Here is a 72,089-nt window from a genome sequence, read left to right on the forward strand (position 1 = left end):
TGCAAAACCTTCGGAAATAGTATTGATCACTCCCCTTATCGCCTTACTGGACTTCTCCCCCTCCTTGGTCTAGGAATTCTTCCTTTATCCCTCCTTTCATCATATGATATCTTCTCATTTGTGGTTCATAACTTCTCTCCCTTCCTCCCTCTCGACTTTCCTCATTTCTTCAGTCCCAACCTCTACCCCCACTCTGTTCCACGCCTCAATCTCTTGATTCAAATCTTATCGCTTCATTTCTTTGTATATATTGCTTAAGATGTCCTACCTGAATCAATTCTTCGATCTTATCTCTTAACCCTGCACATTTTTCCGTGTTGTGGCCAAAATTCTTGTGATATCTGCAATGCTTGTTGTGATCAACATTACTAAGAGTAGGTATTTTTCTTGGTAAAGGAATTAACTAAATATGAAGGGTTTCTTCTAATATCTTTGCTCGCTTAGCATTTAGCGGAGAATATCGTGCAAATCATGGTCATATGTATGTCTCTTTCGGCTTCTTCCATCTTCCTCCTTCCTTTTCCCTCCTATCCACCCCTTCTTCCATACAAATCTGACTCTTGAAACTTCTTAATTCTTCTAATTGCATAAACTTCGCCGCTCTTTGTCTTAACTCATCAAGATCGATTGCAGGCCGCTTGCTTAGGCTATCAACAAATGGTCCTGGTCTCAATGTTGTAACCATATGGTGCATGGTTACCTTAGGACTTAAAGTTCGAATACTCAAAACCACTTTTCCGAATCTCTCCATAAACACCCTTAACGGTTCCTCCCTCTCCTGCCGAATATTTACTAATGCAATAGATGTGAGATGATGTGGCCTACTGGTAGCAAGTTGAGCTCCAAATTTCATCACCAATGTATCAAAATAGTCAATTGAATAAGGTGGTAATTTCGTGAACCAACTCAATGCAACTCCTTACAACGTTGTCGGAAATACGCTACATAGAGTAACATCATTTGAAGTGTACAAGCTGATCCGAGTAATGTACACCACAACTTGTTCGTCGGGATTAGTGCTTCCATCATACTTCTCCAGTGTTGGACTCTTCTCGTTATTAGTCAGCAATACTTCCATAATTCCTTCAGAAAAAGGGTGCTTTCTTATTGACGTCCCATAAACATCACGAGACACAAAACGAGTCTTCTTGTGCGATACTTCAAAGCTATTAACAGTTGTTAGATTTGGTCGTGTACTTGTCTCCACATACTCTCGCATTGAATTTAAAGGCGTAGTATTTTCCTCTTTAAGCTTTTGCTTCATGTACATGTTTTCGGCTCTTAATGCTTCCATCTCATCTACATTCTTCTTCTTCAACACCTCCAACTCCCTCTGCAACTTAACCAACATAGACATAGTTGAGTCCTCCTGTCCACTTTCTTCTTCCTCCATATGATTCTTCCCCCTTGTGACTACCATTTTCCTCAACACTTCACTCTCAGCTCCACGGTGGGCACCAAAATGTACTTGTACAAACTGTGGGAGAGAGTGCTCTTAGAATCCGTCCTCGCTTTACTCTTTTTGCTCCTCTGTCAAGTCCTTATCTCGATCAACTTCTTCTCTTGGTCAACTCCTTCTCTTAGTCACTCATACTTTTGGAATTAATTTACGATCTCTCGCTATGAGGTGCGGTACCTGCAGGAATTCTCCAATGCTTAAGTTAGAATTAAGCATTCTATTTATCTATACTACTGTTAATAGACTTATTGAGCATGTCACATCATTTTAATCCTTCTACTTACATCATTTTCATACGTATCTCTTATTAATACTGATACTTTTCCACATAATATTTTCACTAATACTTTTACTTGATTTTTACTTTTTTTTTTTCGACATCTCGACTTTTCGAACTTTCCGCATACAAACTTTCTGCATAACCGGTTCAATGCCTAATATTCAAATTAAGAATATCGACCTTAACTTCATCTTTTTAATTGTGTTTAATATCATCTTACAATTTATGTTAGACCAATAATCTTTGAAGAAATACATTTTTCCGAAATATCTTGATACTTCACATCCGACTTCATTTTACATTAACCTAATAATCAACAATATTATTATTTTAATAAACTTTTATGTTATTTAATTATAAATTTATCTTTCATTATCTTACCCTGTATACAATTTCATCATCCAAACTTGAGCAGCTTAATGTAGCTTGGTATCCTAACCCTTTTGCTGCCATCTTTAGTTAATCTTATCTACAATTATTTTATTATTTTGACTTACATTATTTAAGGTTATGTTTTGAAATCTTGACTTGAAATTATTTTATTGTCGTTCAATTGATACCTGTAAAAATGGTATTATTCATATTGGCAAGAAGGTAAGGTTAGTCAAAAAAATTCCTTAAGACATTGGAACTTAAAAAAAAAAAGACTAGCAACCTCAATCAAAAAATAGTTATCAATATCAATTAAAAAAGATCTTTACTTACAAAAATACAGTCTCACTTCATTGATGTCGATAATTTTTTTTATTAATATTAACTAAATTTTACTATAAAGAAAACATAATTAATGTTATCAATCAATAACTCTATATACGTTTTGATGGACATTCATTGAAAAAAGTCAACTAATGTAAATTGAAAATCATCTTAGTTTACACTAACAAAAAATATTGTATTTAATATTAATTAAAAACACATCACTGATATTGATAAATAAAACCTTAACTAACATAATATGAGAAATAATATTAATAGTTAAGAAATAATCTAATGTATATGGAAAAAAATAATTAAAAAATATTCATTATTAATGTCAAAATTAGTTGCTAAAATGATGTGGAGTGAGTGACACGCAATCTAAACCAAGTAAAAATGTTTCGGTAAAAGCCAAATTAATAATAAAATAAGAAAAAATACATAAACTCAATAAAAGAGAAAATATAAAGAATTTAAAACTACTATATTTTTAAGTTAAATTTTAAATTATGTAGTATCAAGTAATTAAATTACTAAAATTTAAACTTTTTTTTATCTAAATAAACATATTTTGTATAAAAAAATATTTTCAATTTTCTAATAAATAAGTTACATTCTAATTTATTTATTATGAAAGTTTCTGACAAATATTAATTACCTCCCTATATGATTAAAACATTATATTTAATAATTTGAATTATTTTCAATAAAAGAATTTCGTAATAGAATGTTTAAAATATTTTTCTTAACCTTCTTTATTTTTCAATTTATCGTTTTTTTATCTTAATTTCTAAATTAAATTTAAGCATTCTTTAAAAATAATGTCAATAGTTAAAAAATTCTACATCATAATATAATTTTTTTATTAAAAATCTAAAACATAATTTATATATTAAAATTATTTATTAAAAGTATTATATAACACAAGTGTTTAACAAATTATTAAGGGTATTATTATATAACACAAAGAGTTTAACAAATATTACAAGAAAATTACTCAACAAAAATTAAATAAATAAAAAATAACTAGTTACATTTAAATATTATTTTATAAAATAAAAATTATTAATATTTAAATAATTTTTATTATTAATAAAAATTTATAAACTATTTTTAAATTGATATCGAAATAACTAATTTATAACTTAAAGTAGTTAATAATTAAAACATTTATAATTATTAAATACTATTTTAAAAATTATTTATAATTTTTATTAATAATAAAAATTATTTATAATTTTTATTAATAATAAAAATTATTTCATAAGTAATATTTAACTTAATTAATATAATAATTAATTATTTTTTTATAAAATTAATTATTATTTAATAATTTTATAAATACACACTTCCAATTTTAAAAAATTTACCATATTAATTAATAAAAAATATTATTAATATGAATATTATAATTGATTAATTATAAAATAAGTTGTTGATATAAGTGTAAAACTATTTTATAAAAGGTTTAATAAAAATGTATACATATATATATATATATATATATTTATAAATAGTATTTGATAAATATAAATTTGAATATTTTAAATTTAAATTTTACATTAAAATTTTGTGAAATATTTTTTTTATTTATATATTTACTTTTATGATTAACAGAATTATATAGTTATTATTTTTACCTTTTTTTAACTTATCTATTTACTTTTTATTATATTTTTAACTTATTAATCACCGCATTCTTAAAGAGATAATAATCAAACCATAATTGTTTTAAACAAAAACAAAAAAAAATATTTTAAATATTTAATAAAATATATATTTTTTATTAAAATTCAATTCTAACCATCCAAAATTATAAAAAAAAATTTAAAGTTTAATTAAATCAAGCCGTATCATAATAATTTTAGTTTTTAAAAATAAATATTTACCTTACCATTAGAATATGGATATACACTTACATAGTAATTTTCTTTAGATATGAATGCAGCAGAGAGTACTTCTCAGTGAAAAATTATTAGGAGTTAAAGAATAGGTTTTTCTTTTTCTTTTTTGCTAACAGAGTGTGACCCAACAAGTGAAGGTGAGAAGAAGAGAAGAGAAGAGGAAAAATGAGCAGCGAATCAAGGCCGGTGCCGAGGAGAGAGAGTCCATGGGGAATCACCGGAGACAATCATCCTGAACCCAAAGCTCACCGTTGCAACGACCGTGTTGAGGATGTTATCCAGGTTTATCTTTTTCCCCTTTTCTCTTTTCAATTTTACCTTCCCTACTTTTCATCAATTTGTTCATGTAATTCAGGATCGCTGCTCACTTCACCTTCTTTTCTCTGCTTATCTTTTTTTTTTCTGTGTGTTTAATTGGAACAATCTTTCTGTTATTATTATTATCATCATCATTTCTAAGTCCCAAATCAAGGTGGTAAATTTTGTAGGCTTGCTTTGAGGGAAACCCATTCAAGACTGTTCCGGGACCTTTCAAGCTCTTCTGGCAGTGCATGCGTTCAAAACCTGGGTCAGATTATCATCTACCTTGCAATTATATCTACTCTCTTTGTTTTAAGATAATTTCATTTTATGAATTGAGCTATAGCTGTGGGTGGATATAATTTGGGAAGCACAAATGTGATAAGGGAAACGGAAGGTACTGAAAGACTTCTTTAAAGGGGTGTGTATAATCAAATAAGAAGTGAATGCCAATTTAAAAACTAGAGAGTGTGATCATTAGTTGAGAAGACTTTAGGAGAGATGAGTGCAATTTTCCTTATGATTCATCGTTTTATGTCGTTACTGTAATATTATCTTCTGAAATGTTATGCAAATTTAAAACATAAAAGTAAAAAATAAAAAACATATGTACTTGCGACTTGCCATTATTTCAAAACCTATCGTTGTTTGATGTTGAATATATATTACTTCAAGAGTAATTCTAATAAAGTTACCAACACCATCACTTTTCATATTCTCTTACTCTAACAGTTACAAAAGAGTTATTAGAGTCGTAAGATTAACTTGATCCCTTAGACATTCTTGCAAGTAATCTGATCCTCTGCATGTACGTGTATGAATTATTATATTATTAGCAACACCGGTACTTGAAACATGGGGAGGCTTTAGTAGCTGAGAGTATTACACCCCTGTATGGGGTGTATCTGTTCATGTAAGTAGATGGGAGATAGGGGAAAAAAAGAAAATGAAGAAAGAGAGAATTACATGTGATACGAATGAAAAGAAAGGGATAAGAAGAAAATGGGATGAAAAATAGGATGAAAGAGAAATCATGGCTCTGTAGTGAAGTTTAGTTTTATTTTCATTGAATACAATATGAAGAAAATCAACTACTGCTTGGGGTGACTCTATAGTGAAGTTTATTTTTATTTTCATGCCTTGTTATGGCTTTCCTTTCCCCATACAAGTTTCTCGATTACCTTGTTAAACGTGTGACATTTATTTTGTGGCTATTACAGTGAGGAACCAACAGAACCATATACTTACGTAGATTTTGATCTTCCAAAGAAAGAGGCGAATCCTGTGAAACCTGAAGAGTAGTGCCACTTTTACTTACAACTGCCTTAACACCTTTGGCACAAGATTGTCGTCCTGTAGTGGTTTCAAAATTACCCTCCTTGTGGATGTTTATTGGAAGGAAATATGTAACTAAGTTGTTTTTGTTTCTTACATTCAAACAGACGTCATATGCCTTGTTACTTCATTAGAAATCATGGCTGGTTGCATTTTTGAATAATTTGCATGATAAACTATTGGTTATTTGTTTGATGTTATAACAGCATTCATTAGTATTCTGCTGGATTGGTTTTAGTTTTTAATGTAACAGAATTTGTATTGCAACATAACAAGAGATGAAAGGAAAGAAGAAAGTGAGGATGAAGAAAAACATGTGAAAAGATTGACTGATATTCATTTATTCTAAATTCAAAACTGAGATAAACCAATGCATACACACTAAGAAACCAAAATAAGAATGAAAAGCTAACTAAGCAAGGAAGCCAGAAAACTATATATGTGTGTATGTATCTGTGAGAGAGAGGGGGAAATTTCAAGTCTTGCTCTACATAGTCTTCTTTCCTTTGGTATTATAATGATGAGGTAACGTGAAGTCATTTCTACTGATGTCTTGAGACTTTTGCGACCATACTAGTCATAAAAAAAATCTTTTAATATTACACCACCTGCACAGTTCAATTACAGCATCTGCTAAATCTATGTATACTTCCACCAGATGTTGGTTAAATAAGCTAGTTTCATTGTATAAACTATGATAGTAGATTTAGAAAACATAAATTGGGTTGCTATACTTTGATAGCATGCTGACAATGCAATGTTTCTTTGATTTGGTTCAACCAGACCCTCTAATCTCTTGGAAAAATTACTGGAACCATTTTGTGTTTATAATCCTTATATCAATTTTGATATGATTTCATTTAAATTTTCTAGATTAAAAATTATTTGAAATCTACTTACTGTTAAAGAATACTCTTGGTTGTCAAATGTTGTGATATTTGTATGAACCATGTTTATGAAACATTTTATTTTTCTTATTTTCTTGTCAATTTTAACCAATAGAAAGTGTATTCATAATCTTATTAACTGTTTTTCATTGATAAAATATGAAGAATGGTGTTGGTTTAATCAAAGAAGCTAACACAAAAGTTGGAGTTGCCAATTTGGTTGTTGTGGGAAAGGTTTATCTGGCAAGTGAATAATCTTTTCTTGATTCAACAAATAACAATATCTATTCATGACTGCCCACATGCATGTGACAGGAAATATGTTTACCATTAAAATGATTGAACATTTGATGGCCTTGTTGTACTGAATTGTTACCGACAATTTTGCATAGTCAACAATACTTTCTTTCTTAATTTATCCAAAAAAAAAAATACCTTTTTAATATTATCTAGATTAGTTCCTTTTAAAAAAATTGTAGGGTTTATTATCATCGTAGAAAATTTTGTTCTAAGAGGATTATCACGAACAATTAAGTTTTTTTTCCTGAATATTTTAATGTAGTTATTTTTTTAAGATTTCTTTTGTAAATTTAAAATGTATAATAGTAACACAATTTGTTTTAAGTTCAGTAATGAATTAAATTTTGAAGGACCTAGCGAGACTCTGAACTGATTCACCAAAACTTTTTTATAATTTTTTTATACATGAATCTGAAGTTTTGAAAAATAAAAATGAAGAGAGGTCAATTTATTTGGGAGAGTTGTTTAATAATTATAAAAATACACAATTTAAGACATTATATTTACACTAAACTATCATTTATTTCTTTTATTTTAAAACTTGTTAAATTAAAGAGTACTCGTTCTAAAGAATTTTTCTTTCCTCCTTTATTTTTTATTTATTTAAAAGATAAATTCATGGACATTAAAAAAATACACAAAACTTTAGATGATGAATACGAGTTTCCTCCACATATGAATTATGCATTTAGGGCATGGAGAGTATAAAAAATATCCATCCATTTGTTTTATTTAGTTGTCACAGGCTAGTTCTACGTTATTTTATAGTTTTATCATGTTTAAAAAAAATTTTTAAAAATGATTGTTTTTATATAAACCTATAACCAAAACCAATAAGTTTCTTAGTATTTGGGTTTTTAAAAAACAAACTCAGTTTTTAAGTATTTTGTGGTCAAGGAACATATGGAAAATTAAAATCCTTTTCAAATTGATCATAGTTCATTTATGATATATCATTTTACAATTTTTTTTCCTTAAATCATTTTACTATTTTAATGAAGATATTAAATAAAATAATAAATATACGTAACATCTTAAAAATATTTTAATATTGTTTATATTTAATAAATTAAAAATTTAGTTCAAAAAGTTTAGAAGAATTCTAGGCCATGTCAGTAATGGGATTGTTGAATATTGATGAAAAATATATTAAGTTCAATGTCTAAGCTTTATTGGTGCAATTTGTTAAATAATTTATGTAAATTAGTATATTTTTAAAATTACCAATATTGTTAGTAATGGAACTGTTGAATTTTGATGAAAAATATATTAAGTTGAATGTCTAAGGTTTATTGATGTAATTTATTAAATAATTTATGTAAATGGGTATATTTTTTTTTAAAATATCAATATATGTAAATTGTTCTTCCAAAGACAAATATTACAAGCACGATTTTGGAATCAAGATTAGTATCCTTATAGAAGATTAAATTTTATTCCTGACCTTCAAATGCACATAAAAGTTAAGTATGAAGACCAATTACTGATAGTATCCAAAACAAAATAGATGAATAATTTAAAATAAGTCAAAGACAGTATTTTTATTGTGAAACAAAAGTCAAAATAAAAAGAATTTTTTATATAGACATCGAAAATCTTATTTTGTAATATTGGCTTCCTCTTCATTTTATTTTATTAAAATAAATACTTGAATTTATTATTCTTTAAAATTTTCTCAAATTTCATTTAATTAGCGTAATTAATTTAATCAATTAACCAAATTATCTAATAATATAAATATGTTCTTACGAAATATGAGATATATAAGGCAATTTTCCATTAGTAAAAAAGTGTTAACAAAATATACCATTGGAGAGAATGATGTAAAATTGCTAACAATTCACGAAAAAAGTGAATGAACCATGTTTAATTGGTTCATTTTTGTTGGTCACTTTGACACCTTCCATTGAATAATACTACTCTTGAACTCTTCAATTTGATAAAATTCACTTTGTAAAAGGTCTACATAAGATTGTCACTTTAAGCAAATAAAATGGTATTTCCATTGAGGATGAACTCTGCATGAAAACCTCTTATTCATGAACAACTCTTAGTTGGAGACTTAAAACTGTTCTGTATGAAGGTAGATTTGTCTAAATCTAGTGTATTTTGGCCTGAAGAAGACCATGATTGTTTATTTTTTTCTCTTTATACTAGCAATCTCACAGGGCAAGTTCTCTATCCAAGAAGGTAGAAATTAAAATATTTCAATTCTGACAAAGTTGTGTCACTACTGTTATTATGGTATGGCCTAAACAAGAGAAGTAAAAGAAGAGGCTACAAAAATATACATGGATACTTAGGCAGATGAACTAGATTGGCCATCTAAGCTCAGACTGCGTCTCCTTTTCTTACTCTTCTGCTTAAGTATCTCTTTGATTTCTTTTTCTTTCTTATCCACAAAATAAATCAAGTTTCTGAAGCTATTAGTGGTTCCAAAAGGCCCTTTACCTTTAGGCCTGACTGGTGAAATTTCCTCATCATGTTGCTCATGTTCTGGGCTGAATTTTGTGTATTGACATAGCACTCTAGTGAAGAATGCAATCAAAGCAAGGAGACATGCAATGCCGCATATAAGAAAGAGGCCCCAGAAGCTACTCAGAGATAGTTTGTTTAAATCCACATTATTTTCTTGTGTAGAACAATCCTGTTTTAAGAGCCATTTGTCATGGATTTTTTGCAGGTCACCATTCTCTGAGAGTTGAAGAATGGCAGTTGACATGTCAACAGCAAGGGGAGAGTCCCTCTGGAATGCCTGTCATCAAATAAGAGAAGAATATCAGTGTTGTGTAAGGTATAAACACTAATAGAAACAACTTCAATAAGTACAAGAATTTATACATGGACTTAGCTCAAACCCTTTTAAAAAGTAAACAAAACTTAGATGCAGAACTTATTAATGTTGTTCTCCAATTAAAATCATGATAATTTCTGCTTTCATTGTTTTCTCAGAAAATAGTATCAACAATATTCTAACACAAAAAATGAGTTTTGTTGAAGAGCATCTAGGAATGTAAACACCTTAGACTTGCAAATAAAGATACTTACAAATCCCCAACCACTTTTAGTGAACTCCTGCCCAACGGTTCTGAACTTACAGTTTGTATTGGACATTAAGATTTCAATATAAGGAAGCTCATCAACAACAGCCACAACCCCTCCATCTTTTGGTCCACGCTCAAGGGCATCAATATATGCCTCCATATTCTTCAATGTAACTATCCTTGATGGTTGTACATTGAGTTCTTCTGTCAAATACTTCCGTGCAAATGACCCTTCTTGAATTCCAATTGGTTGATTACTTGAGATCAAGCTGTCAATTCCTTCAATCTGTGATGACAGTTGCTGCACTGTGAGGATGGATGTTAAGCTAGCTGTGTAGCTTGAATTGATAATTAGCACCACAAAAAGCCATATGATTAGAACCAATCTCCCAAGACCACTCACTGTGTTCTCTCCTGCACCAGGTCAAAACAGCAAAGTAAGTCAACAACCTTTACCACGTGTCACAAAATAAGGACTGTCACAAGCCAAAATTGAAGTTATGTCGTGAATGAGAATCTGTGGCCACGTACTGTGTGAGAAAAACATTGTTGAGAAACTAAACCTGCAAAAGAAGAACTTATCTCAGCAAATGTTAAACTAAGCCATGCATCTCCTAGTACTAGGCATGCTATGCGGGGGTTGGAAATTCAGAAAGAGACACATTTATTCCAAGACATTCTTACAAAACAAAAGAGAGGAAGATACATATTAAGAAGGAGACTTTATGTCTAACTCAACCTTATAAAATCTTTATAAGCCGACTTATAAAATGAGGTTAGAGGAAGATACGTATTAAGAAGGAGATTTATATTTAACTCAATCTCATAAAAGTTTTATAAACCGACTTATGGTTTGCACTCACTTATAGACTATGAAAGTCCTTATCTCTAGTCGATATAAAATCTTCAAAAAAAAAAATCATATATTAACCTCAGTTCTAACTTACAAATTACACTCCAGTGGTGGTGGCAGTATATTATGATAGATGGAGGTTGCAATGTCAAAGACAAACTGTGTCATATTCCAAAAGATTGAGCTAAAGGCCATCAAATTGAAATAATATACTAACCAAAAGACTGTCATGAGTTGTTTCTTTGGTCTACCACGGAACTCCGGATTGTGCCGGTGCTCAAGAATCCATACAACGGTTCCCACAAGGACAAAAAAGGCACCAGTAACACACCACATTTGAGCAGTGAAGGGCTTGAGAAAAGACCAAGGACTTGATTTGATCTCCTTGACAGGAACAACAACAACCAGGCCTGATTCTATGTAAGGTTGAGTAAAATCCAAAAACCTTGTCCTGTTGGGGACAATTGTAACATCACCAACAGCTGCATCATAGGTCTGAAGAAGTAAAAGGCCAAATTAAGATAGCTACTAGAATCTGAAGAGACCTCAACCAACCTTGGAAACACAAAAATGTATTCTACAATCTAGATACTACATGCAAAAACTATAGACAATCGAAAGCCATATTATAGCCGATTAGGCTGCAAAGTATGTTTAGAACCTTACATTTAGTTCAACTTGACTTGCAAGGTCATCGTAGCTAGGATTTCTGTTACCAGGTCCAAATAATATGTATTCTCGCGGGACAGGATAAGGCAACAAGTTTATGGCAGCTTCAAATACATCAATGCAATAGCCTCTTACTCCAGGGGGGTTCTTGTCTTTAGAAACAAACTCCAAGTAGCTTACTCGGTTAGGCACTGCAATTCTCAGTGGCTTTCCATTGTTGGGAAACACCCATCCTCTTGGTTTAACTGCAGTTTCTCCAGGCCATATAACATCGTATAGTTTCTGGCTGCTCGTTGAAGTGTTAGGTGGCTTCTTATACAGAATTTCTGGAGCCACAACCGAGAGACCTGAGTAATTAGACCAATAACCAATTCTGCGCATTCCAGATCCACCAATGTTCAAGATATCATATGCTGGATGAATTCTATTCCTTTCATTATCAAACTGAACTAGTCCAGTCAAACCAGTGTAGTTGGTTCTCAAAATTGTCTGCAGAAAAGTAGGGCCTTCATCAAAAACATGAAGTGATTCTAAATGCAGTGTGCTTCCATTTGTGTCGCTCAATTTAGGGTCAGGGGAGAAAGATACCACACCACCTTCTTTCAAAAAAGCATCAAGAGCACGGGCTACTAACCAAACGGTATCATATGCATACAATGCATAGGAATTGAAGCTTGGAGTCTCCTTGTTTATTAGTCTCTTCATCCTGGAGAAAAAATTCTTCTTTTCATTAGTATCAGGAGTGTGATGACGTAAAGCCAAAACCCCTTGTAGGAGATTCAATGTTTTAGGATCAACTGGCTCTATTGAATCAAGTGCTGAAGCAAGCGAATCTGTTGCAATCCATACATAGCCATCGTCCATCATTCCTAGCTTCTCAGCAATAGAAAAAATGCTCAAACAAGTTTCAGGATTAGCATGCAAAACAAAGACCCGTGACTCCATTAAGTTCACTCCATTTAACAAGTCACTGATGTCTTTCTTGAGGGCCCCAGGAGGAAATGCAGCCTTGTAAGAAATCTTGGCACGTTTTTTTGCCAGAGCATCTCCTAGTACTGAAATTCCATTTCTTCCATTATCATCATCTACATAAATGGCTATTATCTCCCTCCATCTGTAGTAATCTACCAAAGTTGCAATTGCATACATCTGATAATAGTCACTTTGGGTGCTGCGAACAAAATATGGGTACTGAAGGGAAGATAGAGAAGGGTCTGTTGCCCCAAATGAAACAAGAGGAACATGGAGTTCATTGGCCACATGAGAGATGACATGGGCTATTCCTGAGGACTGTGGACCAATTGCAGCAATCACTTCATCCTCCATCAACTGCAAAGCTGCATACATTATCAAGATAAATCAACGAAGCTTGTTCAATTCTTTTCCACACACTTGCAGAGAGGGGACTATAAGAAAGAATGTGCAACTACAGTCTTCAGAAATTCTTCTCTAAATTCTGTCCCATTATCTATGCAAATAGCATAATCATTTTTATACACTTTTCACAAACACGTACTAACGAAAAAATGTACCAGTACATAAGTTTATTTTAATTTGAGAGAAGTTTGATTCGTGTTATCTTCTTTCTTAGTATCATTTCTAAACACGATTTAGCAAGATTGATAAGAACCAAGTTAATGTGGAAGAAACTGAATGATAATCTTGAAATGAAAGATTCTTAAACATAACAAAAAAGTTACAAAATTGAACATGATCATACACAGAATGAAACATACCATGTGAAGGAGAGGTTCACGAGGACAGGATGTTTAATCCATATTGTCTGAATTCTAAGGGCATGTTTACTAACCCTCAATTTTTAAGAATATTTTTTTTAAGTAAAAAAGATTATCACATAAATTAATCTAAACATGCACCAAGCAATAAAAAGGTAATAGACAAAATCAAGAAGTTTAATTTGATAATAAATGTACTCCTAAAAGACAAGCCCTCAAATTGAACAAAGAAACAGCACCTTGGTAGCTTCATAAATTCAAGTTTTGGCAAGTACCTTCCATTGTTCCAGCAAACCCACTGCAATTTGTATCATGCAAAGCAGCTTCCAGTTTAATGCCAGGGAGAACGCTTGAATCAGCATTAACATCTTCGAAAGCAGCCACGAATGCAGGTTTAGATGATCTTCCAATTATAGAATTAAGACTGAACAGTGCTCCAACTCTCAAAACTCTTGGTTTCGAAGAAGTAGAAGAGTTTGTGATAGTAGTTCCTGTCCTTCCCACCACTCCCTGTGTCGGAATCCACAAGAACAAAACCAAGAGAAACAACACCCTTCCTAAAAACATTCTTCCCTGACTTGTGACCCACATCATCTCCATCTGTGAGAAAAAACCTGAAAGTTCTTCAGTTTAAAGCAGCATCAGAACTCAGCACCTGTCATGTGCCAACCATTTCATCAGCAGCACATGAGAAGGCAAGAATCACCATAGCTGGAAGTAGCCAAAGACCAGAATCTTTTGGTCTTAGAAAGTTAAAATCAAACCTTTCCTATTCCTGAAGAAAACAGAAACACCCCCAGAAGACTAGATTCAAGCATCCAACAGGAACAAGCCATATGGTACTATCAGCAACTTAGATTTTAAAATTCAGATATTCTTCACTTACCCAGATGCAAAAGAAAAATGTTGTTATCGTATCCAGTACTTTTATTTTATTAAATTTATAATAAAAAAATCAAGGTCATAAATTCTAAGGTGAAAGACTCCACTGAACCATATAAACAAGTAGATGTGTTGGTGAAAACAAGACCCACATGCCTTGTATATTGAGAATTTCAAGAAAGAAACAAAAAGATTATAATATAATATGATGCAAGAGAAACCACGAGAGAAAAGATAAGGAGATGAAAGTATCTAAGATTACCTCAACACCAAACTTAATGTGTGAAAGCTTCTCATGTTCCAACAGTTTTGAAGACTTGTTATAAATGATTGAGAGCATGTGATTGAAGACTGAAACTGCCCTCTTCACTAGCAAAAAGAAGGAAGCTATTGTGTTTCACGCTGTAAGCAAAGAATCACAGTTCCTTCAAGTCTAGACAATCAAATTTTGTCTTCTCTCGGAGTTAATTTCAACAAGTGTGTAACAAAATCTTTGTCTTCTCCTGTGACTGAGTTATTGGCATGATATTTTGGTGAATCACATTTTTTTATTGTGAAAAAGTGTCACGATAAGTTGAGTGTGGTAGTGACGGCATATCTAGAAATCAACTATATCAACACGTCTATTATACATATAAATATATATATATATACATATAAATATATATACATATAAATAAATAAATATATATACATATAAATAAATATATATATATATATATATATATATATATATATATATACTTCTGACATCTTTAGTAGCACATGTTTAAAGAGGGGTTCACACACTGTCGAGCGTGACCCAACACAAACACAGTCTCAGAATATGACAAAGGAAAATTATATGATAATAATAAATTTTGAATAAAGAAAATGTTATTTTGACAAGCATAATGAAAAGTTATATCAGTTAAAAACTGTGATGTGATAGATATAATTCTAAAATTACTCTAAATATTTCTCTTTCTAATTATTATAATATGTTGAAAAGCTCGAAATATCAATAGTCTTTGAGTAAGAATAAAGTACTATAATATTTTTTTTTAATTAAAAAATTGTAACTGTAAAAAATACGAATCTCTATCAACTTTCATTTTGTCGGAGTGATTTTTCACTATTTTTTATGTACAGCCAATGAGAACGTAAAAATTGATGAACTGAAAATTTATTATCCAACAGTGTAGAAAACTAGAAATTACTGTTTTTGGCATCATCAGCGAATGTGGACTCATCATTAATGTAAAGGTTGAAATTCTTTGGATCTCCAACTACTTCATTCAGTGCATTAATTTGTGATAATTTTATAAATACATATCATACTTTAAAAATACTAAAACAAAAAAAAAATATATAGTCATCAAGTGTTTGATACCTATATATCCTTTTTAGATATATAATCACTTTTAAAAGCTTAGACATGTAGTATATGGTAAAGAAAATATATTATGTGTTAAACATAAATATCTTACTCTAACCTTTAGAATGTGTTAGACTTTAATAAATTTTGGATTAACTTTCTTATAAAAAAATTGTTTAATTTTTTATTAAAGGAATTGATTCCTAAAGCTTTGTAGAACTAGTTGGGCACCGATCCCAATGGTTGTATAGATGTGTTAAAGTTAATGAATAATTAAGTTAATATTTAGTTAACTAATCTCCATCTTCAATTTTTTTTATCGAAATATTCTGCAGGAAGCTTTTAAAAGCAATAGTTTCTTTGAAAGTGATTATTGTAAAAAATGCAGTGATTACAGTTACTCCTGCTAATACGTTTCTAATCTAGGGCATCTTTTACTTTTTTTCATTTGCTATTTGGATTAGAAGATATTTATGTACAGTATATGACGAGGGCACGTTCCAATTCAATTATTGGTGTCTTTATATTTTGAATAGTTGTGTTGTACACAGTACTCTTCTTAATTAAAATAAGATTATTTATAAAGGATACACTGTAGCATATTGATTTCTTAAAAGAGAAAAAAATTGGTTGAATAACTAACAAACACAGGTCCAGCTTTCAGCAACCCAACAAAGATATATAATTAATTAGAGAAACTAATTTTCCAATCTATAATTTGTATTTGTTGAATGAAGTAAGTGCTTTGCAAGTATGTTCATGATGTGACCTTCATGATGTGACCTTAAAGGATTGAAATATGGCAGAAGTTCTTTTTGACTATTAAGAGGTAATGGTAATGATATAGAAAATTATACTTTTTATATAATCATATTACACCCTCAATATTATTATTTTAATATTTTTTTATGTTATTTAATTATTAATTTATTTTTTATTTATATTTAAATCATCACATCAGAAATTTGTATACAACTCTATGATATATTATTATTTTAATATTTTTCCATGTCATTTAATTATAAATTTATTTTTTATTATATATATTTATATCTAAATCATATATATAACTCTCCTAATTTTTTCAATGTATCATTTTTTTAAGAGGTAATCACATCTGTTTATATATAATGAGATGTCATTAGTAGAGTCATGAGGTAAAAAAAATTTACAGTAGTATAAGGTAATATGCAATAAGTGGTGGAGACATCATCATATGGAAAGGGGGAAAAGATAAAAAAGTGTCTTGTCAACAAAAGGTAGTAATAAAAGATTGAAGTTTGGTGGGGACTCAAGCAGTTGTCAACTTTGCAAGATAAGTGCATAATTTGCACAGCTTTAGCTGTTGCCCCAAGATTGCCACACACTCATGCTTGATGCCAAGTTTGACTGTTTGGAAGTCCTTGAATATATGCATTTTTCATTAAAATGTGTGAAAATTGATTTTTTAAAGTAAACAGACAATTAATATATGCTCTTGAGGTCTTTTTGGCTAGGGAGATGGACTTCAATTTTTAGATCACTAACCAGTGTTTTAAGTTTTGAACAGTTTGTGCCTTGGAAAACTTTTTGTAAGAAACTGTGAAGGATCAAATCATTAGTTTGATTCATCGAATTACTAACAAGTAATGGAATAGCAGCAGCCAAAACTTAGTCGTGGAGAAGCAAGTAAAATAGTAACTCGGGCGTATAGATCATTAGCACTCAAATTGCACAACATACTGCAATGGATATGAGTAAACCATCTTATGCAGCAGCACTTCTATTTGACTACAGAGATTGTGTGATAGAATAAAAACCTAGTACTACAAATAATATACAGGACCGTCATTATTTGTAACTATACAAAGACTATATTTCCATCAGGCATCTTATAAACATCTTAAGCAAACAACCTGAAGGACAGTAGATTATTGAAACCTACAAATTTGAGGCCTTTTGCAAGACAACTACAATGATCTCAGTTGGGGTTGTGATGATTGTCAGATGGAGTGAACATTTTCTTTATGGCCTCTTCCTTCTCATCAATGAAGTTAAAGAAGTTAACAACAACCTGGGAACAATGACTGCCTGATGGTTGTTCTGGGGACGAAGAAGCAATATCCTTTTGCTTTTGTTTGAAGCGGGCGTATTGCCGAATCATTAGCAGCAGAAACAGAAAAAGTGCAGCAAGAGAGACAACACCACATGAGAGATACAGGCCCCAAAAGCTAACCAAGTGAAGCTGGTCAGGCTTGGAGTTGCTTGTCCTTTCTTCAGGACAGCCCATTTTACAGAACCACTTCTCATGTATCATATGAAGATCCCCATTCTCAGAAAGTTTCAAAATTGCTGTAGACATGTCAAAGGCAAAAGGAGATTCTCTTTGAAAAGCCTGATGTATTGTTACAAAAATGTCAGTAAATGCGAAATATACTATAGAAGATAACTAAAATAACAGAATGTTAATGATGTCCACTTCTCCAAACCATGTGACCAAAAATCCAATTACGGACTGCTGTATAAGCACTTCTCAATGAACCATTACATGCCATATCCAGCAATCCATTGAATCATAAAAATACCACAAAGATATAAGCCTTTGTTTCAAAATGTAGTTCTAAGAATTTAGAAAATCATATATTGGACAAAACTTTTCTTATTAGATGTTTTCCCATTAAAAACATACTCCTATTTAAGTCTGGTTTAAAGATAGAAGTTGTTACTACAATCTATATTATCACTATCCCGAGGAAATCCGTAGCATTTAATTTTTATCATATATACTATATTGGCCATTTTGATATTCTAGTTAGATGGCCACTTACAAATCCCCAACTGCTTTTTGCGAATGGCTGTCCGATGATACCAAAATCAGTTTCTTTTGACAGAAATAACTCAACATACGGAAGCTCATCGACGATAGCTGCCACCCCTCCACCAGACGGTCCCTTCTGCAGTGCTAAAGCATATTCCTCGGGGGAGCCTAGTGGAATAAGCCTTGATTTTGATACATAAAGATTATCTGCCAGATAGCTGTAAGCAAATGACCCTACTTGGTATCCGATCGGCCAGTTACTTCCAATCAAGCTCTCAATTCCTGTGATGGGCGATGAAAGCTGCTCCACTGTAAGAATTGAAGTCAAGCTAGCTGTATAGCTAGCCGTGATCACCATCAATAGAAAAAGCCAGACTATCATCACCATTTTAGAAAGGGAGCTTATGGTATCTTCCTCTGATTTCGTGACAAAGTGAAAGATTATCAGAAAGCATAATAAAGATGCCACAGATATCATTCTTCACAATATAATAATGAATGCCAGAGAAAAAATTCATAACCAGTCCGGTTTTTCTTTGTTGATTTTACATTTAAACAATACAATATACTGCAAATAGATGCAAAACTGACTACGGATATGATATACTCAATTTAACATGTTTATGTGTGCATACCATACGTAAAAGATACCAATGGTCTAGCACTGTTGAATGGCAGTACTGTTAAATAAATTTTCTATGCAGATGTTACAAATATTTACTTAGTGCAAGACTGATATTGACTGATAAAATAAACATTATAAAAAGGCACACAAAATTAAGACTAACAACAAACTAGCAATTATCTAAATCTTATATACATACATACATCTATATACATATACATATATAAAGAGAGATAGAGAGAGAGTTTACTATTAAAACTAGCAAACAGAGAGGAAATGGATATTAGCGGACATATTATTTGGTTGGACACATTGAACCCATGGATTAATTATATGATGACCTATAGAAAGAAAAAGAAAACAAAGGAACTACTAGACTTTGGAGCAAGATGTTTTCTTACGATTTTTCTTAAACAGGGTTGAGAGGCTGAACCTGAAAAACAACAAAATCACAACATGGAGTTAGAATCTAAAACAAAGGATCAAAAGTGGGGCACCTATTGCTGCATCAAATTCAATAAACTAACTGTAAAAGGTAATCATATGACGCTAGAAAGGCTTACATTAACATTGTTACAATTTGCTTCTTAGGAGGACCACGGAAGTCATTGTTGACTCGGTGCTCAAGAATCCATATAACAATTCCAATCACCAAAAATGAGGCAGCAGTAGCACACCACATATCTGCTGTAAATGGTTTGAGGAAGACCCAAGCATTTGATCCTGCTTTGTTGATAGGAGCCACTATGACAAGGCTAGATGATGCAAAAGGCTGAGAAAAATCAACAATCCTTGTACGGTTTGTCACAATTGCAATGTCTCCTACAACAGCATCATATACCTAAACAATGTTCAAGGATTACATGGTTAAAAAAATCAATATTTAAATAAGTAATAAATGTAAAGCAACCACTGAAAGTAAGCTCCAAGGAATTGTCTTATAATGGATAAATCAAGACAACACTGAACAGAAACCAACGCTGATTACAATTTTTTCAATTTATGTTCCCTTGAAGAAGAAGGTAAAAATTTGTACAAACTTTGGAGCAAGAAAAAACATAATACTATTTCATCCATCAGAACTTTTACTTATAGCATAGCTGCTTTTTTGGTAAAAACACTGTATGTCAACTCAGAAAAACAATTGTAACCAGTTAAGTAGATACATATGAATTAACCAATGTTGAGAATGTTTTATTTTTTCAACATGGGTATCACTTACATTATCAGCAACCCTTTTCACAAGTTCATCATAATTGGGATTTGCTTTACCATTCCCGAAAGGCTTGAATACAAAGGGAACTTCATATGGGATAAAATCTAGGGCTTTCTTGAACACATCGATGCAATACCCCTGAATTTCATGACTATTTGGCACTTCAGTTACAAATTCAACAAAACTTGCTCTTTTTGGCACTCCAATTCTCAGTGGCTTGGTATTATCAGCAATCACCCAGCCACGTGGTCGATCTGTCTTTCCACCTGGCCAAGTAATGTTGTCAAGCTTCTGATCTTTGGAAAACCTGCTGTGTTCCTTTTTTTTAAGAGTCGCAGGGGGTACAACTGAAAATCCAGTATAATTAGACCAAAAACCAACCCTAGTAATTCCCAACTGATTGACATTGATAATATCATAACCACCACTTACAATATTTCTATCAGAATTAAACATAACTTGACCACTCACACCAGTAAAATTTGATTGTAATAATATCTTGACCAGATCAGATCCACCAGTGAAGATTTTGAGTTTGTCAAGCTGGACGCCAATTCCTTCTGTATGAGATAGCTTATACTTATCATGAAACATGAAGGTAAAATTATTTACTTTGATGAACTTATCAATTGAAAGTGCAATTGCCCAAACCGTGTCATAAGCAGAAAATCCATAGGAGTTCAAACTAGCATTTGTCAATCCATCTCTTTGCCTTTTTGTCCACCGAGAAACGAAAGCTCTCTTTTTCCTGGAATCCAAAATGTGTTGACGAAGACCAACAACCCCTTGGAGAACACTGAAAGAGGTCTGATTCACTGGGGATAATGAACCTATCGTAGCTGAGAGCCAATCCGTGACAAGCCAGACATAATCCTTGGCTATCATTTGAAGTTTATGGGCAACAGAAAAAATTCTCAATCTCGGATCAGGGTTGACATGAACAACATAAACACGAGGACCAAACAATTTGGATTGATTGAGTAAGTTGGTGATTTCATCCAGATCAAACTTAATACTCAAAGGCAGTTTATAAGAAATTTTTAATCTCCTCTTTTCAAGTTCATCACTTAAAGCAGATATTCCATTTCTACCATAATCATCATCTAAGAATACAACAATGACCTCTTTCCATCCATTAAAGTCAATTAGATCAGCCATTGCGGTCATTTGTGCCAAGTCGCTTTGCGTTGATCGAATAAAGAAAGGAAACTGGAGGGAGGACAGGGTTGGATCAGTGGCAGCATAGGAAACAAGAGGAACTTGGAGAGCATCAGCAATTTGAGAAACTGTGTGAGCTACGGCAGATGACTGGGGACCAATTATGGCTGCAACCCCTTTCTCAAGTAACTGAAAAGCTGAATAAACAGAATAGACAATTAAGAAATGTAAATTACAGATACCCCAAGTTAAAATTTGGAAATTTTACATCAATGTTTATGCATAGCCTTGACCAAGCCCTGCAGCAGACCAATCCTAAGAATGCACCAAGTAAGTCTTAACTAAGCACAATACTCAAGCCTAGTTCCTCACCATAGACTAGCTCACAGCACGGGCCAACCACTGCAACTAGTTTATCCTACTACACAATTATTATAGGCCAAGATCCAAGAGATTCTATTCTAGTGCTCCCGCACATCACATGTGACTAAGGTGCAAGATAAGCATCACTATCCTTCACGTGAGAAAGGCACCATACGCGCCAACGCTTGAAAAAGGTGGGAACAGTTAGAGGACATACTCCATAGATATGTGCAATCCTCTCCTTATCACACCAGGCTAGCCAGTACGTGATCTTGCTGGGATTTCATGAGTTTTTAACCAACTTTAAGACTCCTCTCAGTGAATGTGTTCTCTAGCGTGAACAGTTTATAAAGTTAGGTTCCAGTTAATAATAAAAGCAGTCAGCAAAACGAGGAAACAACATAAACTGTAACCTTGGAATATGATAAGCTGTCGCTAAAAACCTAAACATGGTGTAATCATCAGAAAAAGATGCTACATCATAGTATCAAAAAGGCATATTACCAAGCATGATTAATATTCATAAAAAAACAAAAAAAAAAGTTTATGCTGGCAGAGAATTTAAGATGTAAGAAGTCAAATTTAAGACGTGAGAAGTCAACAACATAATAACTAACAGATTCAAGCTTAAACCTAGAAACAGCTAAAGGGGGAATCTACTCCAGTAACAGCAGCAGCAACAACAACAACAAAATTGATGAGGTTCAGGGTTGGCACCTCCAATTGATCCCAGAAAAGCATTGCACATGGCATCCTTCATTATCAAGTTGAGTTTGGTTCCCTTGAGAACTGTGGGGTCCCCATTGACATCAGAAACGGCCATTTCCATAGCTTCCTTCGCAACTCTACCTATGACCGAATTGAAAGCAAAAACCGCACCAATGTTCACACTGGCAGGCCTTGTGCTGTGAGCAACACCACATATCCAAATCCATGTCACAAGGTGCAAAACCATGAATTTCTTCATGCTTGACCCAGAATTTCAAGTGACCACAAATTTCTTCACCGTAAAGACCCGAACTTGCCGACACCCAGCATCCAAAACAGCAAAAACATAGTTGAAATTGAAGAAAGATTACACTTTGATCGGTGCCCAGATGAGTTTAGTTGAAAAAGCAGAAGTGCAACGATTCCCTGTAGCCAAAAGGTTGTTGGGGTGAAATTATAAGCATTCAATTCAACCCATTCACTGGTATATAAAAAGGTGTTATTATTCCACTTTTCAAAGAGATTGGAAAATGATGGTTGGAGAGAGAGAGATACATACCACATATATCATTACTAAAGAAGAAGATTAATACAGTTTAAACATTAAATATTCAGAAATTAACGACTAATTATTTTTAACTAATTACAGAAATTAACGACTAATAATCTTTTCCAATATTCGCAGAAGATAAAATAGCTTATCTTATTAATTTATAATATTTGTTGACCAACTTTTTTTAAAAAAAAGAAACATTTTAATAAAAGTAGTTTACGCAATAGTTAATTTGGTGAGAATCTAACAAAAGAAAGAATAAACAGTTTGTCAAAAGGTTTCTGTATAAAGAAATAAATGTAGTGCTTTTCAAATTTTATTAAAATAAAATATGAATAGTACTCGTAGATAATAAAATATGTTTTAAATAACGTGTTCGAAATTGCTATATTCCTAGCATTTTTTAAAATTTTACAACAAAATATAAAAAATATGAAGAAAAGAAAGAAAAAGTATAAAAGAATAATACACAGGAGAGAAGTAAAAAAAATACAGATTATTATAAAAAAATTGTTGAATTTATAATATTTTTTATGAGAATAATGGTAGTTGATAATGGTAAGTGAGATTATTTCACATAAAAAAAAAATGGTAAGTGGGATGAACTATGTGTGAAAATGGGACACCTGTGAAGGATGTTTGAACACAGGATGGTTGGTAGAAAACATGACTCCGACAATGATGTCAATTTTTCTTCTTCTTTATTATGCAAAATATATAAGTTGTCTTTTACATTTAATATAAGAAACGTGATTGAAAAAGACTTTAACATGAATATAAGTTGTCTTTGTTCTTGTCTTTTGAAAGAAAAAGTTGGACTAAAAATTATACATTTTCTTAAAATATATCAATCAATTTTTATAAAAAAAATTAACTGATAGATATTGTACATTAATAATATAATTAAAAAAAAAAACATAATTTCAAAACCTAAACCCAAAAGTTATAGTCGATGAACAACACTCTACGTAACTTGTCATAAGATGAGTGGTAAAGGAATAAAATACTTAAATTTACCCATTTTTGTGTAGAATCAATTCTTAAATGATCATAATAATGATAAATTTATCGTATTATAAATTTAAGATAATTTAAAAGAATATGTTCACTTTACACTTACTTATTTATAAAAAAATAAATATTTTAGTAATCTACCTTCTATTGTTTTAGAAAACTAAACAATTTTTAAATGTGTGGAAGTATATTAATTTTCTCAACTTTTTAAATTTATTAAAAAATTACTGATTTTTTTAATGTAGACTTACCGCAAAATTGTAGTGTAAAAATAATTGGGTGAATGGTATTTTTATCATGTGAAATTGATTGTCACAACATAATAAATTAAAAGTAAAGAATTTTGGCATCTCTAATTTTGTAAAGAAGTTATAAAATTTCCATAAATCCATTTTTACAACAACTTTGGTGAATTTGGCTCTTAGGTAAGTTAATTATCACCTACACCTTTTCATTTTTATCATTGGAGTCCAACAAGAAAATCTTCATCAACCCAATGAAAAGATGAATTCATGTTTATGCCCAATTAATTATGATCTCTCATTAATACATAGGCACACAATTTTTTCATCAACGATCTAAAAATATTAAAGACACTAAGGGTGTGTTTGTTTCCATGAGAAAAGAGGGAAGGGGTATTTTTTGTGTTTGTTTCAAGATTTTTTAGGATGAGGAAGTGGATGGGAGAGAGGGTGAATGATTTTTTTCATTCTTCACAAAATAAAGAGATTTGTGGAGATTAATGTAGAATTATTGTATTTTACCAAAATATCCTTATGCATATATTTTATTACAATATACAAAATTAAATATTATATAAATTTATTTATTACTTATAATTTCAAAAATATTTAATTAAATTATTAATAACAACATATAATTATAAATAATAAAAATAATAAAATAAAATTATAATATCAACAATATATATAGTTATATAAAATGACAAATAAATATAATAATAAATATTATTTTCATAAATTTTTAATGTATTTAATAAATTTATTTCAATTTAACACAAAATATTTTTTATTATATTTTTTAATTTTTTATGAAAAAATATAAATAATTATGAATATTGTATATTAAAAAATTCAAACTTATAAAATAAATCATAATTCATTATTTAAATATTTTTTAATAACCAGGATAAATTTGTAAACTTACAACAAATCATCCTTATAAATCTACTCTATCATCTCTCAATCCAAACAACTTCACATGTCCTCACACATTCTCTATAATCCTCACAAATCAAAAGTTCTTGCAAAAGGACAAACCTCAAGTGAGTGTACGAAGCTCAATCTAAAAAACTAGAACAAAATTGTTCTGCAAGCATATATATAGAACAAAAACAGGTTAATTCACTATGCAGTTCCTTTGTCATTGGAATGTCAGATCTGCTTTATCTTTTTGAGCTCCTTCACTCCACTTATCAAATCTTCACAATATGTGCTCACTGTTTTCTGTTCCCAGCAGGTTCTACTGCATAACTGTTCCCAGCAGGTTCTACTGCATAACTGAGCCACCTCTGCACTTTCAGCATCTCTTTGCATCTTCCAGTAATCTTCAATTTTGAACCTGTGGCAACTCCTTTTTTACATCCTGCAACCAGTGAGAGAGTTGTATTCCATTTCAGACATGCAAATCATAGTCTCAGAACTCTTATAGTTATATACTATTCTTATTATTTTAATGTGTTAGGTTTACAAATAAATATATATAATAAATAAGAAATTTTATAAAATGATATAAAAAAGTATTAAAATAATAATATTAAAAGTGTAATGTGATTGTAAAAAAAATTAAATTGTGAATATATCATTATTATTTTTTTAATTCTAGGGAGACATGATGTACTACTATAAAATAACACATCTCATATGAAAAAAATATTAGATTGTGCAAAATTATTACATTCTTACTAATAATTGATTATTTAGAAATTTTTGAATGTGTCATGTAAGCAGTGGATACCAAGTGACTTTGGACTTAGCTTTTTCCTCTCTGTTAGGATAGTAGGTAAGAACTAAAACTATTTTTTAATAACTACCGTGGGAGATCTCAGTTTAACGATTAGTTTAATTTCAAGTATATACATACAAATTTTACCTAATAAATTAGTTTTGCAAAAATACATTAAGCTTAAATTTATTTTTTATTATTATATTAGAGTCTGTTTTAAAGAAATTTATTAAATTTATCATATCATAATCAATCATTAAGATTTATTAAATTACTCACGAATATTTAATTTTATGCACAAAATATTCATATTCATATCCGTAAAAAGTTTTGTTAAAGTTTAAAAAATTTCATGAAGCTTAACAAAGTTATTCTTACTTACTTTTTCTGTTTCTTTCTAAATTTATAATTTTAATGACACAACAATAAAAAAAATATAAATAATATATTTTCTGCTTTTTGTTATTGTGAAATATTATAAGAAATGTGATTTAATGGTTTTTTTTTTTTTTGCAAAAATCAAACTATCATCTAATTATTTTATATAAAATCTCTTTTCAAAAACCTTAATTATTGCTGTTGGCATAGGTTTGTGATTGATGCAGTATTGTGTGTTTTGGTTGCTTTTATCTGGTGAAAAAAGTGTGCAAACTAGTCTCATATTATAAAGATTTTATGCTTTTGTAGAGTGGTAGTCACTATGACAAGCTACTTTATTTTTTATAAAGATTACTTTATTTTTTATAAAGATTACTTTATTTTTTATAAAGATTGAAACAAACTCCCTTTTAAGTGTTCCTCTTAATTTATTTACTTATCCTTTACTGAGTAAAAAGAAATTGTTTGAAAAAAAAATTTTACCAACAAAACAAATAAATTCACGAAACAAAGATTATTTTCATACCACTTAATCTCTATAAGTGTGGTCTTTGAATTGTCTTTTACCGCAAATCTCTTTAGGCTGAAATGAGTAATTTTAGGTTTTGAGAGTAAAAGACGAGGACATGGAGTGGGAAGATATTTCATAAAGAATTATAGTAAAGGACGAACTTCTAGGGTCCAATAAACTTGTAGGGGAAGGTTTATATATTCAAAAATATTATTTTGACAACATGCTTCACCCTACCTTTAATAAATATTAATATTTTAATTATTTATAAATTTTTTATTTTAAAAATTATTTTTATATTTTGTATTTTATTTATATTTTTATTAAAGAGATTTTTTCTTTTTTAAATTTTTTTTATTTCAAATATTAATATTTTGTTGTGTGAAAATATTCTAATTAGAAGGAAATTTAGGGAGCTTGAAGAAAATTGTTTTCTTTATAAATTCCTGTTTGGAGACAAACATTGCCTTTGAGAAATATTTTAAAATGGCAAAACAAACCCTGATGAATCATTGCCATAATACAGTCAAACTTAAGTAACTTAGGGGCAAAAATGGATAGCTGTTCAAATATAATTGTTACATGTCACAACACACATAAAATTAACTGCGAATTATAATAATAATAATGATAATAAGGTGTGTGGCCCCTACAAAAACAAGACATCCTTCAGTTTAGTACTGGCTCCTTCTTGTCCTCCCATATGCTCAACCTCTTGGCTGCTTCCTCTACCTACAATACACAAAATTGACTGTGACATCAAATTCCCCATTTCCTGTATTTTTTTAAGAAAACCAGATGCTCTTTTTTTACCTCCTTATTCCAGTCCGTTCTAAATGTCACCCAAATTAGGATAACAGTTTGCATGGCGGTGCCACCTAACATTCCCAGCCATATTCCCTGCCAAATCAAAAAAAAAAGTTATATGTTTCTACTGAAATGTAGACCACTTTTTAGAAGAAAAACAAAACTAATTAAAATGCACATGCATATAAAATAAATAAAGAAAGAAAGAAAAAATAACACACATGTACGGAAAGTGTAAATGCATCTCTTATATATCTGTAATCCAATATCACAAAATTTGATCAGTTTTACAACAATTATAATAAAAATCTTATTAAAAAATTAATTATTAGATAGTTGACTCACACCATTTATATTAAACTCGTAATTAAAATTCAATTTTTTTATCCTTAACATGAGTTTTATCTATTAACAAATTGATAAGTCATTTTCCATTGACCATGCATACATAACCATACATACATAACAGTATATTGGGTTATAGGTCATGTGTACTTAGTTTTTCATTTGGTATTAGAATTAGTGTATCTAAAGTTAAGAATGTTTGTTGAAAATACATCAGTCTACGATCGAATAAGAACATCTAATATCTTAAGAATATTATCGTAAAATCTAAAAAAAAAAGGTTTAGCTAATTAAACAATTAAAGTCAATTAGTTTTAAGAGATAACTATAATTCTTTATAATAAAATATCAAACTCCTGGACATTAAAAAAGAATGAAGATTTAGATAGGTCTTTCTCTCTGGTTTTCACACATTTCCATTAAATATATTTGTTATAAGTTAGAGTAGCACAGTTATCTATTTTTATTGTAACATTCCCTTTCAATCTAATTCCTATTTGACATGTTGAAGGAACGAGTTTATTACCACCTAAAGCAAAGAATTGTTTGTAAAATAGACATGTTTAAATATTTAACATTGTTTCCTATTTATAACACTGATATCTACATAATAAAACGTATGGTGGATGCTCAGAAATAGCTAAAAGTATATATAAATTTTCAAATGGAAAGGCCACAAGTACGTACCTTGGCACCGAAGTCAAAATAAAAGCCTAGAAGCGAACCCAGTGGTAAGCCAACTCCATAATAACAACCTACGTTTACATAAGCTACGAAAGCTTGCCAACCACATCCAACAGCCACCCCTTCATTCATACACGAGATAGGTTAAATTGCATGCAACAGTAAACCAAGAAGATTGTGCAGAAGAGTTACGAAGAAAATCTTGAGAATTTTTAACAATGATGATGTTCAAAGATAAACTAACAATCAAACATGTTAGGCCTCAGTAAACTGGTTGGTGAGAAATGAATAATTGAGTATTCACAATCATACCTGGCTCAGTTTTTTACTAAGGATTATTCATCAATTTGTTTGAACTTGAAAAACACAACGAATAATTCAATTTACAGGCATAAATATGATTATGAAGTAATTAATATTAATTACCGGATAAGACGGGCTGAATGCCATTGAGGACAATAGAAAGAGCAAGCAGTGGGCAAAGATCTGAAACTGCAGTAGCAACCACTTCACCCTCTGTGAAGGCATAGCTAATGACATCCCTAAATACAAGAACCGCCACTGCTGCAATAACTGATATCATGAAAGAAACCGCTGTCACCACCACCACCGAAAAGGACGCTGATTTTGGATTTCCTGCTCCGAGTTCGTTGCCCACCCTCACACTGCATTCATTATTAAATATGAACTCAGCGTTTTTATAACTTTCTACACTTGAAAAAGCGCCAAAAACAAAGATGGTTCCTGCTAGGTTTGATTTAATTTATCTATATGAAACTACATTATAGAAATTTTGTAAGACGTAAAAAGACAGAGAAATCTAACCTTGCGGCGGCGTTGAATCCAACAGAGATCATGAACACCCATCCAGAAATTGTGGTACTGCAATAACAAATAGCTGTTAGTGGATCACTATCCAATTTAGCAATTAGGAACACAAAAACTTACAATTGACACTCTATTATAATAATATTTTTAATTGAAAAATAAATTAAATATAATTAAAATATTAAATTTTTTGTATGTGAAGTGAATGTTTGCAACTATGTATGGTGTTAACTTTTTTTTTCTAACGTAATTAAATATAATTAAAATATTAATTTTTTGGTATGTGAGGTGAATGTTTGTAACTATGGATGGTGTTAACCTATTTTTTCTAACGTATTGTGTCTTGATATATTAACACCTAAATTATAAAAATATATATTTCACACTTTAATAAATTCATATTTTATTTATTTTTATTTTATTTTTTAATTTAAAATTATTATTATAAACAGTGATAAATGTATGTTATTTACTGTTTACACAGTATTAACAAAACTTTTCTCAAACATTATAAACAAACCAAATCCATTACTTTAACTTTTATGAACTACGTATGTCTAAATAAATTCTTAAAATGCGTTATATATAACATTAGATTATAAAAAATATTTTACTCCTTTTAATTATTTTCAAAATATTCTTAATTATATTGATTGTCGTTTTTAGTTTAAAAACAATAGTAAGAGAATGCATTAATATTGTAGGCTTTTTATAGTCTTCTTATTATGAGAAAATAAAATGAGAGTTTTGTTCTTTACTTTTTATAAATAAAATGACCATAAAGTTGAGATATTGATGCTTGTTATTAGATTTGTAAATATCAAAAACTAATTTTAAATTTAAAGAAGAAAAATTAATTTAGTCATTAAAAAAATACAAATATGAGCATATACTGAAAGCGCAACTGTCTGGCTTGAGGGAACATAAGTGACTTCATTTCCATTTCAAGGTTGATTGAATTGAGTTCTTAATTTACATTTTGGGGATCTTAATGAACCATATTAGTTTTTTAATACAGCACAGTTACTTCAACTTGAATGTAAGTTTTTTAAAACATTTTATTTTATAAATATATTTTTTAAATTTTTTGGAAAAAAGTCTTCATTTAAAGAGAAAATTTAATTTTTTATTATTTTCTGATCTAAGTTTTTATTTAAAATTCATAGTTTTAAATGAAAAGGTTACCAGATAGAAAGGGAATCAAGGGCCAATTCAGGGTGAGGAAGCAGGCCAGCGAGCAGCACGACAATTTGAAAATACCACGTCTCCAAACACAGCATAACTGCGGAAGCTGCAGAGAGCTTGAAGAACGCCGATAACCCAGAAAATGCCTGCCACGTGAACCCCTGCCACGTCGTCTTGCACCTCGGGCTATACACGATGTACACGTACTGAGCAATCACGATGATCCACCACGACAGGCTCAGCACCAGCGACGCACCCAACAGCCCCATCCCAATCTTGTACACCGCCACCCAGCTCAGCAACAGGTGGACCCCCAGCGTCACCGCTGAGATGTACGCGCTCGGCGTCACTATGCTCTGCGCCTGCAAAAACTTCTGGATAGGGAAGTTCGCCGCGTAGGCGAAGATCTGAGGAATCAAACCGTACACGAAGAGCGCCGCCGCCGCCGCGATTTCCTCCGACTGGCCGAGGAAAAGTAAAATGCGCTCACTAAATGCGTATATGACCGTCACAACGATGCCGGCCAATGAGAGAAGCACCGTTGAGCGCTGCATGTACACGCCTAGCATCCCGAACTTCCGCGCACCGTATGCTTGTCCGCATAGCGTCTCAACCGCACTCCCCATTCCCAACTGTATTCAGTTACATGTCATCAGCCACTGTTTCTAAATTCATTTTTAGTTCATCTATACAGTTCCTCATTTGTTCTTCACGCGGGAGAATCCTTACTTTTCTCAACTTGCTACTTTTTCAACAGTGTCTACTCAAAAATAGAAGTAACATATCCATTGAAAATTCACATTTCTTCTCTTACAACTCTCAGTATTACTATTTTAATTATTTTTTACATCATTTAATTATAAATTTACTTTTTATCATGTATTTTTTTAAACTATCGTAGAATAGGATTAGGAATATGAAGAATGAAGATACCATGAGGCCATAAGCGAAGACTTGGATGCCGTTGTTGCCGAGGGCGGAGGCAGCGAGTTCAAGGTTACCGAGGTGGCCGGAGAAGATTTGCGTGGACATGGACATGACGTAGTTGATGAGGTAGACAACCACCGCAGGGGCAGCGAGGAAGAAGAGGAGCCTGAATTCGACGCACAAGGCAGCCCCCACACGGCGGAGGAAAGGGAGGGTGTCGTCTGTGAGAATTCTCTCAAGTTCCCCATTGGAGCCATGTTTGGAATTTGAGCGAGGAGTTTCCTCTACCGAAGAGAACAATCCCAAGAGCGGTTCCGTCTCCATTGAACCCATTGATCTTAATAATTAAAAAAAATGAATAAATAAATAAAATAAGTGAGAGCAACTTCAGAGGCTTTCGATCGCGTGTTTCTCTCTGTGGGGTGTTCTGCTGTGTTTATACAAGGCTTGAGTGGTGCACAGTCCACGTCTGCGTATATTATTATATTATGTTTCACAAAACTTATATTGCAAACAAAATATAAACTAAACATGCTTCTTTAAAAAAATATTTAAAAACATAGTAAATTGATTAAAATAGATAATAAATAATGAAATAAATTAATTAAAGTAGACAATAAATAATGCAATAAATTTCTCTGTCTTGCTTTTTTTAATAAAAATCCATTTTTAAAATTTATTAATAAAATTTAGTTTTTCACTTAACATCTTGCATTATTTTAATCTCCTCCTCCTTCCTCTACTCAACTCTCATCCACACGGTATATCTACCATTCAATTTTGAATGTTTTTTTGTTGAACTACCAGTTTTGGTGGTCAATAAATAATACATATATTTTCTCTCTTTTTTATGGCATTAAATATCTCATATCAAATACTAAATAAAAATTCTAATAAAGACTGTATTTTGTTTTAAATTAGGATGTCTTTAAAAATACTGTGTCAGAAACGTTGATATTAATTTTGAAGCTTTAGCGGAAAGAACTGATACCCACAACTTTTGAAAACCAAATTCATATCAAATGAATTTTTTTTTCCTTAGGCTAAATCATTAGTTTTGTTTTGTTTAATAAAAGTTCAAGTTATTACATAATTATTTAAACATGATCTGCATCTTTATTAATACGCATAGCGATTTTTTTCATTGACTGTCTACTTTTTTTTTACAATATTCATTATTATTTGTTTGATTCCTACATTGTAGAAACTCTTAGAAAAAACAAATTGCTATATAACTCAAAGGCATAAAAGAATGCAAATAAGGGAAAAATAAAAATTGTTAAAATTAGTATATTTGCAATTATATACAAACATGTTATTAACCAGAAGTTAATGTAAGTTTTTTTTTAGAAGGTAATGTAAATTTATGACATAGATGAACAATGTACAAATAAAACAGGGTTTTTGACTATCATGGGTCAATTTTTTTTGCTTTTTACCAAAATATTGGGGTCCGTTCAAAAAAAATTACAAATTTAGGTAAGTCATGCCAATTCGGCACGACTTTATATGCACAAATCGTCCCAATTAGGCACGACTTCTGCTCTGTCATACTGAAGTCGTGTCAACTTGGCACGACTTCTGCCACGTCATAATTTGTTTAGTTCTAATTAATCTCTTCTCATCATTACTTGTTCTGTAAAATCATTACTTCTTCAAGCTATTTATTTTGCAAATTCACAACAATAATTCTCTATTTATTTTCCAAATACAATAAATTTTCATTTATCTATTTATTTCCAAGTTCAATAACAGTTTTCTTCATTTTTTAATTAATCAAATAATCAAGTTATTGTATTACATTACCGTCAAACATGATGCATACACGATTATCCAATTTTTTGTTCCTTAAAACTAACACTCTTAGAAAATTATGTATCAAATTAATTTTTAACATTATATAACTTACTACCCAATATATAAACAATAAAATTAAAAAAACTATGACGTGGTAGAAGTCGTGCCAAGTTGGCACAACTTCAGTATGACAAGGCAGAAGTCGTGCCTAATTGGAACGATTTGTGCATATGAAGTCGTGCCAAATTGACACGACTTGCCTAAATTTATAATTTTTTTAAACGGACCCCATTTTGGTAAAAAAGCAAAAAAAATAACCCCATCATAGTTAAAAACCCAATAAAATATATATAATATTCTTCTGAAGATAAAAATACATATGATGACTAAGTATCAATAAAAGTAGCATATATTATTATTAAAGAAATTAAAATAATCACAGATGTTAGTGATGGAAAATACTTTGTCGCTCTCTACTTGTTTGAGTTTTTGCTTTGTTCCGTTCCTGTTGTTGTCGCCATTGCTGTTGGTCTCGTGTCACTCTTTATCACCACCGTTATCTTCACGCACAAGGTTGGTGGTGTTTTAAATTTTTTTGAATTTCTTTTTAATGTTACGAATTTGTTTGTTTTTTATTTATTATAATTTGTATATTTAAAATTTATATTATTTTTTGTTTTTAGTTTAGAATATAATTATTAAATTATTAGATGGTATATATATATATATTATTTAATATTTATAATTAATTTAATGATTTTTAATTTGTATATTTAGTATTTAACATTGGAGTGACTTCTGGTTCTAATGCTTAGACATTTAACCGCTATCTCATAATTATTTCTCGTATGAGGCTCTACATTTTGATTAATTCAAGGGTTGATGTGTCAGAGGTCGATCGGAACATGCTCTGGGAGGATGTTCAGGTAAGCTTTACATTATTATCGCTATAATCATTAGAAAAAACAAAAATACACATACATGGACTAGTTATATCCATACCAAAGTAGAGAGAGGTTAGAGAGAGAGAGAGGGAAAGGTAAGGTCTTTTTCATGGCTGATACTTCGTTTTTCTTCACTAACATTTCGCCTGGTCATGAAGAAAAGGAGCTTTGGAATATTTTCCAAAGATGGGGAAGAGTACTTGACGTTTTCATACCCAAAAAGCTTAATTCTAGAAAACAACGCTTTGGGTTCGTAAGGTTCCATGGGGTGAGGGACGTCTGCGAGTTAGAAAGAAGGTTGGATGCTATTTGGATTGGGTTATGGAAATTATGTGTGAACATAGCCAGATACCGTAAGAAAGAACAGCCAAAGGAAGTGCGTAATTAGAACCGGAGGGTGGAGGGCTCTAAAAAGGTTTGGAGCCAGAAGGAGATGCACCGTTAATTCGCATAAGTGGTTATGTGTGGGAGTGCGAGTTCTTCTCCGGGAAAAAAGAGTGACGGTGAACAGAAGGAGTTCGAAGATGCTATACCTTGTTTTAAGGCCGAGGTGGAGCCATCCTTGTGGCTTGAGAGTTGTTTTATTGGGAGATTCTCGAAACTGTCCAATTTTCAAGCGGTTAAGGAGAGTGTTGTGGTGGGTGGTTATGGTTCGCTAAATCTTAGTTATCTTGGGGAGAATTTTATGTTGTTAGCTGGTGATGGTGAGACTTCTGTTGCGAAGATCATTGATGGTAACAAAGAGTGCTTTGGGGATATCTTTGATTCTCTTGTCCCTTGGGATAATTCATTCTCTGTCACTGGTAAAGTTGCTTGGGTTCGAGTTAGGGGTATACCATTGATGTTTTGGAATAGACAATGCTTTGAACTTATTCGGGCATTAGTAGAAAAGTTAATCGAGGTGGATGAGGCAACTGAGGCACGAGAGACCCTTGAATTTGTTAGATTACGGATCAAGATTCCAGCGGGCGGGAGTGCAAATGTGGTAAAAAGTATTAATATTAATGATTATCGGTGTCAGATTACCTTTGAAGAAGATATGTACTATCCTTATTCTCAGCTCGGTTGCAATAAGTGCATGGAATGGGGGCAGTTGTCTGAGGGGATTTCTGAGGCACGCTATTTAGTCACTGATGATGAAGGTGTGAATGAGTCCGTGTTCTCGGACCTTGGAGGAGAAGGTGATGGAGTTAAGGGCAACATAGATTTATTGGAAGATCCAGAGTTGGTAGAATATTGTTCTAAAGTTGGTATAGACCTAAAAAAGGAGGAAGTGCCAGTGTTGGGAAGTCAAAACAGTGAGTGGGAAAGGTTGGGAAGCCAAAACCGTGCATGGGAAAGAATGGAGGTGGGCGGTGCACTTAATGGGATCCAAAACCACGTGTCAGGTGGAGTAAATGAGGGTAGCTCTGGAAAAGAGGGGGGGTGGTCTGATGAGTTTATTTGTGTTAGGTCAACCTTGGCCCAAGTACACTTGGTTGGTGGGGCGGAGCAGTCACTGGTTTCAGACCCAATTGTAGACGTGGCAGAACATGTAGGACAAGAGTCCAAGCGGTAACGCCCTAGTTGGTACGACAATCAGCGACGACACGGTGTTGGTATCTCTTGCTCCAACAACGACGGTTGCTCTACCTACGGAGGGGTATTCGAGCAAAGTGAAGATGAAGGTTGATGGTGACACTGTTTTTGTTACGTCAACGACAACAGAGTCGACGCCAATTGGGCACCATTTGGGTGCGTCGCCGTGTGACGAGGTGGCAGTGAAGCCCGTTTACAGAGACGAAGGGTTCGAGATCGTAGGCGGACGAGGAATTTTTTACGGTGAGTCTGTCGGTGGTTCGTCGGCGGTGGGTGGCTCAGCTGAAGCGATGGATAGAGGGGAATTGGACGACGATAACAGGAGCGTCGAGAAGGGGTCACTAAGGGCGATTGAGATGGTGTTTTCGGCGGAGGCAACAGGTGGAAAAAGACTTGGCAAGACATTGTTTTCCTCTAAAACCAGCCTTAAGAATATGGGGAAGAAAGTTGTTCCTTCTTCGTTGGCGGGTAAAAGGTTAGAAATTGTTGTCTCATCTATTTCTGACAATGATGTAAGGAACTATAATAATCGTTATTGGCTGGAAAATAAGGAATCGGAAGCCCAAAAAATTTGGAACATTGGAAAAGATCTGGGGGTTTTCGTTTGTTGGGAAGGAAGAAGTGGTAGTAAAAAATCTGCAAGCTTTGGAAGCTCGGGACAGAGATAACATGTTGCTCAAAATGAAGGAGAGTGTAGTGTCTGATGATGAAAATAATTAGTTTGAATGTGAGGGGGTTAGGAGGAAGTAACAAAAGAAGATATCTAAAAGAGTTGATTTTCAAAGAACATGTAGGAATGGTGTGTATTCAAGAGACTAAGTGTTCTGAGTTCGGAGAAGAGAATTGCTTCAATATGTGGGGATCTAATGAAATAGACTGGATTGAAAATGGGGCTATCAATAATGCAGGTGGGATTATTACATTATGGAGAAGGAGTTGTTTCCAATTATCAAGTTCTGTTAATGGGAGTAATTTCTCGATTATTGAAGGAGTATGGAAGGTTGGTGACGGAGTAAGAGTAACTATTGTGAATGTTTATAGCTCAGGTTCTTTAAAGGAAAAGAAAGCGATTTGGGATGAGATTAATGCTTATAGAGCATGTCAGTTAAACAGGATCTGGTGTGTAGTAGGGGACTTCAACTCAATCAGAACAAAGGAGGAGAGGAAAAGTTTGGTTGTGGGTTCGAATTATAGTAGAGAAATGCGGGAATTTAATGAGTTTATTGAAAAGGCTGAATTAATGGACATTCCGATGGTTGGTCGGAAATTCACATGGTACAAACCGAATGGTACTGCTAAAAGTAGAATTGATAGAGTCCTAGTATCTAAGGAATGGATGGAGGAGTGGCTGAATAGTAAGCAGATCGTACTTAGTAGATCTGTTTCAGATCATTGTGTTTTGGTAATTAAAGACTCTTGTCCGGACTGGGTTTGAAACCTTTTCGCAGTCTAGATGTTTGGCAAAAAGACAGCAGATTCAGGGATTTTGTTCGATGTAAATGGCTTAGTTATGAAGTTCATGGTAGAGGTTTGTTTGTGTTCAAACAAAAATTGAAGAAGCTAAAATTGGATTTAAAAGTATGGAACAGAGAAGTGTTCGGCGATGTTAATCTGACAGGGGAGATTTTAAAAAAGAAAATCGAGGATTTAGATGCTCGAGATGATGTTGGAGACTTAGATGAGGAAGGCAGAGTGGAGAGGAGGTCTTGGCTAGCAGAACAAAATTAAAATGCTTTTAGACAAGAAACGGTTATCCATCAGAAAGCTCGTCTTAAGTGGTTAAAAAATGGTGACCTTAATTCAAAGTTTTTTCATTCGGTTGTTAAATGGAGGAGGGCGAGAAACGGAATTAATGGACTGGTTGTTGATGGTCTTTGGAGTGAAGATAAGGAGGTGGTTAAAGGTAAGGTCAAAGACTTCTTCAAGGTCAGGTTTGAAGGTGTTGATGGGCTTCAAGTCAGGTTGGATAATGTGCATTTCAATTCTATTTTTGTTGCTGATAATGAGATGTTGGTTAGTACTTTCTTCGAAGAGGAAGTCAAGGAGGCTGTTTGGGATTGTGATAGCTCGAAAAGCCCTAGTCCGTATGGATTTAACTTTGGGCTCATTAAGTTTTGTTGGGAGTTTATTAGAGATGATATCCTACTGGCCGTAAACGATTTTGCTAGAGTCGGAAAATGGCCTAAGGGGACAAATGCGTCGTTCGTGTGTTTGGTCCCTAAGCTGGAGAATCCACAAAATCTATGTGATTTCAGACCCATTTCTCTGGTTGGGTGTCTATATAAGATCATATCGAAGTTGCTCTCTCTAAGGCTTAAAAAGGTGATGAGTAAAATCATTGACTCGAGACAGTCTGCGTTTCTTGCTGGTAGGGGAATCTTGGATAGTGTGTTGGTGGCCAATGAAGTCTTAGAGGAGGCAAAAAGGAGGAAGAAGAGCTGCTTATTTTTCAAAGTGGATTATGAGAAGGCTTATGATTCGGTAAGACGGGATTTCATCAGTTATTTGCTTGAAAGATTAGGTTTTTGTGAACAATGGATTGCTTGGATTAAATCCTATTTGGAGTCTGCAACGGTATCTGTGTTGGTTAATGGCATTCCGACTAAGGAATTCGTTCCTTCAAAGGGTTTGAGACAGGGAAATCCCTTGGCTCCGTTCCTTTTTCTTATTGTAGCTGAAGGTCTAGCAGGAGTGGTAAGGAATGTTGTCATGTCCGACTGGATGGAGAGTGTGGAGGTTGGGATGAATAAGGTTAAAGTTAATATGCTTCAGTATGCAGATGATACTTTGTTCTTCTGCAAAGCAACTTCCAAAAGTGTTTTTTGTTTAAAAACTATTCTGAATTGTTTTGAGCTGGCTTCAGGTCTAAAGGTGAACTTTCTGAAGAGTAGTATTGGAGGTGTGGGGGTTGATACTTTTACGATCAGATGTTTTGCAAAAATGCTTAATTGTGATGTGATGAAATATCCTTTCAAGTATCTTGGGATGTCTATTGGGGGGTGTCACAAGAAGGAAGCGTTTTGGGACAGGGTGGTTGAGAAGATAAAGGAAAGATTGGGAAGATGGAAAGGTAGAATTATTTCGATAGCAGGGAGGATTTGTCTGATTAAATTCGTTATTTCAGCTATCCCTTTGTTCTATATGTCTTTGTTTAAAATTTCTGCTATTGTTGTGAAGAAGATTGTGAAAATCCAAAGGAATTTCCTGTGGGGTTGGAGGTCAGGTGGGCGAAAGATTGTGTGGGCTTCTTGGGAGAAGGTGTGTGAGCCCTGTGAAACTGGTGGTCTCGGGGTTATTAATATTAAATTCTTCAACATTGCTTTGTTGGGGAAATGGATTTGGAGGTTGGGTTATTCCAAAGGTGGTCTGTGGAAGGAGGTGGTAGAATCCAAGTATGGGGGTTGGAGAAATTGGGCGATGGAGGAATGGGGGAGAGAATTCGATGACCGTTTTAGGTGGAAAGTCGGTAATGGGAAGGAAATTAGGTTTTGGGAAGATAAATGGGTGGGGAATTTAGAGTTGAAAAACAAATTCCCAAGGTTGTTCTCTCTATGCGGGGATAAAGATTTGTTGCTGGAATGTTGTGGGGTCTGGGAAGAAGGAGACTGGAGTTGGAAGTTGGAGTGGAGAAGAAATTTATTTGAATGGGAGAAGCCTCGGGTAGGCCAACTTTTTGAAGAGATTAGAGGGTTGAGTATTGTTCCGGATATTGAAGACTCGTGGGTTTGGAGAGATGGTACGTCTCCTGAATTCTCAGTTAAATCGGCTTATAGTGTTTTAAGGGGACATAGTGAGGGGGATTTGTCAAATTTGTACAATTTTTTCTGGAGTATTAAGGCTTTGCCTGCGGCCCAGGTTCTGGCGTGGAGGGTGTTAGAAAACAAGATTGCTACTAAAGTCAACTTGGCACGGCGCGGGGTGATGACTGACGTTTTAGTTTGTTGTTTTTGCAGGTTGAAGGAGGAATCTACTAGTCATTTACTCTTTGACTGTAGAATTGCTTGGCTCGTTTGGGGTCAATGTTCCGCGTGGTTAGGAGTGTCATCGGCCGCTCCCGTTGATCCTTTTGCCCACTTCAAGCAATTTTGTAATGTTATAAAGCCTTTTAACTCTGTCTTGGGAAGTGTGTGGATCTCGATGGGTAGAGAGATTTGGTGTCATAGGAACAAGGTTATTTTTAAAGGAGGTGTGGTGGATCATTCAGAGATCTTCACTTTGGCTCAATTGAAGGCTTGGTCCTGGGTAACTTCTAAAATACCTTCTGCTTGCTTTTCCTTTTCTGACTGGTGTCTTGTTCCTTTATTTTGTTTGAAATCGATTTAAATGGCCTGGTTCAGTTTAGGGTGATAGGTATCTTTATTTTGATGGATGTTGGTTTTTGTGGGCTGTTGGATTTGTAGTTGGGTTAGTGGCTAAGGTTTGTTGTTCTTTTGCTCCTTGTTATGGTCGTAGTGAGTTTGTACTGGGTTTATTTTGTGATTGTACGGGATTTGTAGTGGTAGATTATTTTTTACTCTCTCATTATGTTGGTTTGGGAGATCAGAGAAGTTGAATTTTATTGTATAGGTATGTATAAGGGTTGAATCACCCCTTAAGTGGTTCTTGTTATTCAATCCTTATTGTTGATAAAAAAAAATCGTTATAATATAATGTTTTTTAATATTCATTGATTAATTTTAATTTGATGTATTATTTTGCAGGCAAATTTTGAAATCCCTAATATGGAACCGCTTCGATCAAAGATTATATCAAATATCAGACTTAAATTTTGTAAGTTTAAGTCAACATTGACTACGAAATATATTTTTGGAAAGCTTAAAGACGAAAATCCTTGTTTAAAGTACAAACATATTGATGAATTTGATTTGATTTGATTCTATTTTAATTTGCAAATCTGCTTTAATTTTCGTTTATATTGGTTTATTGTGTTTATTTTGTTTATTATTTTATTTGCAAATTTGTTTTTATTTTATTTTAGATTTATTTTAAATTTATTTTCTTTTATTTGTTTTTCAATTTTAAATTAAAAAATAAATTATGTTACTAATAGTGGGTCCTTTTGTTAACCCTTGATTTAGCTGTCTTATATGATATTAAGAGGTCAAATTTCCAAAGACCAATTATTATTGAAGCAGAAATTGAAAGGACAGCTAAAAGAAATAGAAAGACAAAGGCAAAAGAGAAGCAAGGAGACACTAGAGAGGAATCCCCAAGCACTTCGTCTTTTCTCACTCATATTTTTCAGGAGGACAACAACATGTCAGAAGAGCAAGGACCACCTCCTAGGAGGACACTTGGAGATTATGTCATGTATCAAGGGTCAAGGCATTTTTCTAATATTGTAATACCTGCTACCGCCAAGGCCTTGGAAAAAACGTGTTTTTCCCACTCTCATCAATACCCATCAATTTACATCAATAGATCACGAGGATCCATATTTACATTTGTCTACATTTTCTGAATTGGTGGGAACAATGGGCTTCCTTTCAGATGATCTTGAAAATGGTTATATGCGTTTGTTTCATTTTTCATTAGCAGGTAATGCTAAGGAATGACTCAAATCACTTCCAAATCAAAGTCTCACTAGTTGGAAGGATGTAAAGGAAAAATTTATGCAAAGGTTTTTTCCAATCTCTCATTACATCAAAGCAAAGTCTGAAATTTCTATTTTCAAACAAGAAGCAGATGAATTTTTTTGTGAGACATGAGAGAGATTCAAAATGATGCTTAGAAAATGCTCAAATCATGGGTTTGAAGATATTGCTCAACTGAGCATATTTGTTAATGGTCTCAGGTCTAATACTAAAATGCTTCTAGATGTTGCAGTTGGCGACATAATGATGGCTCTTGATATAGAACAAGCGACAAGGATTCTTGATACAATGGCATCAACTGATTATCAAGCACATCATGATAGACAAGGTATTCATAAGAAAGGGTTGTTAGAGTTGACTTCAGATGCACTCTTGGCTCATAATAAAATTCTGACACAACAGATTGAGGCATTAACTGCACAAATGGCTAAATTGCCTCAACAAATACAAGCCATGCAATTATCTCAGAGCCAGAGTCAATCAATCATGTTTGATTTTTGTGGAGGTGATTTATCCCAATAGTCATTGTTTCTATCAAAACAACTCATCTGAAGCGTAAGTAAATTACATGGGCGATCAGGGAAGGCAAGATGGTTTCTCCAACAACAATAATTATTCTCAAGGTTGGAGAAGCAATCAAAATCAAAATTTTAGGTGGAATCAAGATAGTGGTTCATCCAATAATCAAGGTCTTTTCCAACAACAATAACCTATATATCCTTCAGTTAAAAAATTGGAAGATACCTTGGAGAAATTCATGAAAGCTACTATGGCGAATCACGAGAATAATAAGGCAACAGTCATAAATATAAAAATGAACTTAAGACAAATTGCCAAACAATTAGCAAAGGAACAAAGTGGCCAGTTTTGAGCCAACGACCAAACCAACCCAAGAGAGCATTGCAATGAAATTTCCACCTAGTATGGTAAAATAATAAGAGAAAGGGATGGTAATAATGCAGTAGCTAAAAAAGAAGAAAAGAATGAGACTAGGGGGGGAGAGATGTTTTTGAAAAAGATTTATCATATCCTCATGCTTTTTCAAAAAAAAAAGAAAGAAACTTTATTTTATTTTTGATAATTTGCTTCCTAAAAACTATTTTGCAAGAATTTTGAAGCAAGATTCAACACTTCAGAGATTTTGAAAGAATATGAGCTATATTGAAGAGAGAAATATAAAATTAGAGGATAGATACAATGTCATTATTCAAAAGGGCTTGCCTAAAAAATCCAAGGACTCAGGAAGTTTTAATCTTCCCGTGTATAGGTGTTTTATCTGTGGACAATGTCTTGCTGGATTTGGGGGCAAGCATAAATCTAATTCCTTTGGCAATGCTGAAGAAAATAGGTGATCTGAAGGTTCAACCCACAGTTATAATTAGCAGACATATCCATCAAATATCCTTATGGTGTGGTTAAAGATGTTCTTGTAAAGGTGGATAAGTTCATATTCCCAGTGAATTTTGTTATAATGAACATGAAAGAGGATAAGGAGGTTTCCTTGATACTTGGATAATTGATGTTGACAAAGGAAAACTTCAAGTTAGAGCTCAAGATGACGAGGTAACTTTTTAATCTTTTTTATGGTCCAAAAAAAGAATTAATGCAGGGGAAGAATGCGTACAGAATGATGGAACAAAGGGAGTTGACCACCTTGAAATAAAAAGGCATCAAGCTAGATGATATTAAACGAGCGCTTACTAGAAGACAATCCAATCCACATTTTAGTTTTATGTTGTTTCGTTATCTTTGTTTTGATTTTACTTTCAAAAACCATGTTTTCATGCAGTTATCGTCAAGGCAAGTCAAATCTCGCTTAGGCGAGTTGGACGACGAAAAAAAAGATGCTATCTGGAGTCATTTCGCTTAAGCAAGATAAATCTCGCTTAAACGAGTTTGACGATGCAAAATTTGAATTTCTTGCAGGAAATCTCGCTCAAGCGAAACAGATCTCGCTCAAACGAGATAGATCTCGCTCAAACAAGATAGATCTCGCTCAAGCGACGAAAAAAATGAGTTCCCTATAGGGATTCTCGCTCAAGCGAGACAATTATCGCTCTAGCGAGCATTTTTTTCAAAAAAAAAAAAAGAATCCTCAAAACCTGATGTGATTCCAATAGCCACATAGAACAAGATTCTTGACATTTTTAGGAATCACCTTGAGCTGGAAAATATAGAGGCACTTTTCTTAGAGTTGGATCATTGTTCTAAGACAAGAACTCACCAATAACTAGTACCAAATTCCAAACTCATTTGGATGAACCAAATATTGTCAAATTGAATCAACAAAGAGATTAAAACTGGAATTGACCGAACAGAATTGAACAAATGATCAAATGAACCGAACCAAAACAGAAATTAAAAACAGAAACAGAACATAGTGCTGGAAAAAATAGAAAAACCGAAACTGAAAAATTCAAGAACACAAAGCAACATGAACAATTGAAGAAGAAGAAAGGAAGGAGAAGAGAATGCTCATGAAGATGGAAGGAGGATGGATGATCTCGCCACTAGAAGTGTGGAATGCTCCTAGATGAGAGTGATGCCGCCACTTGAGGACTCCATTGATCCATCAAGATAAGACTAGAGAAGAAGGCTCCAAAAGCTCTCCAAAGGTCACTCAAAATTTGAGTAGAGTTTTCTTAGATTAATTCCAATCTGAAAAATAAAAAGAGAGCACCTCTATTTATAGCCTAAGGTGCTGAAATATAAGCTACACAAATTCAAAAAAACTCCCTCCCAAAAAGCTTCTAGAATTTGCGCCTAAAACAAAGCATGAGGAAGGTGTGACCTCTTCCTTCACTTTGGCACCTCCTTTTCTACTCCTACACCTATCTACTAACACACCCCCCCTAAGACTCCTAACTAAAGACTAAAAGAGGTTTCTAATGTTTCCCTCTAAGCACCTTCAACTAAAGAAATTACAAAAAGAGAAAATAAATGTCCTCTAGCTCCCAAAGCTTTGAACATGCTTCTTGTAATCCTTTGAGGTGGACTTTGACCTCCATGGGCGTCTTCTATTTGTGCCTCCACCTCCTCTTGATCTTGTTGATTGGCCTCCATGTCCTCTTGGGCTTGATCTCCATCATACTCCCCGAGTTGGAGAGAATTCGACCACGAATTCTGGAGACCTACAGAAAAAGGAGTTAGATCGCTGACATTAAAAGTATGACTACCTAAGAATGTATCAGGCATATCTAACTCATAAGCATTGTCATTAATCCTCTTGAGGACTTGGAAAGGTCCATCCCCTCGAGGCATTAGTTTGGACTTCCTTTGAGTAGGAAAACGATCCTTCCTCAAGTGAAGCCAAACCCAATCGCCCTCATCAAACAACAATGCTTTTCTCCTTTTATTGGCAAGTTCAGCATACTTGCCAACCTTCTTCTCAATTCTCTTCTTGATGTCTTTATGCAAAGTTTTCACAAAAGAAGCCTTTTCATCCCCATCTTTGCACAAGACATCTCCAAGAAGGGGAATAGGAAGAAGATCAAGAGGTGTTAGGGGATTAAACCCATAGACCACCTCAAAAGGAGAATGGGAGGTGGTAGAATTTACTACTCGGTTATATGCAAACTCAACATGGGGTAGTAAATTCTCCCACACTCTAGGATTCCCCGAAATAAAGCATCTCAATAGTTGTCCCAAAGTTCTATTCACCACCTCGGTTTGACCATCAGTTTGTGGGTGACAAGTGGTAGAAAATAAAAGCTTAGTTCCAAGCTTGCCCCACAAGGTCTTCCAAAAGTGACTCAAGAACTTAGGATCTCTATCGGACACTATAGACCTAGGAATCCCATGCAAGCGAACCACTTCTTGAAAGAAGAGGTTTGCAATGTGGCATGCATCATCCACTTTGTGGCAAGGAATAAAGTGAGCCATCTTTGAAAAACGATCCACTACCACAAAAATGGAGTCCTTTCCCTTTGATGTCTTGGGTAAGCCTAAGATGAAATCCATAGATATATCTACCCAAGGCATTGAAGGGATAGGAAGAGGAGTATAAAGACCATGGGGATGCATTTTAGACTTAGCTTTGCGGCAAGCTATGCATTTATCACACAAACTATGAACATGTTTATGCATATGTGGCCAAAAGAAATGTTCATGCAACACATCCAAAGTTTTAGCAACCCCAAAATGTCCCATTAAACCCCCCTCATGAGCTTCTCTAACAAGAGATAATCTAATAGAGCTTTGGGGAACACAAAGACGTTTTCCTTTAAAAAGAAAGCCATCTTGAATAAAAAAATCTTTGTGTCCTCCTTTAAGACACTCTTGATAGATGGGAGAAAAATCAAGGTCATCATGATAAAGTTCCTTAATGTGATCAAAACCAAGATATTGAGAGGTTAAAAGATTTAGCAAGGTGTATCTTCTAGAAAGAGCATCCGCCACAATATTTATTTTGCCTTGCTTGTGTTTGATCACATAAGGAAATTGCTCAATGAATTCCACCCACTTAGCATGCCTCTTGTTAAGTTTGTTTTGGCTTTTCAAATATTTAAGAGATTCATGATCACTATGTATCACAAACTCTTTGGGAAAAAGATAGTGTTGCCAAGTAAACAAAGCCCTAACAAGTGCATATAATTCCTTATCATAGGTGGAATAGTTGAGATGACTTCCCTTCAATTTCTCACTAAAATAGGCTATGGGGTGGCCCTCTTGAAGGAGAACAGCCCCAATACCTATGCTTGAAGCATCACACTCAATCTCAAATGTCTTAGTGAAATTAGGAAGGGCCAAGATGGGAGCATTAGTCAATTTTTCTTTCAAAGTATCAAAAGCATTTTGTTGTGCTTCTCCCCAATGAAAGACCACATCCTTTTTCACTATGTCATTGAGTGGTGCGGCAATGGTACCAAAGTTTGGGACAAATCTTCTATAGAAAGAAGCAAGCCCATGAAAACTTCGGACCTCATTCAAAGATTTCGGTGTAGGCCAATTTTGAATGGCCACCACCTTTGTTTTGTCCACATGGACCCCTTTACAACTCACAACAAACCCTAGGAATTCTATATGATCAAGAGCAAACATACATTTAGCAAGGTTAGCATACAAATGTTCGTTCCTAAGGGTTTCCAAAACTTGCCTAACATGCAACCTATGGTCATTCAAAGATAAGCTATAAATGAGAATGTCATCAAAGTAAACCACAACAAACTTACCAATGAAAGGTCTAAGAACATGATGCATGAGGCGCATGAAGGTACTTGGTGCATTAGTTAAACCAAAAGGCATAACTAACCACTCATATAAACCAAAGTTGGTCTTAAAAGCCGTCTTCCATTCATCACCCGGTTTGATACGGATTTGATTGTAGCCGCTTTTAAGATCAATCTTTGAAAAGATTTTAGAACCATGTAATTCATCCAACAAATCATCTAGTCTAGGTATGGGATGCCTATACTTAATGGTTATGTTATTTATGGCCCTACAATCCGAACACATTCGCCATGTGCCATCCTTTTTTGGCACTAAGATGATAGGCATAGCACAAGGACTCATGCTATCTTGCACCCACCCTTTCTCAATCAAAGCCTCAACTTGTTGGCGAATTTCCTTGGTTTCACTTGGATTGGTCCTATATGCTGGACGATTTGGTAAAGAAGAGCCCGGTATCAAATCAATTTGGTGCTCAATCCCTCTCAAAGGTGGAAGTCCTTTTGGAGGATCTTGAAACACATCTTTGAACTCTTCTACCAAATTTTCCAAGCAATGAGGACTATCAACAAGTGATTCTACTCTAAGAGTTCTAGGGATGGCTAAAAAAAGAGGATGATGAGCCACTATTTCCCTTTCAATGTCACGCCTAGACACAAAGAGTGTAGGCTTAGAACTCTTATCTTTTTTATTTTTTTGATCTTTTTCACTCTCCCTCTTTTTCTTCATGATAACTTGGTCCTCATGGACTTCTCTTGGAGAGAGAGATTTTAAAGTAACCTTGTGACCATGGAATTCAAAAGATAGTTTGTTGGTAAAGCCATCATGTAAAACTTTTCTATCAAATTGTCAAGGCCTTCCCAAAAGAACATGAGTAGCTTCCATGGGCACAACATCACATAATACCTCATCTTTGTATTTTCCAATGGAGAAATGGATGAGGACTTGTTTATTAACAATTATTTCTCCTACTTCACTAAGCCATTGTAACTTGTAGGGCTTTGTATGAGAGATAGTAGGCAATCCAAGCTTATCTACTACTCTTGTACTAGCCACATTTGCACAACTACCCCCATCCACTATCAAGGAACAAATGTTGTTTTGAATAAGACATCTTGTATGGAAAATATTTTCCCTTTGACTTTCATCAAAAGGTTGTGAAACTTGTCCAAGAAGTCTTCTCACAACTAACAAGTCCCCTTCAAGTGGACATTCGCTCTCTTCCTCACTAGATGCATGAGAATGCAATGAATGCTTTGGAGAATCCGAATCATGCTCACTAACTACAATGCCCTCATGCATGTACATACTTCGTTTGGAAGGACAATTTGCAGCAATATGACCATAACCCATACATTTAAAGCATTTAGTGTTAGATGTTCTAGTGGGAGACTTAGGTCTAGAAGTAGATGGCTTAGATTCCTTGGGTTTGAAAGAAGAATCTTTGGAAGGATGTTTAGAAAAAGAAGTTTTGTTTCTCCAAGACTTGGAGTAGTATCCATCATTGGAAGCATTTTTAAAAGAGTTTTTCTTAGCAAGTTGGGCTTCCACCTTCATTGCAAGATGAACTAAAGAGCCCAATAATGAATACTCTTGTAACTCAACAATGTCTTGAATATCCTTCCTAAGACCACTCACAAACCTAGCAACCATGGTTTCTTCACTTTCTTCTAATTCAATTTTAAGCACAAGCGTCTCAAGCTCCTTATAATATTCATCCACATTTAGCGTGCCTTGTTGAAACCGTTGGAGTCTCAACATGAGGTCTTTCCTAAAATGTGGGGGCACAAACCTAGCGCGCATATGATCCTTTAAAGAGTTCCAAGAGTCCACGGGAGGACCCTTGTGATAGATAATGTTCTTTACAATTCCATGCCACCATTTCATGGCATAATCACTAAACTCTAGGGTGGCTAGCTTGAGCTTATGCTCATCTTGGATCTCATGGATCTCAAAAAAATTTTCACACTTAGCCTCCCAATCTAAATACACATTTGGATCACTAGAACCATTAAAACAAGGTAGCTTGACCGAAGGAAGCTTGGACTTTGCATCATGGTAGAAGCCATTGCCGTAGTGAATTCTTTCCCCTTGGTGATGATGTCTTTGTCCATGGACTTGGGGTGGAGGTCTCCTTCTCCTATGCTCATCTTCACGGCCAACATCATTTGAAGAAGCTCTTGAAGATGGTCTATAAGAATGATGTCCATCATGGATAGAAGGAGATGGTCTAGTTTGTTGGACCTCCATCTTTTGCATTTTCTCCTCCAAGCGTCTAATTGTTCTTTGAGCTTCATGTAATTCACCAAGAATTGAAGCTTTGGAAGGAGAATTCTGCTTGTAGGATGCATCACTTGAAAAGCCAGCCATATGTAATTAAAAACAGCAAACACACAAAAACAGCAAACAAGTTAAAAATTAGCAAAAACAGTGAGCTTTTGGCAATGAAACTGCCGAAGTGAACTAAGGCTGAAAAAGATATCACTCTCAAAGAAATAATGTTCTTGCACCAATCTGATCTTGAAGCCTTGGAATCCTCAAATGAAATATGTCAAAGCAAGCACACCAATCTTAAGAGCAAACCACCACAAAACCAAAGAAACAATAAAGACAAACAAGAAAAGGTATAAGCAAGGAAAGGTAATTGCAAAAGGAATACTATATGTAAGACAAACTCAAAGAGTAAGAATGAAAGACAATCAAGAAAATAAAGAACTCAATGAGAAAAGTAGGCACACAAAAGAATACCTAAGGAAAAGCACTAGAGTAGATGAAGAAAACAAAAATATTAGCTACTGGAAATTTTATTTTTTTTTTATGCAAACTGTGCTTGATATTCACTGATTTAACTGGAACGTTGTAGAGCGAACTGGATTATGAAATTTATACCAAAGAAACTTCAAGATGTTAACTCAATAATGGCACTGGAATCAATTAAAAACAGTAAGCCAATTGAGAGAAATAAAGTTTTTAAAATCGCTGCCAGATTACCGTATTTTTTTCGGCAGGAATGTACACTTTTTTTATTTTATTTATCATTTTTTGTGTACTTCATATTTTTGAATGATTCTTTTTTCTATTCTTTTCTAACACTTTGAATATCTCAAATCCAGAATTTCAGAATTTTACAGTACGTAAATCAATTGCAATAAGGAAAAACAGTAAGCACTTTTTTCAGAAACAGAGGAATCCTAATAGGAATAAAAAACAGGATGATGAACTAGCAAAGACATAATAGAAAATGATGTATTGGAACTTGTATAGGTCTAGAATACAAGTATGAACTCAATTCTAAAAAGAAAATGCACAAAGGATCAACATCAATTCAGAAAATTATATGACACCAAAGCAAGAAACAATCAAAACAATAAAAGTACTACTAGAAGTAATGACATATATGGAATAACATGACTAAGACAAAACTTGACATGATTCAAAAATTAAAAGACACATCACAAATTGTAACAAGTGAAAGGAAGCTTAAGGTAAACTCTAGGAAGGATAATGCCATTCCAAAAGAGCAACCATACTCATAAGAATTATGAGTGCCATAAACCTTTCCACAAACACTTGGTGTAAAAGAAAAACAGCAAGAATACTCAAGTAAAATTCTAAAACAGAAACTTAAATTGCAAGAAATTAAAAAGAGCTCTTGAAATAAAGTGCACACAACTCAACAATTAAACAAGAATGAACCTAGGACTCATGATACCACATGATGTGATTCCAATAGCCACATAGAACAAGATTCTTGACATTTTTAGGAATCACCTTGAGCTGGAAAATATAGAGGCACTTTTCTTAGAGTTGGATCATTGTTCTAAGACAAGAACTCACCAATAACTAGTACCAAATCCCAAACTCATTTGGATGAACCAAATATTGTCAAATTGAATCAACAAAGAGATTAAAACTGGAATTGACCGAACAGAATTGAACAAATGATCAAATGAACCGAACCAAAACAGAAATTAAAAACAGAAACAGAACATAGTGCTGGAAAAAATAGAAAAACCGAAACTGAAAAATTCAAGAACACAAAGCAACATGAACAATTGAAGAAGAAGAAAGGAAGGAGAAGAGAATGCTCATGAAGATGGAAGGAGGATGGATGATCTCGCCACTAGAAGTGTGGAATGCTCCTAGATGAGAGTGATGCCGCCACTTGAGGACTCCATTGATCCATCAAGATAAGACTAGAGAAGAAGGCTCCAAAAGCTCTCCAAAGGTCACTCAAAATTTGAGTAGAGTTTTCTTAGATTAATTCCAATCTGAAAAATAAAAAGAGAGCACCTCTATTTATAGCCTAAGGTGCTGAAATATAAGCTACACAAATTCAAAAAAACTCCCTCCCAAAAAGCTTCTAGAATTTGCGCCTAAAACAAAGCATGAGGAAGGTGTGACCTCTTCCTTCACTTTGGCACCTCCTTTTCTACTCCTACACCTATCTACTAACACACCCCCCCCCCCCTAAGACTCCTAACTAAAGACTAAAAGAGGTTTCTAATGTTTCCCTCTAAGCACCTTCAACTAAAGAAATTACAAAAAGAGAAAATAAATGTCCTCTAGCTCCCAAAGCTTTGAACATGCTTCTTGTAATCCTTTGAGGTGGACTTTGACCTCCATGGGCGTCTTCTATTTGTGCCTCCACCTCCTCTTGATCTTGTTGATTGGCCTCCATGTCCTCTTAGGCTTGATCTCCATCAAAACCTTTCCTCATAAGCCTCCAGATCAGTCTGAAGCTTATGTATTTTGACCTGAAAACAAATTCTATTATTCAGGAGAACAAATCCAACAAATGAAGCAGGATCATATAGATGAAGATTTTAACACAGAGCTAGATAACTTTATTTTGTTTTTTGTTTATTTACTTATTTGATTATTTTGTTTTATTTTTATTTTATTTTATTTTTTATGGTTTGAATATTCCTGAATTATATCTTGATTTATTTTTAGTTTTAATATAATTTGTTTTTTAGTTTAATTTTCGCAAATAAAAAAGAACTAAAATATTATTTTTGAATTATGAAAAAAATTGTGTTTAAATGTTAAATAGTGAGATGAATTAGATACAGGTTAAAATAAATATATAATTAAATCTCTATCTAAATGTAATTAAGATTGTGATACACAAAAATTTAAGAAAGTAAAGCTAATTAGAGATCCATGCATTTTATTGATAATCTAAATTAAAAAAAATGTTATAAATAATGGTGTTAGTGTTATATATTAGGTAGATAGTTACTGGCTTGTTGACTAAGTGCTTATAACATTATAAATAGTAACAATATATTGTGATACTGTGTAATTCAATATTTAAATCTCATGTTGTTTTTTTCTATTCTTTGTGACTTTTGATGATGATTTTTAATTGATAATAAGTGACATAAAACTTCTAAACTCAAAATTATCACCTTTTCCAATACTTAAACAAGGTTAAAAAAACTTGACAAATCCATTTAATGATATTGCCCTCGTTCAAATCATTTAATGACTCAATTAAGTTATCTTGTGATTTAATATTATTATGTAAATATTATTTATTTAAAGCATCATAATAATGTCATCAAAGAAGTTGAAAGAAATTTCTTAAAAATAAAAATCAGTTGAAGTAGCTCTCATAACAATAATAGCACACTAAAATTAAAACTTAAAAGTAAAAAGTTAGACATAAATATCTCATCTTTAAAAACTGTAAAATAGATATTAAATATATGTTCAAGGTCCTGGCATGAACAAAATCTTTTACCGTTAACTACATCAATCAAACAACACCCTACATCAATCAAAACAACACCATATTGTATTTGATATGTTAATTGTATTTATAAGTATGATGAAGTTGCTATTTAAAGTCCGTCCATTTTTTGGGGGATTATTCTCTGGGGTCATTTTTTTCTTCATCGCCATACATGACTATTTACGTCTTTTTTCTAAGTGGGTTTTAATTTCCACGGTTGTAAAACTAGATTTACTAATGCACATGATCCTTGAAGTACTTTTGTGACACCATATTCACATCTGATTTAGTATTGAATATGATGAAATTATTTTATGTTAGTACTTGAATTTTTAAAATATAATAAAATATAAAATATCTTTATTAATTTACCTTTTATCTATTTTATTATCAAAATTCTGTATTCGTTACAAATAAATATTTATGCATTTAATTATTGTACTTTCTGTAATTGTTCTGATAAATATTATCTAAGACAATCTTAAAAAAACCTTTGACAAATAAAAAATAGAATCAGAACTCAATTTCAACTAAGGTCATGCTTATTAAATCAATTCCACCCTCATCTACAATTGCTATTCACCTTGTTAACATAATGCAATATTATAGAAAGTATTCATCATTCATTTGTAAAATTAACGATTCTTTGTAAAGCCTGACTTTAAAGTTTTTCTTTTTTTTGAATTTTCAGCCAAATCATTATTATGTGGGACTGAAAAACCTGTTCTGCACCTCCATTCTGTTTCAACTTCTCTGTAGACATTAAAAGAAAATAAGTGGAGTATATAAATTAAAAGAATATTCACTGCCATCGGCATGGATCACGTCAGCTTATACAAAATACAATCGTCCCCATTGTTCAATGGGCACAGAACGCAGACATGAGAAATCTAGAACCAATGCACTTGATGTTTTACAGGCCTAATATAAACACCTTGAAGTGTCAAAAAATTGCCATCTTAAGAAAGGATCTTTCCTATTTATTGAATTTAATTTATCTCATTATATTACCACTCGAAAGGTGTACACGCGGTGGCAACAGCATTTAACATTTTCCATCAACGATGACTTCACTGCTTAATGAGGTTCCTGATCACATACGGAAGTATACCCCCATGGTTAAAGTAAGCAAGTTCCACCTGTAAATATAAGGGTGTTACACAATAATCTACGGACAAGCTTTTGGAAGGCTTAAAAATGGTGCTCAGGCCCGAGCGAAACCCAGTAGTAGACCACAGTTTACATTAAATTGCATCAACGAACAAACATGAATAAGGGACATGCTTAAATTACCTCAGTGTCGAAGCGAGCTGTGCAGGTGAAAGATTTTCCATTATCCGTTGTTACGGTGACATCTTGGCCAGGCCTTATCTCGCTGATTTTACTCGGGAGGTCAATAGTATAACGTTCGTGGCCGGTCAATCCTAATGTGTCAGCGTCCTCACCAGATTTAAAGCACAGAGGAATAATACCCATTCCTACCAAATTACTACGATGAATTCTCTCAAAACTTTTAGCTATCACAGCTTTGACACCCTGTCAGAAATATGTACACGTTATCAAGTCAGGAATAAGTCTCGAGACATGTCACGAAAACCACCAAATGACTAGCTATATAAGACTCACCAATAGCATGGGACCCTTGGCGGCCCAATCTCTGGAACTCCCACTACCATACTCAGCTCCAGCCAGAACAATGGTGTCCTTCCCCTCGGCCTTGTATCTCTGGCATAAAAGAAAATTCATGGGGATTAGAACCTTAAAAGGGCTAAAATCAGACTGTTTATCTCATTGTCCTAGCACAAAGGTCCACTAGTTCTAATATTGGTGGATAAAAAATATTTTACTTTTCATATTAAGGTAACCAGTGGATTTTGATCCTTTCTCAAGTCTAAGTCTGTATTTGGTGTAGAAGTTTACTGGTTTAAAATCTACTTAAAGATAAAATAACTATAAAAACATAAATTGTTTCATAGTTTTCATTTCTTTAAACTTGAGAGAAAACCCTAGAACTGGTTGGGGGCAGCAGATAGTGAGGAGGGAGAGTAAGGAGTGGAGAAGAAAGAGGAATTAGTTTTTTTTCTAAAAGCTCCTTCATTCAGTTCTTTTTTCCTTTTCTTCAATAAATGTTAAACTGTTTAATTTTTTAAAAACTGTTTAGAAAATACATTATTGTCCTCAAAGGGGGAGGGTCCAATAATAGGAGATTTTGTTGCAATTAGCCTTGCAGTCATTGCAACAAGTCATGAATTTGTGATTACCTATTTTAATTATTAATAAGCAAGACCGAATAATTTATGTATATAACATGCATTATAAAGAAAATTCAACAACGTTTTTCCTCATCAACAAATGGTTGTTAGTTTAAATTTTGGAAAGTAACTTAGGAAACAAGGTCAAAAAATATCATGAAATAAAAAGTCAGTCACTTAAAGTTAAAAAGCAGCAAAAAAGGGAAAGTTATACTTAGTACATAATTTACCTGCGCTGCATCAAACACATAAAGCTTCTCCCCGGTGGGAATGTGAACTGTCTTGGCGCCGACCTCCCCATTCAAGAGCTTGTTAACAAGACGAATGTTTGCAAAAGTTCCCCTCGCCATCACTTCATCATTGCCACGGCGACTTCCATATGAATTGAAGTCCTTTTGTTCCACCCCTCGCTCCAGAAGGTATTTTGCAGCAGGACTGTCCTTGTTAATGTTTCCAGCAGGAGAAATGTGATCAGTTGTTATGCTGTCACCAAAATTCAGCAGACAGTAGGCATCTTTCACACCATGAGCTCCAGGAGGATCCATGGTCATGCCCTTGAAGTATGGAGGTTCATGAATATATGTTGACTTGGGGTCCCATGAGTACAGGGTCTCAGCAGGGACTTGCAGTTGGTTCCACATTGTGTTACCTTTGGTAATAGCTTCATATGTACTTCGGAACATGTCAGGCAACACACTGGATTGAACAGCCTATGAATCAAGTAATCAAAGTTAATCTCACTACACAGTCAAGTCTGTAAATTTTACATAATGAGGAAAGAGAACATCATTTACATCTGCAATTTCTTGAGTGGATGGCCAAACATCCCTCAAGAAAATATTCTTTCCATCCTTCCCTGTTCCTATTGGCTCCTTTTCAAAGTCAATGTCAACCTGGAAATTCAACCAAAAGGTAATTGATAGGTTAACTGTGTATACACTCCAAGGGCATGTTTAGTTTCAGGAAAAAAAAAATCATTTTTACTTTTAGTTACAAAAATGTCATCGTATTTCAACTTCGTTTCTTATTTACAAATGTCAGTATAATAAACAATAAAACAAGAAGTTTCCACCACTTCATATACAAATATTTAAAAACAAAAAAATGAAAACATGACATTTTTGTGGTCAACCGTGAAAACAAAAAATGGAAATAAAAAACACCTCGACTAAATAGGTCCTATATTTCATCGACCTTAACAGACCAGTTAATAAAAATGAATCCAACGTACTAAAACAATGTTATAGTTGGCAGAAAACGGGGTATATTAGTGGGAGACATAGCACCCAATGTCAGAAGAAAAAATAAAAACAGCCTAAGCCCATAGCCAATTGTAAGTCAAGAGCCAAAGTTCTGGATATAAAAATCCTAAAAATTTGATAGATAATTGAAAATAACACATACAGCACTGGATTTGAATTCAGCTTAAATCTACTATATTAGAAATAGCATGAACCAGAACATGGATATATAAGAAGAGGATGGACCAGACAAGACAACATCAATGCCTGTGGTTAGCCTCTAGAACAGCAGTTTTAACATATCAGTTTTGTTTCTTCCAACAAAGTACTTGGCACTCACAATCTAACTATTCTTAATAACAACATGTGAAAATCAGACAATATGAAAGAAGCAAAAATAAAGAATCAAAACCCTTTTATATACACAATAGAAATATGGAATAGGGAAACATACTGTGCCAGCAAGAGCATAAGCAACAACTAGAGGTGGTGACGCAAGGTAGTTAGCTCTTGTCAAGGGGTGCACACGGCCCTCAAAATTGCGGTTCCCAGACAACACAGCAGAAGCCACTATATCTGCCCAAGACAATTATAAGAATTTAATCAGTACAGAAAATATTAAGCAGAATCCAATTAGGAGTTTATCAAAAAGTCATAAGCAAGACAATTGCAAGAATGACACAATTTAGATATTTGATATCTCACTTACCGTTTTCAGATATGGCAGAAGCAACTGACTGGTCCAGTTCCCCAGAATTGCCAATACATGTGGTACAGCCAAATCCAACAATATTGAAACCCTGCTCATTTAGATACTTTTGCAGGCCACTGACCAGAAAATATAAAACAAGTTCAAATTTAGTATACATTTCTCAAGAATTGTGCAAACTGGACAGGGAAGTACATTTATAATACAAATTACAAAATTGATATTCTACTATGAAGTGTGAAGTACCTCTTTAGTAGATATTTTGTAACAACTCCAGATCCAGGAGCAAGACTTGTTTTTACCCACGGCTTAACCTGGCAACCAGTGAAAACGTCAACAATTACTATCTAGAAAAGGACAGCATAAATTGAATACAATTTGTCACTTCTAGAAGGGGCAGGAAAACTGGACAACATCATCTAAGCACATGTTTAGAAGTACCATAATGACAGTTTCTAACATTTATTTTGGTGCCTAACCTTCAAACCAAGCTCATGAGCCTTCTTTGCTACAAGACCAGCCCCAAGCATAACACTTGGGTTTGATGTATTTGTACAGCTTGTGATTGCAGCAATCACAACACTGCCATGCTTGATCTCCGCTGGCTGCCCATGAAAATCAAATTTTGCAACTTTTCCTTGCACGTCTTTTGGTATAGCAAATCCCTGAACTCAAAAAAATGCAAGAAGATTAAACTGCTGCATGCTTTTTTATGACAGCAACTGTGTCACCTAGTTAAAGTCTACAACTTGAAACATTCAGAAACACTAATATTAGAAAAAAGATTAATTTCTCTCGTTCTTATTATCATAATCTTTCTGAAATCTTGGTGCAGTGATCGTAGAAAATAAGAAATATAATAGAGAAAGAATAATATTCAGGAAATAGGACTCACTTCAGGTCAAACCTATTTTAAATCCAAGTTTCAAGAAACAAAATGGCAATTTCTTTCTCTTAACATAATGTTGTCATTTCTCTTGTGCACTGGGTGGGGGGCTACTTATAATGCTACCATTTGATTGTCCAAGTTTTAAGAAACAAAACATATAATTCAGTAAACATGACTCAATTCACCTCAGGTAATATCCAACATATCTTAAATCCAAGTTTCAGGAAACAAAAAATGGCAATTTCTTTCCCATAACATAATGTTGTCATTTTTCTTGTACACTGGCTGGGGCTATTTATAATGCTACCATTTGATAGTCCAAGTTTTTAGAGACAAAGTCATATAATTCATTGAACCGTAAGGAAATTTGTGTTAGATGCAACAATTTGAACTTCCGTTTGTGATTATCATTTAGGTATACGTTAGTTTTAAGTCACCATGGACACTCAAAAAGAGACAGCAAACTTAACCTAGTTACTTGACCATCACAGCATTACTAACCTTAAATCCCACTTTGTTGTCTAGACAAGAATGCCAATCAGCCTTCATTTCTTTCAAAGGCACCCGATCATGAGGTCTGCAAGGAATATTCAGTACGAATTACCACATATTATAAAGCAGAAATTTTTAAACCCACATTAAATACAAAACATGCTTTGCAAAAGGGAAGTGTCTTACCTCTTGGGTCCCGAGATGCATGGTTCGACTTCGTCAAGGTTCAATTCGAGATAGGATGAATAAACTCTGTCCGGTTGAGGCTGTATTTACAGCGAATAAATTAGTGATCCATACCCAGACATTTACACATTTGTTTTGTCCAAAAGGTGTACATAGGGTATTCAACTAGTATTACCTCATTATAGTCAATAAACAATTTGTTTTGCCTGAGATAGGCCTCTATCATTGCCACCTACAATGTCAAAAATGAAATATAAGAAATCCTACAAGCATTTCACATCATTGGAAAATAATGAGTTTGTACTTACAGTCTCATCACTTCTTCCAGTTAACTTGAGGTATTGTAATGTTACGTGGTCTACAGGGAAGAAGCCCATGGTTGCACCATATTCAGGAGACATATTGGCAATTGTGGCCCTATCGGCTAATGATAACTCACCCATACCATCACCTATAGAACAAAACCATGAATACCATTAAATAGCCGGGACATTCAGCATAAGCTAAAAAATTTGAGGAAATGCAAGTAGGGCTAATTACCATAAAATTCAACAAATTTCCCCACAACACCATGTTTCCTAAGAATTTGTGTCACAGTTAGAACCAAGTCAGTTGCTGTAACTCCATTGCGCAACTTTCCAGATAACTTGAACCCAACAACACCAGGTAACACCATGCTCATAGGCTGTCATTATCAAAGTACAGAGCATTAGAAACACCACTGTATCTAAACTTCTTCATGAACTAATTTTGAGTTAAAGAATAAAAACACGTAATTCTAAAGAACAATTTATCAGAAGTCATCACATTTATAGGGAAGGACAATATTAAAATCAAAACACATCCATCACAAATAAACCAAAATTTGGAAGTAGATATACCTGGCCAAGCATTGCTGCCTCTGCTTCTATACCCCCAACACCCCATCCAGCAACTCCAAGCCCATCAATCATTGTTGTATGTGAATCAGTCCCAACAACACTGTCCGGATAGAGCAAGCCTTCATTGTTGAAAACAACACGTCCAAGATATTCAAGATTGACCTACAACAAGACATAACAAATCCCCGGTATTAACAATAAAGAAATAACAATAAATAACCATAAAATATATATTCCATGACATTATTATTAATGTCTGGTTAGAACTTACTTGATGTACTATACCAGAACCGGGAGGGACAACAAGCATGTTACGGAAAGCATTAGACCCCCATTTAAGAAAAGCAAATCTCTCCTGGTTTCTCTGGAACTCGAGCTCCATATTGGCCTGCACTGCATTCTCTGACCTTGCTACATCAACTTGAACTGAATGATCAATGACAAGATCAACAGGAACCTGGCAACAATTATAGCCAAGAGTCAGAAACACTTGTACTATAACAAACATGGCATATAGGGGAAATATGGCCATGGGGAGGTTATTTGTTAAATTTCTATAAATCAAAATAATTAGGTTCAACAGTTAGGTTTAAACTGTGTTTAGTAATTACTCAAACTTCAAAGAAATAGTTCTTGTAGATTCACTTTAAGAGAAAATTAGTTCAATAAAATCCTCCATTACCATGATTTTTAAAATTATTACAAAATATCTGGTTTTTGAAATAGCAAAATTACCTGTCTAAGAAATTAAAATAGCTTGCGATGCATGCAACAGCACAAGTTTCTTGGAAATAATATAATAAAAAATCCTACACAGTTAATCTAATCATTAAAGTTTCCATATTAGTCTCACTCTCAAACATCTCTTACCACTTACAACTTCAAAAACAATTCAGTAAACAACATTTGATCTTAAGCAAATTCAAAAATAAAATTTTATACATGTTAAGTATAATTTCTTATCAATTAGTATTGAGCATAGTATTAGAGAAACTAGTTTTTAATTGAGCGCATAAACTCCCTCAAAAGTTATTTTGATTGTAAATTAGCACTGGCTGCATGGCTCAACATATAAACAAATGGTTTTACTATCTATGAGACCCTGCTAGTATCATAATTAGAAAATTTTTTAAATGTATATACATAGTAAATCAGGAGAAAATCTTATCTATCTATATCTATATCTTTATCTATATCTATATCTATATATATATATATGTGTGTGTGTGTGTGTGTGTGTGTGAAAGCCACACTAGCAAAGCACACTTTAGTTAGATAGTCGGTAATACGCAAAGTAAAAAGAAAAATATTGTGTAAAAAAAAACTAATAATTACTTATGAAAGAAAATACAAGTTTAAGGCACATACAGCACATAAAAGTTTGAAATCTCTTTAGAAAGTACCATCAATGACTACACAGAACAAAAACACACAAAAATTATTAGAATGATGTATACCAGAGGATTGATCTTATTAGAATCACTGCCAAGCTTATTCATAGCATCACGCATGCAAGCCAGGTCAACAACAGCAGGGACTCCAGTAAAATCCTGTGGTGAGGAGAAAAAACAGGTTAAAGAAATAACCCAAATGATTTATATCATACATCCATGGCAACAACTCTTAGGCCGCACCCAGTATTGAACAAGTTTACCTGCAGCAAAACACGAGCAGGCTTGAAAGGAATCTCAACTTGCTTCACAGAAGAGTTTTCCCAGTCAATAATCTTTTCAACATCTTCCTTAGTAACTTGGAAGTTGTCACAATTACGGATGGCAGATTCAAGCAGAATTCTGATAGAGTATGGCAACCTATCTGTTAAGCACCCACAAAGTTGAAACCATCAGCAACGAAGAATTAACAAGGAGAGAGCGCTATTTTAAAGAACTAGAATTTTATATTAGAATACGATAATAGAACTACATCACCGACACACATTCCAACCAAAATTCAAGCAAATAAAATTAACCAACTAAGCTAGCGAATTACCAATTCTCGGATCATTGAGCGACGGGAGGCTGTAGAACTTTCCAAACTCGCCACCACCAGGCTTAGGGAGACTCGTTAGATTTCCCTTGAAAGGATTATCAAGAGCTGCAATGGCACTTACATCAGATGACCGATCAGAACACAAAATTCAGCAGCATACATTACCGATACTAAACTACATATCTCTTAGATAAAGCATAATCCGTAAGCACTAAATGACAAACATAATAATATTTTAACAAGTAAAAAAATAATTAGACAACTATGGTATAATAATATAGCAGAATGAATTAATAATTGATTAGTTAAATAAAGTTCAGTCTAAATTAAACCAGGTTGAGAATATACGAGTGAATATATGATTTCTCTTCTCTTAACCTCGTTATTTCACAACTATATAATAATATTGATATTAATAATAATAATAATAAATAATAATAATAACAACTATAATATGAATTGACGATGGATTAAACGTGGTTGTGAATATATGATTTTTTTTCTCTCTTAACCTCGTTGACAATCGGACAGGAGAATCCAGAAAAAGAAAAAGGCAAACTGAATTCAGTCATTTCAAACTTCACATTCGATCGAAAAACGAAAAATCGCATCCGAAAAAAAAGATTCTCAGCTAAACGAAGCAGATCAAAAGAAACAGAGCTCCAATATTGCGGGAGAGAGCAGTGAAATACCACTAGTGGCGATCCTCCGGTGGAAGCGTTCGATGAGGGGAGCGACGGCTCTGATCTGATGGCGGAGGCCGAGAGGAGAGCGCCAATCGACGCCGTGGCTCCATCGCGGAACGGCGGAGCCGAAGGAGCGCGCGGCGGAGGAGGAGCCGGATGATCGGCCAGGAATGGAACGAGAGAAGGCTCTAGAAACTGTAGAGGAGGTAGAGGAAGCAAGCTTGGAGCGAGAAGCTCGGAGGAGCGAAGAGGCTGCGGAAGCCATGATCAAAGCATTCGTATGCTGAGAAGCGTGTGGAGAGCGAACGCAAATTAGGGCTTCTTCTAGTTCTAGAAGAAAATAACAGTGCCCAATATTTCTCTCTCTCTCACTATATATATGTCTTTTCAATTGTTACTCGAGATAACACGAAGCAGTAACCGTTTTATTGACCCGAACCCGTTCCTCTGCGGGTGTTTCCAGTCAACTCCCTAAATAAAATACCAAAAAACCTCTTATAGCTTATTTAATTTATTTTTTTTACTCATGATAATAAATATACCCAGGTTCCCGGCAAATTTTGCGAAGTTTCGCCAAGTGGCTTCATCAAGTTGAATTGTTTCATTTAACTTTATTCACGTCATCGGCGAAAAAACCACCACCGTTCCCTTCTCTCATTATTAGCTTTCTATGACCAACGAATCATTCCACGTGCTTTCTCCATCTTTTATTTTTCATCCTTCATTTCGTAGCCTAATGCAATAATAAATTGTTCATTTATTCTTTTCCTTGTTTTATATACCATTCGTGTCGGTTTTCACTTTTGTTAATGGAATCGCGAGCCACTTGGTCAGCATCACTTTACCGTTGAAAGCGCAAGGATCATCAAGTGGCTAGGGTTGATTGAGAGGCATGCGCCTGCGATGTACTCTAGTTGATTTTGGTTTATTTATTATCATGACTGAAAGTTTTTGCTTAAAAGTCCTTGTCTGAATTAGTTTCAGAAAGTAGGTATAATATTCGGCCATCGAAGCGGACCGAGAATAAAATACTCGATGGTAGGTCCAGCACAAACGTTGACGATTCCCCACAACAGTCTTTTGGATTATTTTTATAAAATAAAACACTCTTTAAAGATTTTTTTAAAGAATCAAAATTTAAAAATTAGTCATTTTTCATAAAATCAATTTAAAACATCTTCTATTATTTTTAAAAGTATTTTAATTTAATAAGTGTTCCTACTAGGGAGATGGACCTATAGAACTATTGAAGTCTTTTTCTCCTTCTCTCGGTCGGTCAGATTGTTGGGTGATGAACTAAGGTTCTTCTCGTCCTCCTGCTTCTCCTTCGGCACTCGGTCTCGGGTGAACACCGGATGGTGGGTACCTGCGAAGGCACTCCGACGCTCAAGTCAGTAAAGCAGGTGATCAGTTCTCTGGTAGGTGAACAGTAATAAATGACGTCTTGGGATGTGTGCTATTTATATTATTCTAATGGGTCTACCTTGTTGGGTCTGTTTATCGGAGTGGACATACTTAGGGTTGTATTACCTAATTCTTAATGACGAATTAACTTCAGTGACCTTGATTTGGGCATTAGCAGTAATATGGGTCGGTCGTCGGTCAAGTTCCCCTGGTCTCGGTCGTCTCGGCCAAGTCTCTAAGGTATCTGCCAAATAGATCAGGTCTCGGGCAGCCAGGTGAGTCTCGATTCGAGAGACCAGGGACCGATATCGTCCATACCGGTACAATAAGCAACAGGTGACGTGTATTATTGATATGTTAAATATTTTAAAGTATCACGTTATTTTGTATTAAGAGAATTTGGATACCTCTATATATAATAAAAATTAAAGCATATAAATATGGAAAAATAAATTAAAATCAAGTTAATAAAATTATATTAAAAAGAAAAAAGGTGACTTGTTAATGCTAGGAATGCTTAGTACAAGAAAAAGTTATAGGTTTCTTAATATAAAAGTTGAAAATCCTTTCATTGATATAATAGGCTTTCATTTATTTTGTTTTTAAATTTTTTTATTAATAGGTATAGTATCATTTTTATTAACATATGGGTTTTGGTCTACTCTCCCCATATTTTTGTATTTTATTTTTTATTTTTTTTAATAATATTTTTTTTCATGTGATGACAAATAATTGTTGTTATTTGAGATATCAGTCTAGCGAGATGTCAAGTAACATAATAATGTCTAACATAAAAGATTTTTATAAAAATAAAAATAAAAAATATATAAAATTTAGAAAATATATTAAATTTGATTTATCTAATAAAAATAATATTCCAAAAAGTCAATATTCTTTGAGAACGAATTTAATATAAGTTTTCTAGGGAGGAACGAGATAAGAAATTAATTTTTTTCTAGTTAGAAAGTATAGAAAATTTACTAAAAAAATACCATGTTACTCTAATTAAATTATTTAATATGATATTAAAGTAAAGACTTTGGTAAAATAAACCATTATTATTTTTTTCTAAAATTTTATGTAAATGTTCTCAAAAGTATTTTCCACTAATCAAACAAATTTTATTTCTTTTTGTAAATTATGATTCACTGTTGTCGGTTATGAAAAAAAAAAAGTGTATAGTTCCCTAAACATCTCTTAAAATATAATTGAAAAAGAAAAAAAAAGTAAATCTAGGATAAATTTAATACTATTGACTAAGTTAATTGTTTTTTCAATTCTTATAAACTATTTGATTGAGTTTTATAAAAAAACTATTGAAGAAAATAATTTTAAATCAATTTTCTTCAAAATATAAATAAATAAATTTGAAAATTAAATATTTATTTTATTAATAATTATTATATCAATTAAATTCTCATCACTTTTATTTATAATAATCAAACTCTTTAAAATAAGAAAAATAAAAACATGTTAAAAAAATATTAATCACTATTAATGGGATATTTTTATTCTGATAATTTGTTAGTTATGACACTTTTCCTCAAGGTGAATAAATAATATTGATCATATCTAACTTGTTTATAATGTACTGAAGTCTACTCTAAGAAAATCTCTTAATAAAATAGTTTGTTTTCTAAAATGATGTAATAACATGTATTGTAATCATAAGACTTCAATCAAGATTATCCTATGTCTCTCAATTTTAATATATTTGATTTTATATTGTATTAAATTATGGACAATATTATTTTTTGAATTATTATCACAATAAATTGCATTCGAATCTCGACCTTTATTTTAAGTTATGTGTGGTAGGTAACTTAGTTTGCACGCACCTCCAAATTAAATAAGTAACATTAGGAGGGACTTTATGGTCCATATCTTTTATCAAATAGCCTGTTTCTTAGCTTTCCATTGAATCTTCACAGCGAAACTCATGTCAATTGTACACTGAACATCGCTTGAATTTTCCATTTTTATTCATCTACATTCCCTTTTTAAGTTGTAAAGTTGTTAACTCTGCCCTAAAATCGTTTATTAGATTTTCTTTCCATGCAAATCATGTTCTCCTCTGTTAAAAGTCCCATCGCCACCTATTTTGCACCCAAGATCCCTTTTTCAATATGTCCCTTTTTTTTTTGGAATTTAGGAATAATCTTAGATAAGTAACCCCTAAACAATTCTTTCATTTCCACTTATTAAATAAAAAATAATGTTTAATCCAACTCACCTTATTCTAACACCATCTCGAACGAATGTGTCTCCCCCATATTTTTTTAAGTCCCTCCACAGTAGAGAAGTACATTAATTTGTGTTCACCTTTTATGAAGCTCTCTCCACCCTTCGTGTTCTCTTTCTAACACTTACACCACATAGACACTTTTTAATGAAACATGTTTTATGCCCATTTTACTATACCATAAGTGTTATTAATGTTTTGTTTGAATTAATGATATTATTTAGAAAGTAATTCTTAGAGGAACGTTGGAAGAAATTGAGTTGTTTGAATTAAGTGAATAGAATGAAAAGTAAATAGAAAATTTATGAAAATTTGTGTGAGTGATATGAGAGAAAATTATAATTTTTATTATTTATAATGATTTTAATTATTTTATTATTATTATTTTATAATTTTATTATTAATATATTTATTTTATTTTATATATTCTTTTTAATAATGATTATTTATATTATATAATTAATTATTTTCATTTTATTATAAAATAAAGATAAATATTAATGAAATAATAATATATATTTAATATAATAGTATAAAACATATAATTAAACATATAATATATTTAATACATTTTTAAAATATAAATTAAAGTTAAAATAAATTTTAAGTTAAAACAAAAATTATTATAAAACCTTAATAAATAAAAAAGTTATATTTTAAAATAAAATTATATTAAAATAAATCATTAAAATTTAATTATTTTTTATTTTATTGATTAATTTAATATTTTTATTTTATTTATTTAACATAAAACATATATTAAAAAAATATTTATTTTATTTTATTTTATTATAAAGTTAATTATTATCTATTTTAAAATATAATATTTGTTAAGTTTTATTTAATAATAATAAAGTAACTTAAATTATTAAAAAATGAACTTTACTCACAATTGAGAAGGGTAAATTCGAGGAGAAATTCTTTATTGTTTTTTACAATTTTTCACTTAGTTCTTTGAGTTTTCCTCTCCTTTCATTGTTTTATATGTTTTCATTGTTGGAAAACAAACGAGACATAAATATCTTAACATCTTTGACCTCTAGACCACACATTTTCTTGGTCAATAAATGTCCTTCCAACTTACTCTTATATCCTTAGATTGTATATTTTTTATGTCCATATCCAGCTCACCTAGAATTTAAAAAAAAAATATATTAAAATAATAAAGGTAAATGTGTCAAGACAAAGTTAATTAGACAAACTTTTCAGAGTAAAAAGATAAATGTTTATTTTTTCATTGAGGCATTCTACTCCCAAACTTTTTTGTGTTTGACTCCTTAATTCAATTATTTTAAGATTAACTCCTAAATTAAAAAAGAGAAAATGTAGAATCTTTGAATTTAACAAATTTGTCTTAGATATTTATTCTAACTCCTCTGCATATTTCGTCTCACATGTACTTTTAAAGAATTTTACTTTTAAGTCTCAATACTAGCTAAAAACTCTTTAAAACACTATTAATGAATAACACATTGTTAAGAGTGACTTCTCTTAGAAAGATTGTATCATCAACAAATTAGAGTAAATTAACTTCAAAACTTTTTTTCATTAGACTACTTAAACCTTATACTATAACGATAAAAAGAGTTGGTGCTGACAGATTCCTTGTCTTAACTTAACTCTCTTCGCATTTGGAATTTTATTGTAGGACTTACATTTACCAACACATATGGAAATATGTATCAATAAATTCTCTAATGCAATCCACCTAAATTTTATGAAAACTTATCCTTCTTAAAATATAAGTAAGAAATTTCACAAAACCAAGTCATGTGCCTTTTTCATATTTCACTTTGAGCACAAGGCATTTCTTTTTCAACCTGCCAGCTTTGTCCACCACTTTATTAGGCATCATCACACCATGTAACATGTTTCTATCACCCAATAATGTACTCAACCTCTTATCAATCACTTTTGATACAACCTATTTAATCTTATTACGAAGTACCTTGACTATTGTTCTTTACATGCAACTATAGGTTTCTAATCTCCAAGGTTCAAAGGATTATTTGTCTTTAGAATAAAATAGAAAAAGGAAGTATTACCTCCCTTTTGATATGATGACAACATGAAATCCCATTATAAGTCTCAACAAATCCACCTTTATAGCCTCCTATAAGCATTTGATAAACTTGAAACTTAATATATCTATATATGGACTTTTGCCATTCTCATACTTCTAAACTACATATTTCACACTCCTTTCCTCAAAGGGACTTATTAAAATTGAATTATCTTCATTAGATATTGAAAAATTGAATCTCACGCAATCCCAATCTTCTATCATTGGCTCAACGAATCTCTTTTGAAAAAATTACTCAACCATTTTCTATAACTACAAATGGATTGTTTACTCACCTACATTCTACCCTTATGCCTCTAAACATATTAGTCTCCCTTTTCAATTTTACCTTCAAGTCAAAATAGTTTGAGTTGATGTTTGTAACATCCAAAAATTTTAATATTTTCCTATACAGTAATTGCCTATTAGACGCTTATATAGTATAATACATCTTGCAACTGTACAAATTACTAAACGTTGTTTTCTTTCAATAAACTCACATAATTTATAGATCAAGGCATCTAATAAGTCTCGATCATGAGACCGTCTAATAAACATCATCTTCTTATGATAATAAAAGAATAAAGATTAATCCTAGATTAGACAGTCAAATATGGAGTTGACTGTTAACATGGCTTTAGATAGTCAAACTTGGACTAGATGGCCAAACATTGACTAGACGGTCAAACATGGATGGTCAAACTTGGATGGTCAACCTTAGACCAAACAGTAAACACCTCAATAGATTATTAAAGGAGGATTAGATGACCATAAAGACATTAGATGGTCATATCAAGGGTATTAGATGATCTGATATCCTTTAAAGGAGAGGATAAATATATTACTTTCTCATCATTTCACCTTATCACGTGAGCTTTTACTTATCCCTCAAAAGAGAATATGAGATTAGAAACAAATATCTCCAAGCACATAATGTTGAAGATATGATAAGCTTCACTTATCATCATTTCACCATGCTCCTTAGTTTTACCATATCACCTCAACCTTTACAATTGAAACTAATCATCAAGATTTAATTAAACTCCAAACTAAACAAGAATAACTTTTAAACTAATATTTGAATTGGTTCATTTTAATTAATTGCTTGATTTATTGGATTTTGAAAGAATTTAGAAATTTCAGCCCCACCTGAGATTATTGAAGAACTCAATAAATATGGTCATGAAATTTAACTAAAATGTTGTAAATTTAAACTACATTGATATTTTTTATTATTATGGTTTGATTGTTCTATGTTTGGATTTTTATTATTTATGGTTGGATTGTATTGGTTTAGATTTTTCAACTTTGCATTGACAAACTTAGATAATACTATTTTGCACATTTATTAGGGATGACAATGCAGGGTGGGCCATGAGGGCTGGTTCGTCACCAAAAAGCGTGGGACGAACTCACTAATCTAGCTTGTTAACCCACTTAAGTTCGCCCTGCATTACCCGCAGCCCGTGTGGACCACCAACAGGGTAGGGCAGGTTAGCTCATTGGCCCGCTTCAATAAAAATAACCATTTTTTTCCACAAAAAAATCATACATTACTCATCCATGATTGCAGTGTGACATTTATTTTTAAAAAAATTGAATTTAATGTACTAAAAAAATGAATATTTTATTTTAATCGTCTAAAGAAGTTGATATTAAAAGTGACAATGGATTTAGCTTTAAGTAAAGTCTTAAATTTAAAATTTGTTAATAAAAAATAATATAAAGAAAAAAATTCAATAGGACACTTTTTAAAAATTTATTTATCTTCATTAAAATATTTTGTGGCAATAATATGATTTAGAAATGTAGACCTTTTTTTTAATCTAGAATATTTTAGATGAAAACTAATTCTTCATACAGTGAGATATGTTTAAAGATTTAGGTTACTTTTGCTTTTCAGTTAGAGGTTTAAAACCTAATTTAAAGGGGAAAATTATAACTATCAAAAAGTATATGAAAATTCTTCTAAGGTTGCATCCAATGTTCTTGAAATGGAAGAATAATGATGTTTTTGAATTAGCTATGTTTGATGTGGTGGTATAATTGTGTGCATGTCATTTTGGTTGAATTGGATGCTAGCATGTTGTGAGAGTTTTAGGTATATATGACTCTCAAATACTCTGACATATCAATATTTTACCTCTATTGATTTTTCCATTTGTGTAATTCATTTACATACATATAGAGGAAAAATATATGCAAAAAAAAAACTTTAATTCTTTTTAATCAAGCCTTCTAACAATCCTCATACTTGAATTCCTTTATATTTTTATCTTAATTGAATGAATCGAAACAAAGATTAAATTTTAATTTATCAACAACAGAAATAGTTTTTTTTTATATTAATGAAAATTTATTTGTTTTTAAAAAATATTTTCCTTATGCGAGATAGCCTACAAGGCTGCAGGCTACCTCTTATGCGAGGTGGGCTAATGAAATGAGTCTGCATTCCTTATGATGGACGAGTCAACCCGCATTTCCACCCCTAACATTTATTAATTATTACTTTAAATGACACTCTTATTATATTATACATTTATTGGATTTTCTAAATTATCGTTGACGTACACACACAAATGTATGTCCATAATTATATTGATTTAAAAAAAAATAAAAAAAATTATTAAGTTGCAATGAGTTTGGTACACACCTATAAATTTTTCTTTATATAATTACCCACAAATTTATTCATATATAGTTATCTACAAATATATTTGTATGTAATATGTGTTACTTACTAACATTATTTATAGATAACATTGTATAAAATTAACCTTGTACCCGTGCACAACACGTGTATTTTATAAAAAAAAAAGAATTACAATAACTAAAAGACTATAATATTAACAAATAGAATATCATTCATGCAAGTACATTTGCAGTAAATAAATAATATAATTAAAATTTGGATGCCTCAATCATTGTGTATGTGAATATGAATGAAGAGTATCTAACTAATTATCTTTGAATGTCTTTTTCTCGTATACACTCTTTTAATTCTTTATGTGTACTAAAATAACATCATTTCAACCACCAATATCAAAGTTTGACTATAATATCAATGAATAAATGAAAAACCTGCAAGCTCAGCAACATAATCATTTTGATGTTGTTGTTGCACAAATAATATATACTGCTACACAATCACATTTGTTATCACGAGAGTCACATTATTTATATGTAAACAAATAAAACAAAGAAATGAATTGTAAATGTAATAATGTTCATACCTCATATGTGTGATGTAACATCATATTTTAAAGACTTTGAAATACTTCCTTGTAAACAACATTAGTTGTTGAAGTAGTTTGTTGTCCTTCTTCATCCAAAATTAAGATTTTCAAACCTTTTTAGATTTTACTCGAGAAACAACAGCATATAACTGCCCATGTGTAAATACAGGCCTTGGAAGATAAAACCCAACTTTGGAAAGTGTTTGACCTTGACTTTTATTTATAATCATTGCAAAGCACAAAGATACTGAGAATTGTCTTCTTTGAAACTTGAAAGATAGTCCTGGATCTGAAGGAATCAAGTCCATTATAAGAATGAGTATTTTATGCCCAATGTTTTTTCCTGTAATCACTGTAGCACCAATAACATTCTTCCCCAACTAATTAACTTGTAATTTGGTGCCATTACATAATCCATTAGCTTGATCAATATTTCTTAAAAAAGAATTATAGGAACACCAGTTTTGAGTTTTAGGCAATGATTAGGAATTCCTGAGCATCTAATATCGTTTAAAAACTCCGATGTAAACCACTCAACTTGAATGTCTTCTTTTTCATTAGATTGACAAGGTGTGTCTGAACTTAAGTAACTTCTTCTCCAGACATTAAACATATGATAAATTCATTAACTTGATCTACACATTCAGTCGTCGGACAATATATTGCACCGTCATCAAAATAGTTAGCATTACTCATGTTATCCAAGAATTTAGGATATACAAATTCAACTAAGTTGAGTAAAGGTGAATCACTATGTTCGATTAAAAGATGTTTGGGTATTTCAATTATGCCTTCCCCCATTTCATTTAAGTTCATATTTCCATCACCAATATTTATAATCCCAATCATCAATTTCTTTAATCTCTGTCGCACTTTCAACTGATTTCTGACTTGTTAATATCATATTCTTTGAAAGTTTAAAAACTTTGCATTATTTCCGTAATTGAGAATAGTTTATAGCTGCCTTTACAATGTTGTGCCTTGATCCCTTTTTGAAAATAGGCAGAATCTATCCAAAATCACCTTCCAGTACAACAACTTTACCACCAAAATGCTTGTTATTGTTCTCTTCATGTACAACCTTCATAATATTTCTTAATGTTCCATCAAAAGACTCAAAACACAACCTATTCATCATTGGAGCTTCATCCTATATAATCAACTTTGTCTAAATCAATAACTTAGCATGAAGACTTCCATGACTTATGCTACAGGTTGATTCCTCATTTATTATA

The 72,089-nt window shown here is 32.8% G+C and overlaps 5 protein-coding genes and 2 pseudogenes across 9 annotated transcripts; 1 reads left to right on the plus strand and 6 right to left on the minus strand.

Annotated features, from left to right (window-relative positions):
• Positions 1-4,403: 4,403 nt before the first annotated feature.
• On the plus strand, positions 4,404-6,195 carry LOC137835548 (hexokinase-1 protein). Its single transcript, XM_068644104.1, has 3 exons — positions 4,404-4,621; positions 4,828-4,907; positions 5,860-6,195. Exons 1-3 carry the CDS (start codon positions 4,505-4,507, stop codon positions 5,939-5,941), a joined length of 279 nt encoding a protein of 92 aa, XP_068500205.1. The 5' UTR covers positions 4,404-4,504; the 3' UTR covers positions 5,942-6,195.
• A 3,140-nt stretch (positions 6,196-9,335) lies between these two features.
• On the minus strand, positions 9,336-14,961 carry LOC137835545 (glutamate receptor 3.4). 4 transcript variants are annotated; one of them, XM_068644099.1, is made up of 7 exons: positions 14,608-14,961; positions 13,739-14,238; positions 11,725-13,064; positions 11,276-11,553; positions 10,737-10,768; positions 10,210-10,619; positions 9,336-9,916 (listed from the first exon to the last, which is right to left on the minus strand). In XM_068644099.1, exons 2-7 carry the CDS (start codon positions 14,061-14,063, stop codon positions 9,461-9,463), a joined length of 2,841 nt encoding a protein of 946 aa, XP_068500200.1. In that variant the 5' UTR covers positions 14,064-14,238; positions 14,608-14,961; the 3' UTR covers positions 9,336-9,460. The 4 variants fall into 4 exon arrangements, with proteins under 4 accessions (XP_068500200.1, XP_068500198.1, XP_068500201.1 ...); XM_068644097.1 differs by having other exon boundaries at positions 13,739-14,063; positions 14,608-14,939; XM_068644100.1 differs by having other exon boundaries at positions 13,739-14,118; positions 14,608-14,930.
• A 2,410-nt stretch (positions 14,962-17,371) lies between these two features.
• Positions 17,372-23,144, minus strand: GLR5 (glutamate receptor 5). Of its 2 annotated transcripts, none has more exons than XM_068644101.1 (6): positions 22,579-23,144; positions 20,347-21,695; positions 19,688-19,965; positions 19,526-19,557; positions 18,510-18,916; positions 17,372-18,076 (listed from the first exon to the last, which is right to left on the minus strand). In XM_068644101.1, the coding sequence occupies exons 1-6, from the start codon at positions 22,826-22,828 to the stop codon at positions 17,663-17,665; spliced, it is 2,730 nt and encodes a 909-aa protein (XP_068500202.1). In that variant the 5' UTR covers positions 22,829-23,144; the 3' UTR covers positions 17,372-17,662. The 2 variants fall into 2 exon arrangements, with proteins under 2 accessions (XP_068500202.1, XP_068500203.1); XM_068644102.1 differs by having other exon boundaries at positions 20,347-22,192; positions 22,579-23,027.
• A 4,358-nt stretch (positions 23,145-27,502) lies between these two features.
• LOC137835547 (protein DETOXIFICATION 40) lies at positions 27,503-32,178 on the minus strand. Its single transcript, XM_068644103.2, has 7 exons — positions 31,773-32,178; positions 30,840-31,471; positions 29,652-29,708; positions 29,253-29,491; positions 28,830-28,948; positions 27,804-27,890; positions 27,503-27,722 (listed from the first exon to the last, which is right to left on the minus strand). Exons 1-7 carry the CDS (start codon positions 32,097-32,099, stop codon positions 27,660-27,662), a joined length of 1,524 nt encoding a protein of 507 aa, XP_068500204.1. The 5' UTR covers positions 32,100-32,178; the 3' UTR covers positions 27,503-27,659.
• A 9,553-nt stretch (positions 32,179-41,731) lies between these two features.
• LOC137836260 (small nucleolar RNA R71) lies at positions 41,732-41,837 on the minus strand (annotated as a pseudogene).
• An 11,510-nt stretch (positions 41,838-53,347) lies between these two features.
• Positions 53,348-62,538, minus strand: LOC137835549 (aconitate hydratase, cytoplasmic). Its single transcript, XM_068644105.1, has 20 exons — positions 61,917-62,538; positions 61,225-61,329; positions 60,890-61,050; positions 60,693-60,785; positions 59,507-59,692; positions 59,236-59,397; positions 58,895-59,039; positions 58,663-58,805; positions 58,530-58,586; positions 58,355-58,434; positions 58,178-58,253; positions 57,267-57,452; positions 57,034-57,101; positions 56,788-56,906; positions 56,533-56,654; positions 55,632-55,730; positions 55,068-55,547; positions 54,212-54,310; positions 53,879-54,121; positions 53,348-53,724 (listed from the first exon to the last, which is right to left on the minus strand). The coding sequence occupies exons 1-20, from the start codon at positions 62,173-62,175 to the stop codon at positions 53,656-53,658; spliced, it is 2,952 nt and encodes a 983-aa protein (XP_068500206.1). The 5' UTR covers positions 62,176-62,538; the 3' UTR covers positions 53,348-53,655.
• Positions 62,539-70,859: 8,321 nt separating this feature from the next.
• LOC150027602 (uncharacterized) overlaps positions 70,860-72,089 on the minus strand; it is a 3,887-nt pseudogene continuing 2,657 nt past the window's right edge.

This window comes from Phaseolus vulgaris, chromosome 5 (genome assembly GCF_051622355.1).
Source record: "Phaseolus vulgaris cultivar YP4 chromosome 5, ASM5162235v1, whole genome shotgun sequence".
Classification (NCBI taxonomy): domain Eukaryota; kingdom Viridiplantae; phylum Streptophyta; class Magnoliopsida; order Fabales; family Fabaceae; genus Phaseolus; species Phaseolus vulgaris.

Excerpts from the sequence above, each read along its gene's own strand:
- LOC137835549 (XM_068644105.1), bottom strand. The coding sequence starts at position 62,175 with ATGGCTTCCGCAGCCTCTTCGCTCCTCCGAGCTTCTCGCTCCAAGCTT. Across the intron at positions 56,907-57,033 it reads ACAAAATATCTACTAAAGAG|TGGCCTGCAAAAGTATCTAA; the intron begins GTACTTCACACT and ends TTTTCTGGTCAG. Across the intron at positions 54,311-55,067 it reads ATGTGTTTGATGCAGCGCAG|AGATACAAGGCCGAGGGGAA; the intron begins GTAAATTATGTA and ends CTTTTATGCCAG.
- GLR5 (XM_068644101.1), bottom strand. The coding sequence starts at position 22,828 with ATGAAGAAATTCATGGTTTTGCACCTTGTGACATGGATTTGGATATGT. Across the intron at positions 21,696-22,578 it reads TTTTCTGGGATCAATTGGAG|CTTTTCAGTTACTTGAGAAA; the intron begins GTGCCAACCCTG and ends CTGTTTATTCAG. Across the intron at positions 19,966-20,346 it reads TGAAAAGGGTTGCTGATAAT|GTATATGATGCTGTTGTAGG; the intron begins GTAAGTGATACC and ends AACATTGTTTAG.
- LOC137835548 (XM_068644104.1), top strand. The coding sequence starts at position 4,505 with ATGAGCAGCGAATCAAGGCCGGTGCCGAGGAGAGAGAGTCCATGGGGA. Across the intron at positions 4,622-4,827 it reads GTGTTGAGGATGTTATCCAG|GCTTGCTTTGAGGGAAACCC; the intron begins GTTTATCTTTTT and ends TAAATTTTGTAG. Across the intron at positions 4,908-5,859 it reads TGCATGCGTTCAAAACCTGG|TGAGGAACCAACAGAACCAT; the intron begins GTCAGATTATCA and ends TGGCTATTACAG.
- LOC137835547 (XM_068644103.2), bottom strand. The coding sequence starts at position 32,099 with ATGGGTTCAATGGAGACGGAACCGCTCTTGGGATTGTTCTCTTCGGTA. Across the intron at positions 29,709-30,839 it reads CTTGATTCCCTTTCTATCTG|TACCACAATTTCTGGATGGG; the intron begins GTAACCTTTTCA and ends TTGTTATTGCAG. Across the intron at positions 29,492-29,651 it reads GGATTCAACGCCGCCGCAAG|TGTGAGGGTGGGCAACGAAC; the intron begins GTTAGATTTCTC and ends TAATGAATGCAG.
- LOC137835545 (XM_068644097.1), bottom strand. The coding sequence starts at position 14,685 with ATGCTCTCAATCATTTATAACAAGTCTTCAAAACTGTTGGAACATGAG. Across the intron at positions 11,554-11,724 it reads CAAGTCAAGTTGAACTAAAT|ACCTATGATGCAGCTGTTGG; the intron begins GTAAGGTTCTAA and ends TTACTTCTTCAG. Across the intron at positions 9,917-10,209 it reads CTAAAAGTGGTTGGGGATTT|GCATTCCAGAGGGACTCTCC; the intron begins GTAAGTATCTTT and ends ATTTGATGACAG.